Raw genomic sequence first — 72,089 nt, 5'->3', positions numbered from 1 at the left:
GGTTTGCAACAGTACTTATAGTAGTAATTTGTTTGGTTATATTAAAGGACCTCACGAAGGTTTTGTTGAGTTTTGTGTAATTGAAGTTTTCAAATTTTGGGTGTAACATCGATGGATGAAGGAATGAAGAGATGCAAAAGCTAAATCTTGGGGATGACCAAGTCACACAAAGGTAATATCTAAGGAGACTTAAGAATCTATGCTTGGGGATGCCCCAGAAGTCATCCCCTCTTTCTTCTAACGACTATCGGTAACACACTTGAGGCTATATTTTTATTCATCACACGATATGTATTTTGCTTGGAGCTCCTTGTATGATATGATTCTTTGCTCATTAGTTTTTCACAATCATCACCTTTGAAAACATTTGCTTGATATGACCACACGTCATCATAACTTGTTAGAATTTCTTCTTGTGCTTCACTTAAATTTGTTAAGCTAGGTGGTTGCTCTAGTGCTTCACTTATATCTTTTTGAGCATGGTGGTGTGAATGTTCTGAAGAAACTTGTTCTCATGCTTCACTTATATCTTTTTGAGAATGCAATGTGTTTTGAAGAAACTGGTTCTCTTGATTCACTTATATCTTTTTGGAATATTAGAAAATTTTGAAGAAATTCACTCTCTTGCTTCAGTTATATCTTTTTGAGAGTATGAAAATAGTCTTGGTAATTGGTACAAGATATGATGCTTGGTTCCTTTGTGATGAATATTCAAGTAGAATAATGAAAACTAGCATACAAAATTTTTTGTGGGACATGAAAAACTTGATTCTTTGAAATATTTTTGAGATATGTAGATGGTGATATGTGAGTTATGTTAGCGAGTCAATTATGGTCTAGTATGAATATTGATGTTAAGGTTTATGATTCCCTATGCAAGACCGAAAAGTAAATACTTATGCAATGAAGTTATATCCTACTTGTTGTGTATTGTTTGATGTTGGTTATGTTTTATGTACACATGTGCATCATTATGATTTTCTAGTTGGGCGCTTCTCAATCTTTTTGCTAGCCTTCATTTGTACTAAGCGGGAATACTGCTTGTGCATCCATTATCCTTAAACCTTGTTTTTCCACTTGTGTCCACCATACCTACCTATATGCGATATTTCAATGTCTTTCCAAGTAAATTTGCATGTGTCATCTCTAAAAAATCTCAAAAAAACAATTCTCTTTTGTATGCTCGTATCTCTCACGAAGTGCTGAGGGGTGGCCAATATTTTTTTGTTGGGTACGTCATGCTCAGGATGAGTGTTTATTCACTTCTCATTGCAAGAGTGTGTGGTGGTAAAAGGGATGCCTAGTCCCAAAAATAAATGGAATGTGATGGTATGGAAGGCACGCGTGAATTCGGTTAGCCATGGATATTGAAAAGTAATGGTGGAAACAAAAAATATTCTCTTGGATGTGACAATAGAAAGACCAAAGTCTGGATGACACTCAAACGATGATGGGGGAATAGAGAAAAAATATTTATTTTATGTTTGGGAACCGCCAATGATGTAACCAATGTGAGAAGTGTTGGGAACCTTGAGTCATTCTCGTTGACAAGAAAATCATGGCACCCAAAATAAATTTTTCATCTCTTTTTAAACTTGATCTCTGGCACCTTTGTAAATCAATGCTTCCCTCTCCCAAGGGCCTTTATATTTAATTTTTATGTTGAGTCTCATCCTTCTCTTTAAAAGCAACAATTAGGGGGTCATGTGGTCATGTGTGTGCATGGAGTATGATTGATATTCGAGTGTGCATCATGAATGGATAAATGATTGAACATAATGGGCTAGGGATAATTTACTTTAGCATTGTTATTTTCAAAGCCATGGTTGCTCGTTAGCATCACTTGAGTATCTATGTCTTCATGTCAAATATAGACTATTGTTTTGAATCATCTAAGTCCTCATGTCTATGCTATGAAAATAACTTGAAGTGTGTTGGGTAGCATTCCACAATCAAAAATATGTTTTATCACTTTCCTACTCGAGGATGAGAAGGACTTAATCTTAGGGATATTTGATACGTCTCCAATGTATCTATTATTTTTGCTTGTTCCATGCTATAATATTATTATTCTTGGATGTTTTTATGATAATTTTTTACCTTTTTATATAATTTTTGGGGACTAATCTATTAACTTAGTGCCAAGTGCCAGTTCCTGTTTTTTGCCCTGTTTTTGTTTCGGGGGAAATCAATATCAGATAAGATCAAATAGTCCCAAAACTTTTTGAGGATTTTTTATTGAAGATAAGGATCACCTGGAACTTGGAGCCAAGGAAGATCTTGTCGGATGGCCCTACACAACACCAGGGCGCACCCCAAGGGGCGCGCCCTGATGTTGTGTTGGGCCCTCCATGCTCCGTTTGTCCTACATCCTCCACTATTAATTCAGCAATATTCCAAAACCCTCAAGGGAGTCCACGAAATACTTTTTCTGTCACCGCAAGCCTCTGTTCTCTCGAGATCCCATCTGGAGGCCATCTGCGGTACTCCGCCTGAGGGGGAATTCATCACGGAGCGGCTCTACATCAACTTCGTCGCCTCTCCGATGATGCGTGAGTAGTTCGCCATAGACCTACGGGTCCATGGGTAGTATCTAGATGACTCTCTGTATCTCTCTTTGTATCTCAATACAATGGTCTCTATGATCTTGATGGAGATCCATTCGATGTAATGACTTTGTGAGGTGTGTTTGTTGGGATCCGATAAATTCTGAGTTTATGATAAGATATATCCTTTTTTTTGAGTTATTTGCTGGTATCTTTTATGCATGATTTAGTATAGCCTTGTATTTCCTCTCCAAAGTTTTGGTTTGGTTTGGCCAACTAGATTAGATCTTCTTGCAATGGGAAGAGGTGCTCGGTAATGGGTTTGATCTTGCGGTGTTCAGTCCTAGTGACAAAAGGGGAGTTGTTACGCATGTGTTGTTTCCATTAATGATAAAAATTTGGGATGAATTCTTATATGCTTTTGTCTTAACTACATCATGTCATTGTTTCTAATGCATTACTCCATTCTTATGAAATTAATACACTAGATGCACGGTGGATAGCGATCGATGTGTGAACTAATAGTAGTAGATGCAAGCAGGAGTCGGTCTACTTGATTTTGATGTGATGCCTATATCATGAACATGGACTTGGACTGCGTCATAATTATTTGCTTTTCTATCAATTGCCCAACAGTAATTTGTTTACCCACCGTATGTTATTTTCTCGAGAGAGATACCACTAGTGAATCCTACGGCCCTCGGCTCTACTTTTATTATAAGATCAATCTCGTTTACTTATACAAAAACACCAAAAACACTTTCTGCCCTTTTTTATCTTTTATTTATTTATCAATCTATCATATATCATTTAATCTTGCTTCTTGAACGCCGAGAGATTGACAACCTCTCGCATGCGTTGGGTGCGTAGGTTTGCGTTGTGTGTGCAGGTGCCGGTGTTGCTTGGTTCGCCTACTGGATTGATAACCTTGGTTTCTTAACTGAGGGAAATACTTACTCAACTATGCTACATCATCCTCTCCTCTTTGGGGATAAAAATCCAACCAAGTTTACAAGTAGCTCCCCTTACAGTGGGCTTCTCTCGTGAATTTCTTCACATCCTCTAGTTTGGCCCTGCTAGCTTGTAAATCCGGTTGGCTTAGTTGAAAATCCTTGGATAAACTTTCATTTTCCTGCTCTAAATCCTGTAGATGGGTAGGATGTTACATCGACCCTTAGTTTAGTCGTCCCGCCAAATTAAGGCTCGGGGGCTACTTGGTCCGAACTTTGGTTCGGATATAGGGACACCGATGACTCACTTGCAGATTGGCAAACATCGGCCCTGCCACTTCTTTAAGGCCGGCTCGCATGGCTTCAAGGTATGCATCAGCCGATTTGGGAGCATTAAACTCTTGCTCGGAAGATATAGGATGGTGCAGTGACTCCTTCCTCTGCTGATGATTCAGCACTTTTTCGTATTCGGAGTTAGTCATTGATTGCCCGTCCAAACCTTCAAGGAGCGGGCCCGTGTTCGGGACTCCTGTGTCAGCCAATGATTTTGGGTTCGGTTGACTCCCCACCACTTCGACACTGTCCTCGGACAGAGAAGGTTGCGCGCATATCCCGAAACGATTGGTCACGGGTCATAAGCATTTAAGAGGATAGTTGCTACAGTAAGGAATAAGGATTGATCCGTATACCTTTTGGCCGAAGGGGGAGTTGATGTGATTTTTTCCTTAGTCTCCTGTTCGGGAACTCTATCCTTGTTCGACGGAACCATGGCTGGCTTGGCCCGAGGAGCAGTCTGGCGTGTGCTTCGACGACCCCTGGGCACGGCCCCTCATAGGGCAGCCGTTTTTCTCTTGCTCCCTGAAGATGGAAGGGACCTGGGGTTGTCGGCTACAAGGACCACGTTCTGCTTGTCAACACTCTCTTGGTAAAACACCCCGTCCTCAAATATAATCGAAAGCTCTGGGTCTTCATGAAATCGGGGGTCATCGTGACGAGCAAAGTCCTTAGGGTGGGGTACGGGACAACCTATCGTCTCGATCGAGGGCTTCCAGGGCTGCAAAAAGGGGTAGGATTTATAAATCCACAATAATAGGCATGAATGCCCAGGCTGTGAATACGAACACGCTTACCCATTAGGCGAGGTTATATGCCGAATAGCCGTCCTTGGGGGTGAGGCGGGCAAAATATTTTTTCCCTTGAAAAAATCGGCTACAATGGTTGCCAAGGCCTTCTGGTCGTTCGGTCCTTGCCTTCTAGATCAGGTGGAATCGCTCATCTAGTTGTAGCACCACAAAGGATATGTGCATTGTTGGAGCGCTTGGACAGACCGGGTAATCACCGCAGCCATCACGGCGATGATAGTTAGCCCGCTATGAGTAAGTACCCTTACCTTGGACGATAGGTGCTTCACTTCGAAGCTCTTCTCTTGGAAGAGCTCTTCGGGCTCCAGCTGAATCGCTTCTTTAAAGGGACTGCAGAGTACTAGTTCAAACAGCAGAACTTCCTCGATATAAAACCACTCCGAGGGCCATTCATCGGGATCCTTATTCAGCATCCCAATCGAGTATCCTATGGCGGCTATGCACCATACTTCGGTTCCACCCACCTCCCAAATTGTCGTTCCTCTAGTTCAGGGAACAATGCCGAATTACATTCTCCATAGATTGAAGTGGGGTTCACAACCCAAGAACATCTCGCATAAGGCCACGAAGCTTGAGATAAGAAGGATGGAACCGGGGGTAAGATTGTTGAGCAGAAGCCCATAGAACTTCAATAAACCCCTCGGGGAAGGGTGAATGGGGAATCCCACCCCTCGCTGTAGGAAGGAAATGAAGAAAACATGTTCTCCCTTTTGAGGGGAAGGGAAGTTTTCCGTGAAGGCTTTGCCATCGGTGGAGGCGAGACCGGTGCGAGTGGATGCGTGGTACGATTAGGGAAGATATCCTTGAGTTTCAAGCTCATGCAACCGGAGAAGAGAAATGGAGAAACTAACCCAGTCCCCCGAAAGGGGCCCAGGGGGCGTGAGGAGGAACCCACCATGACTCTAGGAGTGTTAGAGTTTTTGTGTTTCTTGGCGATGTTGGGAGGCGACGAAACCTCAGAACGTATTTTTGATTTGTTTATAAAGGGAGTTACCTCCTCTTGCTATAATGAGCGGTTCCATCAGGGGTATCTAAAAGTTCCTAGCTTTATAAAAGCACGCGAGAATAGAGAATTGTTATTAATCTTTGTGCGGAGTTAACAACTGTGGGCCCTGCGACGCTTAGGTAACCGTGAGGTCGGTCAGGGACAAAATCATCATTTTGTGATCGGAGGAAACATGGGAACTCGCCTTGCAAACCGAACACTCTGGGCGCGACCATCCGAAGACCCTCCACATCGGCCTTGAAGGCTAGTTCGGGGGCTACTAAGGGAGTCTGGGATTAAGGGGTCCTCACGTAGTCAGCTTACTACGAAGAGGCCAGCCTTATGGGTCGTATTAATTGGAGGCCGGGTTGTGCGGTCATCTCATACTCAAGGAGGGAAGCACCAAAGACTGATGTGACATCCAAGCAAAGTATACTAGGTCAGTTGTATGTAACCCTCGATCCCCTGGTGACTATATAAACCGGGGGTCCTTGTCCATGTAGACACGTTGATTCACCTAGGGTTTAGCATATACGATCTGAGGTATTTTTTGTAATCATCATCTACATCAATATAATCAAGAAGGACGGAGGGTTTTACCTCATCAAGAGGGTGCGAACGTGGGTAAATATCGTCTCCCCCTCGTTCATCCAACCCATTAATCCAAGTTCCACAGTTCGGGACCCCCTACCCGAGATCTACCGGTTCTGACACCGACACCGGCCACCTGATCCTACCGCAAAAAGGGCTAGAGGACATACAGAACAATGATCTAAGGAGACTTCATGAAGATGTGCTAGAGAGAGAAAAGCCTTCTCCTCTCAAAAAATCCAGGATACCCGCTTTACCCAGCTCACGTGTCGGGTGGGAAGTTATACGTCGAGAAATGGCCCGCGGATAAGTTCATCCTATGATTTGACTACAGCTTCAACATGTTCCACATGACCAAGCTGGATTTTTAGTTCATCTGCGTGTATGCGTTGTATCTGAACTACATCATCAAGAACGAGAACATAAAATATATCTGCGTCACGGACCCATACTATATGCACGAGAGCTTCTTGGAAGTTTGCAAAGAGCACCATTACTATGCCAGCAAGTACATCAGCCATTTCATGGTCACCAATAAGGACAAGGAAACAATTCTCCTGCCTTATGATCCCACGTAAGACATCCATGGATATCCTTTCATAAGTTTTAATCATTCCTTTGCACACATGGAGAATAATTTGAGGTGCACTTATTTTGCGCAGGGGGGCGTCCTCATCTGTGTGTACTCATAATATTCCCATGCTCTGTACTTGGACTCATCAAAGAATGTCAAGAAAAAGGATTACACGCACATAAAGATTACTCTCGATGATGCGTTCATAACCTTCAACATGTGTGGTGGATATATGAAGGTGAAAAAGTACTAGAAGAATGGATGGCTCGGTTTCGGCCATAAGACTGACTTCTGCTGCATCCAGAAACCAAAGAATAGTTGGGCTGATTGATTCTAACTCATGCATCACATGATGGACTACAGAAGGGATAATCAACATCTTCTCATGTCACCAACTTCCAGGGATGCTGAGATTGTCGAATGGGCCGCAAGCATAGGAAGGATATCGGATCATCGAATCCAAGCTGAGTTTTATCATGTACAGTGTGAACTTTCCCGAGTGATCATGAAGGAGGTCCTCAAACAAACAGGGATGTTCTACCATGGGCCAATTATGCGAGATGATGTCCGAGCACTTCTGGTCGCTCAGCGTCTGGACCTGATGCCTTTCTCGAAGCTCGGGTGCTTCCTCCCTGACTATGAAGATTGGTGCGCCGACATAGGAATGTTTGACAATGACAATGCTTGTGTACAAGGAACTTCCTTATTTATGTTTACTATAGGTTGCTTGTTTTGCTAACTTTGTCTCTTCGTGTTTCTTAAGTACATTATGTTGCATATTATTGTATAATACAATGTAGGTAGATAGATCAGAGATGGCGAAGGAATCCTATGCCATATTCATTGGGAGGGTTCCAGGAGTGTACGACCACCGGCCAGACGCTCAGGCCCACGTGGATAAGTACCCGAGCGCCAGCCACAGAGGGTTCGACAACGGAGCCAAAGCGGAAAATGGTTACTTAATGTGGACGCTCCAGCAAGAGAGGGAGCGAAACCGACGCCTCAAGAAGTTCTACATAGTCGCGCTCTTTCTCATACTGATTGCTCTTCTCTTCTACATCATAGTTTAGATAGAGATGATGAAAGTTGTGTGTGCCATGACCATGCAGTTGCATTTATTTGAGACATGACTTGTGTATCGCTATTTTCGAGATGATGATATTTTTTTTGGATGATGATGATGAGATATGACAAGACTAATGTATATGTGTATGATATGATGAGAATAATGTATGTTTATTATGATATGATGAAACTACTATATAGATCATGCACAAATACAACACAAATACGTAGAGGGGGAACACTACTAGGTAAAATCCTAGTAGTAGCACTGGATATACCCATATCAGTAGAGTTGGTGGCAGCGCTACTGATAAGTAGCATCGTCTCAAGCATAGTATTAGCGCTGATGGCAGAGCTACAGATAGTTAGTAGTAGCTCAGTTCTAGCCAGCGCTACGGCTAACTATACTTACCAGTAGTGCTGGTTGGAATAGTGCTAGTGCTAAAACTTGGTTGTAGCGCCTTATCAGTAGTGCTTCCAGCAGCGATATTACTATGGGTATTTCCAGCGCTACTACTAGGCTTTTCCCTATTAGTGTGAGTGGTATTACCTCTTTTCTGTGGACTCAGGGTGTAACGGTTGGATTTTTCCCTTCCTATAAAAGGGGTTCTTCTTCCCCAATGGATCTGATCCTTTGGGCTCAAGTTTGGCCCACATTGTTAACCTTCTTAGATCTTGCTAACTCTCAATCCCTCCAATGATTCTTGCTTGTTCTTGAGGGAAAATAGATAGGAGATCTTGATCTACATTTCCACCAATCACTTTCTCCTCTATGTGAGACGAACCCCTTGGATCTAGTTCTTGTAGTTCTTTGTGAACTCCTTCTTCTTCCTCTCACATTCCTCCATAGCTTTTGTTGTTTTGGAGGGATTTGAGTGTGAGGGACTTGACCACTTCGTGTGTTCTTGAAATTGCAATAGTTGCATCTGTTTGAGTTCTCCAGGGTGATACGTGGAAGTGAAAAGTTGAGAAGCTTATTTGTCTTGGATGCTTGGTACCTTGGAGCTTGTTCATCTTGAATGCTTTGGCGCCCGAGATGCTTAGTGGTGCCTTGGAGCTCAATCATTGTGGTGTAAATCTCTCAGCAAGCATCCGGGTCTCCAATTAGGTTGTGGAGATTGCCCCGAGAATTTTATACGGGTTCAGTGACCGCCCCCAAGGGTTCACATTTCACGGGTTCAGTGATCGCCCTCGAGGGTCCCTTAGTGAAATCACGGCATATTGCATTGTGCAAGGGCGTGAGGAGATTCGGGTGGACTTAGTGGCTTCTTAGGGAGCATTGTGCCTCCACACCTCTCCAAACGGATATTAGCATCCGCAAGGGTGTCAACTTAGGGATACATCATCATCTCCTCGTGCCTCGGTTATCTCTTACCCGAGCCTTTACTTATGCACTTTACTTTGTGATAGCGATATTATCTCCTTTTATATATCTTGCTATCACTTAGTTGTTTACCTTGCTTAGCATAAGGTGTTGGTGCACTTAGGTGGGCTTAGTTGTTTTAGGTTTTGTGCTTGTCATATTAAACGCTAGCTTTATTTCTCATTTGTTAAAGACAAAATTGTAATTATTTTAACGCGCCTATTCACCCCCCTCTAGGCGACATCCACGTCCTTGCAAGTGCACCAACCAAACTCCGATACTTTGTACTATCATCCTGTGAGAGAGCTGTACCACTCTCCTTGCTGATATTCTAACTCAAGGACATAGGTGTTGTGGAGATATACAATTTCCATGTTCGCACGCTGAAGAACGTTGCCAATATATTTCTATTGAGAGAGAACTAGTCCCCCTGGTGAAGACTTCACCTGAACCCCAAGAAAACAATGGAGAAGACCAAGGTCTTTGATAGCAAAGGAAGCCTTGTGATTAGCAAGTAACTTGAGAACAGTAGGCTGAAAAGAGAAAACAACAATCATACCATCCACGTACAGAAGCATGACGATAGTAACACCACCTCGGTTATGAACAAACAAGGAAGTGTCATCCTTGGAAGGCACAAACACAAGGTCCCGAAGACGAGAACTGAGTCAGGAAAACCAGGCATGTGGCGCTTGCTTTAGACCATACAACGCCTTTTGGAGCTTGCACAAATAATGAGGGACAACCGAATCTGCACACCCAGGAGGCTGGCGCATGTACACTTCTTCGTGAAGTACTCTATGAAGAAATGCATTTTGGACATCTAGTTGTCGTAAGCACCAACCACAAGAAAAAACAATAGATTGAACCAGATGGATGGTGATAGGTTTAATCACAGGACTAAATGTGTCATCATAATCCAACCCATACCGTTACTTGAATCCTTTGTCCACAAGACGAGTCTTGAAGCGATAACGAGAGCCATCCGCCTTATGCTTGATCCTGAACACCCATTTGCAATCAGTTATCTTGACATTAGACCGTGACGGAGCCAAAGTCCATGTGACATTGGCACGAAGAGCGTCAAGTTCAACACGCATAGCATGGTGCCACTCCGGGCACTTGAGGGCGTCACGATGATCCATAGGCTCATGGGAGACAAGAAAGGCATGGAAGGATGGGTCATAGGGGACAATCACATCCGTGTGATCCTTGCGTTTCCAGGTGTTGTCATGCAGTCATGTCGTCATTTGGTGCATGAGGGGTGGAGGCATCACAACAGATCCTGGTAGTGCAGAAGATCCATCGACATCTGACGTAGGTGCTGGTGCAGCACATCGGGCACGAGCCAACGGATCCTCTAGTGATCCTGCAATGGACCCTGGCGGAGCAGGTATGTGTGGCACACTGATAACCCGTAAGTGTAGGGGATCGCTTGTAGCCTTTTTAGATAAGTAAGAGTGTTGAACCCAACGAGGAGCTAAAGGTAGAATAAATATTCCCTCAAGTTCTACCGACAATCAATACAACTCTACACACACTTAATGTTTGCTTTACTAAAACAAGAATAAAACTAGAAGTACTTTTCAAGAAAATAAAGAGCAAGTAAATAAAAGTTAGGGGATGTTTAGTAGAAATCTGTTTGTGTAACGCAAGAGAAAGATTGTCCATTGGCAATTGAACATAACATGATTGATACTTATCATGTGCAATGAGGGAGAGGCATGCGCTAACACACTTTCCGTACTTGGATCATATGCACTTATGATTGGACCTCTAGAAAGCATCAGCAACTACTAGAAATCATTAAGGTAAACCCAACCATAGCATTAAACATGAAGTCCTCTTTACTCCCATACGCGCACAACTCCCTTGCTCGGGTGTAAGTATCTGTCACTCTCACCACTCACTATAAGAGAATTATGAACATAATGCAAACAGTCCAGCGCGTATCCTTCACGTGTGCGCCTTACGGAAGGCACCTTAGTACAGCACCATATTGCTACCTCTTGAGCTTGTGTTGGTTTTCCCTTGAAGAGGAATAGGTGATGCAGCGAACTAGATAAGTATTTTGCTCAGTTTGTTGAGAACCAAGGTATCAATCTAGTACGAGGAACAAGCAAGGCCCCAATTGTAGTACCTACACAAACAATCAAGCACTTGCACCCAATGCTAAAAAGGGGTTGTCAATCCCTTTAGATTTATTTGCAAGGATGAGATATGATAGAGATAGATAAAATATTGCTAGAACTAAAAGTAAATAAATATCAGCAATATATTTTTGGTATTTTTGGTTTATAGACCTAAAAGTATAATATGGAAAATAGACCCGAGGGCCATAGGTTTCACTAGAGGCTTCTCTCATAAAGGGAAATAATACGGTGGGTGAAGAAATTATTGTCGAGCAATTGATAGAAAAGCAAATAATTATGAAGATATCAAAGGCAATGATTATGCATATAGGCATCACGTCCGTGTCAAGTAGACCGAAATGATTCTGCATGCACTACTATTATTCCACACATTGACCTACTCCTGCGTGCATCTAGAGTATTAAGTTCATGAAGAACAGAGTAACGCATCACGTAAGATGACATGATGTAGAGGGATAAAATCAAGCAATATGATGAAAACCCCATCTTTTTATCCTTGATGGCAACAATTCAATACGTGCCTCGCTACCCCTACTTTGTCACTAGGTGAGGACACTGCAAGATTCAACCCAAAACTAAGCACTTCTCCCATTGCAAGAATTACCAATCTAGTTGGCCAAACCAAACCAATAACTCGAAGAGACTTGCTAAGATATGAAATCATGCATATAAGAATTCATAAAAGATTCAAATAATATTCATAGATAATCTGAACATAAACCCACAATTCATCGGATCTTGACATACACATCGCAAAAGAGTATTACATTGGATAGAGCTCCATGAAGGTCATGGAGAACATGGTATTGAAGAACAAAGAGAGAGAAGAAGCCATCTAGCTACTAGCTATGGACCCATAGGTCTGAGGTGAACTACTCACCCATCATCGGAGGGACAATGGAGTTGATGTAGATGCCCTCCGTGTTCAATTCCCTCTCCGGCAGATTACCAGAAAAGTCTCCCATAATGGATCTTACGGGAACAGAGGCTCCTGCCGGCGGAAAAGTATTTTTGTGGCTCTCTTCGGTAATGGGGGAATATTTGAGAATTTATAGGCCAAGTATTAGGGTTAGGAGAGCTGCGGGGGGCCCAGGCCAGGGGCGCCCTACAGGCTTGTCACCTCCCGGTAGGTCTCCTGCCCCCTTCTCCAAGCCTGACAGATTTCTTCTGGTCTGAGAAAAATCATTCCGAAGATTTTAGTCCGTTTGGACTCTGTTTAATATTCCTTATCTGCAATACTCAAAAACATGGAAAAAATAGAAACTGACACTAGGCTCTAGATTAATACTGCAATACCCAAAAATAATATAAAATAACATATTAATGCATATAAAACATCCAAAATAGATAATATAATAGCATGCAGCAATCAAAACTTGTAGATACGTTGGAGACATATCAAGCATCCCCAAGCTTAATTACTGCTCGTCCTCGAGTAGGTTAATGATAAAAACAGAATTTTTGATGTGCAATGCTACCTAACGTATTTATCCATGTAATATTTTTATTGTGGCATGAATATTCAGATCCATAAGATTCAAAACAAAATTCTAATATTGACATAAAAACAATAATACTTCAAGCATACTAACAAGGCAATTGATTCCTTTCGAAATAACATGGTCTTATAAAGTTATCCTACAAAATCATATGGTCTAGCTATGCTCCATCTTCACCACACAAAGTGTCTAAATCATGCACAACCCCGATGAAAATCAAGCAATGTTGCAGACTTTTTATGTTCTCAAACCTTTTCAACTCTCACGCAATACATGAGTGTGGGCATGGATATAGCACTATAGGTGGAATAGAATATGATGGAGGTTACAAAAAGAAAGAGGATAAGATAGTCTCACATTAACTTGGCATATCAACGGGCTATGGACATGCCCATTAATAGATATTAATGTGAGTGAGTAGGGATTGCCATGCAACGAATGCACTAGAGTTATAAGTGTATGAAAGCTCAAAAAGAAAACTAAGTGGTTTGTGCAAAAGATGAAATTCCACTAGTTATATGAAAATGACAAAATATGAGACTCTCTATGAAGAACATGGTGCTACTTTGAAGCACAAGTGTGGAAAAAGATAGTAGCTTTGTCCCTTGTCTCTTTCTCTCATTTTTTTGGTGGGCATCTTTGACCTCTTTTATTTTTTTATGGGCTTAGCTAGCCTCTTTTATTTTTCTGTAAAGTCCGGAGACTCATCCCAACATGTGAGGGAATCATAGCTTCCATCATCCTTTTCCCACATGGGGCAATGATTTAATAATGCAAATCATGACACTTTTATTTACTCACAACTCAAATATTACAACTCGATATCTAGAACAAAATATGACTCTATAAGCAATATGGAAGTGATGGTGCATGTCATAAAAAATGGGACGGCGATGTTGCATGGCAATATATCTCGGAATGGCTATGAAAATGCCATAATAGTTAGGTATGTTTGCTATTTTGAGGAAAGTACATGGTGGCTGTTTTGAGGAAGGTGGGTTTAATGTACCGGCGAAAGTTGCACGGTACTAGAGAGGCTAGCAAAGATGGAAGGGTGAGAGTGCGTATAATCCATGAACTCAACATTAGTCATAAAGAACTCATATACTTATTGCAAAAGCCTATTAGTTATTGAAGCAAAGTATTAGACGCATGCTCCTAGGAGAAGGGTTGGTAGGAGTTAACCGTCGCACGATCCCGACCTCCACACAAAGGTTGACAATCATTAAACAAATCATGCTCCGACTTCATCACACAACGGTTCACCATACGTGCATGCTATGGGAATCACAAGCTTTAACACAAGTATTCCTTCCAATTCACAATTACTAACTAGCATGACTCTCATATTACCATCTTCATATCTCAAAACTATATATAAGGAATCAAACTTCTCATTATATCCCTCTTGGATGCCCATTATATTATGACTAAATTCATAACCTCAACCAATTATCATGATGTTTAAAGAACTCTAAATATAATATGAGTGAGGTATGAGAGTTTAATAGTTTCTATTAAATAAAACACCGTCGTGCTCTAAAAGATATAAGTGAAGCATTAGAGCAACATTGCCTAGCTCAAAGGATATAAGTGAAGCACATAGAGTATTCTAATAAATTCACAATTCAGCGTGTCTCTCTCAAAAGATGTGTGCAGCAAGGATTATTGTGGCAAACTAAAAAGTAAAGACTCATATCATACAAGACGCTCCAAGCAAAACACATATCATGTGGTGAATAAAAATATGATCTCAAGTAAATTTACCCATGGATTGAAGACGAAAGAGGGAATGCCTTCTTGGGCATCCCCAAGTTTAGGCTCTTTGGTATCCTTGAATATGGCTTGGGGTTCCTTGGGCATCCCCAAGCTTAGGCTCTTACTAATCCTTATTCCAAAGTCCATCAAATCTTTACCCAAAAGTTGAATGCTTCACAACAGAAAACTCAACAGAAAACTCATGAGATCCATTAGTATAAGAAAAATAAATCACCACTCTAGGTATTGTTGTGAACTCATTCTTTATTTTTATTGGTGTAATATTTACCGTATACTGATAACCCACAAGTATAGGGGATCACAATAGTTTTTGAGGGTAGAGTATTCAAACCAAATTTGTTGATTCGACACAAGCGGAAACCAAAGAATATTCTCGAGTATTAGCAGTTGAGTTGTCAATCCAACAACACCTGAAAGGCTTAGTATCTACAGCAATGTTTCAGTAGCAAAGTAGTGTGATAGCAACGGTAGCAGTAATAGAAGTGATAGCACTAGCGGTAATAGTAGCAGAAGTGACAGCAGTAGCGGTAAAGTAACGTAGCAAGGACTAGTAAGAAAAACTCGTAGGCATTGGATCGATGATGGATAATTATGCTGGATGACATTCATCATGTAACAGTTATAACATGGGGAGATATGTAACTAGCTCCAGTTCGTCAATGTAATGTAGGCATGCATTCCGTATATAGTCATACGTGCTTATGGAAAAGAACATGCATGACATCTATTTTCCATCCCTCCTGTGGCAGCGGGGTCCTAATTGAAATTAAGGGATATTAAGGGTCTCCTTTTAATAGAGAACCGGAACAAAGCATTAGCACTTAGTGAATACATGAACTCCTCATAGTATGGTCATCTCCGGGAGTGGTTCCGGCTATTGTCACTCCGGGGTTGCCGGGTCATAACACATAGTAGGTGACTACAACTTGCAAGATAGGATCAAGAACACACATATATTGATGAAAACATAATAGTTTCAGATCTGAAATCATGGCACTCGGGCCCTAGTGACAAGCATTAAGCATAGCAAAGTAGTAGCAACATCAATCTCAGAACATAGTGGATACTAGGGATCAATTCCATCAAAACTAACTCGATTACATGATAGATCTCATACAACCCATCACCGTCCAGCAAGCCTACGATGAGATTACTCACGAAAGATGAAGAGCATCATGGAATTGGCGATGAAGGATGGTTGGTGATGACGAAGGCGTCGATTGCCCCTCTCCGGAGACCAGAACGGACTCCAGATCTGCCCTCCAGAGGAAGAACAGGTGGTGGTGGCGGCTCCGTATCGTAAAACGCAATGAACTCTTCTCCTTGATTTTTTCCGATCGAAAGAGAATATATAGAGCTGGAATTGGAGGCTGCGGAGCCACGACCGGCTCACAAGCGTGCCAGGCCCGGCCAGGGGGGCGGGCCTGGTGGGCTTGTGAGCTCCTGGCTCTGTCCCTCCAGGTGATTCTTGCGCCAGTATTTTTTATATATTCCCCAAAAAATCCTCGTAAATTTCCAGGTCATTTCGAGAACTTTTATTTCTGCGCGAAAACAACACCATGGCAATTCTGCTGCAAACAGCGTCAGTCCGGGTTAGTTCCATTCAAATCATGCACATTTGAGACCAAAACAAGGGCAAAAGAGTTTGGAAAAGTAGATACGATGGAGACATATCAACTCCCCCAAGCATAAAGCCTTGCTTGTCCTCAAGCAATTCAGTTGACAAACTGAAAGAGACAAAAGAAAAACTTTTACAAACTCCGTTTGATCTTGTTGTTGTAATTATGTCTAACTCATATTCAGATTTTCAGCAAGATCATAAGCTAACCACATAAAAATGACATTTAGGTCTCATGAAGTACTCATATCAATAGCATAATCAACTAGTGAGCAATAATAATAAGTTTCAAACGTCAACACTTCAATCAAAAACAATCATGAAGCAATATGAACAGATGGTATCTCGCTAGCTCTTTCTGAGACCGCAAAACATAAATGCAGAGCACCTTCAAAGACCAAGGGCCCATTGAACATTGTAATTCATGCCAAAGAAGATCCAGTCACAGTCATACTCAATATCAATTAATAGCAAAGCATAAAATGATAGAGGTGCTCTCTAATTGGTGCCTTTGATAAAATAGGATGACTCAACAGAAACGTAAATAGATAGACCCTTCGTAGAGGGAAGCATTGATTTGCAGAGGTGCCAGAGCTCAAGCTTTTAAAACAGAGATAAATAATTTTGGGTGGTATGCTTTCATTGTCAACGCAATGACCAAGAGTTTTCACCATCTTCCATGCTACACATACTTTAGGCGGTTCCCAAACAGAAAAGTAAAGTTTTGACTCCCCCACCACCGATCAATCACACTCCACGACTTACCGAATCCTCTGGTGCCGTCCATACCAACAACAATCTAGGGGGGGTTTTGTTTGCAATTATCTATTCGATTTGAGCATGGAACTGGGCATTCCAATTATCGGTCCCTTTCTCGTGAGTGATAGTGAATAAACACATATCGCGAATAACATGCCTAGCATGGAAGATATTGATCGTCCCTCGTCACCACATGAGCGGTTCGGGCATACAAAACAGATTATTACTTGAAGATTTAGAGAGTGGCACATGCAAATTTACTTGGAACGGCAGGTAGATACCGCGTATAGGTAGGTATGGTGGACTCGTATGGAACAACTTTGGGTTTATGGAAGTGGATGCACAAGAAGTATTTCCTCTTAGTACAGGTGAAGGCTAGCAAAAGACTGGGAAGCGACCAACTAGAGAGCGATAACAATCATCAATATGCATTGAAATTAACCAACATTGAGTGCAAGCATGAGTAGGATATAAATCACCATGAACATGAATATCATAGAGGCTATGTTGATTTTGTTTCAACTACATGCGTGAACATGTGCCAAGTCAAGCCACTTGAATCACTCAAAGGAGGATACCATCCTATCATACTACATCATAATCATCCTGAAATTCATGTTGGCATCCAAGACAAACCAATATAAGCTCCTACCTAATTAAGTATGGCATCAGAAACTATGATCTGTAAGTTGTCATTGCAAACATGTTTCTCTCATAACAAAGCTGAATTAAGAACGATGAGCTAGTCATATTTACAAAAATAAAATAGGTCGAGTTCATACCAACTTTTCCAGGCTCAGTCACTTCATCATATATCATCATTATTGCATTTCACTTGCACAACCGAATGATGTGAATCATAATGAGAGTGTTCGTGCATTGGACTAAGCTGGAATCTACAGGCAAGCACAGAGGAGAAGACAAAGTAATATGGCTCTATGACGGATAAACAGATATGCATGTGAGAGCCACTAGACATGTTAACCATGGTCTTCTACCTTGACCCAAAGAAAAAGAAAACTAATTACACGGGAAAGCTCCCAACAAGCAAAAGAAGAAAGGGAAATCTTTTTGGGTTTTCTTTTTAAAACACCACTAAGCAAGCAGAAAAGCAAACTTACAACTAATTTTTTGTTTTTCTCAATCTGAACAAACACACGAGAAGAAAGCGAGAAAAAGAAATAAACTAGCATGCATGATACAATGGCAAGGTTTGAACACCGACTAACAAAGTGAAAGTGTGAGCAAGAATATAAAGTCAGTGAGAAACACATACTCCCCCAAGCTTAGGCTTTTGGCCTAAGTTGGTCTACTCCCAAGGAGGGAAGTAACCGTCTCTAGGGTACTCCGGAGTGGACTGAGGGTGCCACTGCTGGGTGAGCTCCTTTGGATCCCACTGATAAACTAGCGTCTGGTACTCGACTGGTAGCTCGGGCACGGGCGCCTGTGGCGGCGCTATGCCCCAATATGCGTAGATGTCCGAGAGCATAATAATGTACCTGCCTAGATGAAGATTGAACAAAGAAGGAGCAGGCAAGGTAATAGTCTCACGACTACCCTGGCTAAACACCAAGTTATAAATCATCCTCTTATTATTATCTCTATCAAGAAAGTCATGGCGAACCATGCTATCATAATCTAGATATCTCACAGGAAGAAGCATCTCTTCTTCCTCGTGCAGTCTAATAGGTATCTCAAAATGTCTAGCAAGACGGGTAGCATAGATACCTCCATAAACAGCGTCTTTAGTATGGTTCGTGTTCAACTGTTGAGCCACTATAGCGCCCAAGCCATAAGTTTTATCATTATAAAGGGCTTCGTCCAAAACCGCAAGATCTGGGGAGCTAAGAGCCCCACTTTCCCATGCCCAATCAAACATTTTCCAACGAATAATGAGAAATACCGAAGCACGGGAAAATGTATGCTAGCAACTCTAGCGCAAGACACTCCTCTCTCCTCTCCTACAACAATAGTATCAATGAAAGCCTCCAAGTCCCGTGGACGAGGTTCATGAATATCCCCAACATAAGGTAATTTGCAAATATTGCAAAAATCCTAAAGTGACATGCGCTGGGGGATATCATATAACTTGAGCACAACCATAGGAGGATCCTTGCTAGGATAGAAATTAAAGCTTTACACGAAAATATTAGTGAGGAGGAGGTATTGTGGACACTTATCTTTAACAAATGCGGTAAGGCTTGCGTTCTCCACCAAGTAATAAAAATCCTCATAAAGACCGGCGGCACGTAAGAACACATCGCTTGGCCACTCGCACGCTAGAACTTCTGCAACTCGGGGGATCAGATACTTGGGTTTCTTCTTCTCATTTTCATCTTCGTCCTTGGGGTTACGGCTTGAAGAGCCTCTTAGGAACCTCCTCATCTTTTCCTTTTCTTTCTCTGAAAATTTCTAAAAATTTTAGTGACTCAAAGGAAAAGTGAACGAGGCTCAACAAAACTCATAGCAACTACTCCTACAAGTTCCTAGAGGCCATATCATGCATCAAAACTACTTGGGACCAATTAAAATGAACATGCAAAGCGCAAGAACAGGGTCACCAAGGCAGAAAAAATACGCAAGGAATAAAGCACTAGAGCAAAAACTAATTGGACCAATGGAGGAGTCACATACCAAGGAACAAGTTCCCCAAAACAGTTTGGTGAATGGGGCTTTGCACAAGGAGATCGAAAAATGCAGCAAGAGGAGGAAGAACACGGGTTTGAGATGTGGAATGATTTTTTCTGGATGTAGGAGAACGAGATGGGAGCTGTAATAAGTGTAGGGGCACGTGGGGCCTGTAAGCCTGCCATGCCCGGCCAGGGGGGTGGCCGGGCCTCCTGGGCTTGTGGCCCACTCGCGCATCCCCCTCACTAGCTCTCTATCTCAGAATTTTTCAAAAGTTCCAGAAAAAATCTTACTTGAATTTCAGGGCATTTGAAGAACTTTTATTTTCGGGACAATTTTCTAAGGGACGCAAAAAGTAGGAAACGTGAAAATAAAGCTAAATCTATCATTTTTCTTCTAAACAACGAAAAGTAAAAGTTGGGAATAGAGGGTTGTGACTCCTAGATTCATCCATCTCATGGTCATCAAAAGAAATCTATCAATGAGGTTGATCAAGTCTCCTTGACAAACTTTTTTCGAATCGCTTAAAACCGGAGAATTTTCGAATAATCACTAGGTTACCTCAACGGGGATGTGCACATCCCCAACAAGTAAATCATACTTCATCTTGACAGTAGGTATAGGGCATTCAAAGCTCCCAATAAGAATTGATGAAGTTTTTTCAATAGTATTGATGCAATGTACTCGATATTGTTTCTTCGGGAAGTGCACCATGTGGTCATTACCGTTAATATGGAAAGTGACATTGCCTTTGTTGCAATCAATAACAGCCCCTACAGTGTTTCAAAAGGGTGTTCCAAGGATGACCGCCATGGCATCATCCTCGGGAATATCCAGAATAACAAAGTACGTTAAGATAGTAACATTAGCAACCACAATAGGCACATCCTCGCAAATACCGATAGGAAAAGCAGTTGATTTGTCGGCCATTTGCAAGGACATTTCAGTGGTGTCAACTTATCCAATTCGAGTCTACGATAAAGAGAGAGAGGCATAACACTAACACCAGCTCCAAGATCACATAAAGCAGTTCTAACATAGTTTCCTTTAATGGAGCAAGGTATAGTGGGCACTCCGGGATCACCTAGTTTCTTAGGAGTTCCACCCTTGAAGGTGTAGTTGACAAGCATGGTGGAAATATCAAACTCAGGTATCTTCCTTTTATTGGTCACAATATCTTTCATGTACTAGGCATAAGGAGACATTTTGAGCATATCTGTCAAATGCATTTGCAGAAAGATAGGTCTAATCATTTCAACAAAGCGCTCAAAATCCTCATCATCCTTTTTCTTGGATGGTTTGGGAGGAAACGGCATGGGTTTCTGAACCCATGGTTCTCTTTCTTTATCATGCTTCCTAGCAATGAAGTCGTTCTTATCATATCTCTTGTTCTTAGGTTGTGGGTTATCAAGATCAACAGGTTCAATCTCCACATCCTTATCATTGCTAGGTTGAGCATCAACATGATCACCACTATCAATACTACCCCTAGGCTCATGTTCATCACCAGATTGTGTTTCGGCATCAGAAACAGAGACATCATTTCGACTCTCAGGTGTAACAGTAGCAGGTTTGCTAGCATGCAAGTTCCTATCATCTTTATTTTTCTTCCTATAACCAGGATGACTAGGTGCATGAGTGCTAACGCCTCGAGAATCTTGTTCAATTCTCTTAGGATGGCCCTCAGGATACAAAGGTTCCTCAGTCATTCTACCACCTCTAGTGACGACTCTAACAGAATTGTCATTCAACTCATTGAGCAAGTCATTTTGAGCCTTATGTACTTGTTCTACTTGAGTAGTGACCATAGAGCCATGTTTACTCAAGCACTTAAATGACTAAGCATACGAGCATTCTATTCCAATTATCTGCTAACATAATCATTGAAACTTTGTTGTTTGGCAACAAAGTTATCAAATTCATCTAAGCGGAAACTAGCAGGTTTATCATAAGGAATATAACTCTCATTGAATCTATGAAGAGAATTTACCTCTACTACCTGTGTCGGATTATCAAGACCATGTATTTCTTCGATAGGTGGTAGATTCTTAATATCTTCAGATTTAATACCTTTCTCTTGCATAGATTTCTTGGCTTCTTGCATATCTTTAGGACTGAGGAATAGGATACCTCTTTTCTTCGGAGTTGGCTTCGGAGGTGGTTCGGGAATGGTCCAAGCATTATCATTGCTCAAGATATTATTCAATAGAATTTCAGCTTGTTCCACAGTTTGTTCCCTCAAAACACAACCAACACAACTATCTAGGTGGTCCCTAGAAGCATCGGTTAGTCCATTATAAAAGATATCAAGTATTTCATTCTTCTCAAGAGGGTGATCAGGCAAAGCATTCAATAACTGGACAAGCCTCCCCCAAGATTGTGGGAGACTCTCTTCTTCAACTTGCACAAAGTTATATAAATCCTGCAAGGCAGCTTGTTTCTTATGGGCAGGAAAATATTTCTCACAGAAGTAGTAGATCATATCCTGGGGACTACGCACACAACCAGGAGCAAGAGAAGTAAACCAAGTCTTAGCGTCATCCTTTAGCGAGAAAGGAAACAACTTAAGGATATAGTAATGGCGAATCTTTTCCTCGCACGTGAATAGGGTGGCTATATCATTCAGCTTAGTAAGATGTGCTACAACCGTTTCGGACTCATAACCATGAAAAGGATCAGATTCGACCAAAGTGATTAACTCAGGATCGATAGAGGATTCATAATCCTTACCGGTTACAAACATGGGTGAAGTAGCAAAGTTAGGATCGTATTTCTTCTAGCATTTAGAGAATTTTCCTTCCACTTGCGCAGTAAATTCTCAAGATCGTAGCTATCCTTACAAGCAAGAAAGTCCTCATCTACCTCTCCCTCCATAGCATAACCCTTGGGTATATCAGGCAATTCATATCTAGGAGAGCTAGTTATAACAGGTGAAACAGCAGGTTCTACTTCAATAATTTCAGCAGTTTCAGAACTATCATCACATTCAGCAGCAACTCTAGAAATTTGTGCATCAAGAAATGCACCCAAAGGAAAAGCAGTATCAAGTAAAGCATCATCATAAGCATCATGGATAGCAGAAGTAGCATCATCAAGCACAGGCGACATATCAGTGTTTCTAGTAGGTGGTGGTGTCGCAAACTTACTCATAACTGAAGGTGAATCAAGTGCAAAGCTAGATGGCAGTTCCTTACCTGTCCTTGTAGTTGAGGGCAAGACTTTAGTTTTTGGATCTCTCGCATTCCTCATAGTGACCAACACACGTAAATCCCAAGTGACTCAGAGAATAGAGCTATGCCTCCCCAGCAACGGTGCCAGAAAATAGTCTTGATAACCCACAAGTATATGGGATCGCAACAGTTATCGAGGGTAGAGTATTCAACCCAAATTTGTTGATTCGACACAAGGGGAAGACAAAGAATATTCTTGAGTATTAGCAGTTGAGTTGTCAATTCAACCACACCTGAAAGACTTAGTATCTGCAGCAAAGTTTCAGTAGCAAAGTAGTGTGATAGCAACGGTAGGTAACAATAACAATAGTGACAGCAGTAGCGGTAACAGTAGCAGCAGTGACATCAGGAGTGGTAAAGTAACGTAGCAAGGACCAGTAGGAAAAACTCGTAGGCATTGGATCGGTGATGGATAATTATGCCGGATGACATTCATCATGTAAAAGTTATAACATGGGGAGATATGTAACTAGCTCCAGTTCGTCAATGTAATGTAGGCATGCATTCCGTATATAGTCATACGTGCTTATGGAAAAGAACTTGCATGACATCTATTGTCCATCCCTCCCGTGGCAGTGGGGTCCTAATGGAAACTAAGGGATATTAAGGGTCTCCTTTTAATAGAGAAACGGAACAAAGCATTAGCACTTAGTGAATACATGAACTCCTCATACTATGGTCATCTCCGGGAGTTGTTCCGGCTATTGTCACTCCATGGTTGCCAGGTCATAACACATAGTAGGTGACTACAACTTGCAAGATAGGATCAAGAACACACATATATTGATGAAAACACAATAGGTTTAGATCTGAAATCATGGCACTCGGGCCCTAGTGACAAGCATTAAGCATAGCAAAGTAGTAGCAACATAAATCTCAGAACATAGTGGATACTAGGGATCAATCCCATCAAAACTAACTCGATTACATGATAGATATCATCCAACCCATCACCGTCGAGCAAGCCTACGATGAGATTACTCACGAACGATGAAGACCATCATGGAATTGGCGATGAAGGATGGTTGGTGATGACGAAGGCGTCGATTCCCCCTCTCCGGAACCCAGAACGGACTCCAGATCTGCCCTCCTAAGGAAGAACGGGTGCTGGCGGCGGCTCTGTATCGTAAAACGCAATGAACTCTTCTCCTTGATTTTTTTCTGGTCGAAAGAGAATATATAGAGCTGGAATTGGAGGATGCTGAGCCACGGGGGGCTCACAAGCCTGCCAGGCCCGGGCAGGGGGGTCGGGCCTGGTGGGCTTGTGAGCTCCTAGCTCCGTCCCCCCACGTGATTCTTGCGCCAGTATTTTTATATATTCCACAAAAAATCCTCGTAAATTTCCAGGTCATTCCAAGAACTTCTATTTCTACGCAAAAACAACACCATGGCAATTCTGCTGAAAACAGCGTCAGTCCGGGTTAGTTCCATTCAAATCATGCAAATTAGAGACCAAAACAAGGGCAAAATAGTTTGGAAAAGTAGATACGATGGAGACGTATCATATACTAACTTATCCATGGTTCATACCCCCCGATACAACCCATATATTCAGAAAAATAAGAAAACAACACAAATAAAAAAGAATCTATCAAAAACAGAACATTCTGTAGCAATCTATAAACTATGAATACTTATGTAACTCTAAAAATTCATAAAAATTAGGAGAATAAGAAAAAATTGTATATCAATCTTTTATAAAAAAAGTCAGATCAAAAGCACGTCCAGTGAATTTACAAAATTCCTGGACTAAGAGCGAAAGTTTCTGTTTTTCATCAAAATAAACTTGCAAACACAGTAGACCATCCTAAAGGTCTTACTTGGCTCAAACACTAATTAAAACAAGAAAACACAATTATTACACAGGTAATAATGTGTGCAGCACTCAAAAACAGAAGCAAAAACAAAAACATAAAAATAATATTCGGTTGCCTCCCAACGAGCGCTATTGTTTAACACCCCTAGCTAGGCATGATGATTTCAATGATGCTCGCATCAAGGTAAAGATTTGAAACATAAAGAGAGCATCATGAATCACATGTAAAGCATATTTAAGTCTAACCCACTTCATATGCATAAGGATTTTGTGAGAAAACAAATTATGGGAACAAGAATCAATTAGCATAGGAAGGAAAAATAAGTATAACTTCAAAACTTCCAACACATACAGAAGAAACTTGATATTCTTGCAATATGTAAAAGCGTATGTTCCTCTCTCATAGTAATTTTAGTAGCATCATGAATAAATTCAACAATATAACTATCACATAAATAATTAATTTCATGATCCACATGCATAACAGTCTTACAATCTTCCAAGGTAGTGGGATTAACATTAATTAAAGTCATGACCTCTCCAAACCAACTTTTATCAAAAAATTCATAAGATTGAGCACTCTCCAAATATGTGGGATTCTTTTTACCTAAAGTTGACACTCTTCCAAACCCACTTTTGATACTATTGCCAACCTCATTATCAATAACATATTCATCATGAGGATTAAATAATTTTTCAAGAACATAAGAAGCATCACCCCTGTTATGATCATAACAATGAGTAGTGGACATGACAAAATTCTCATCCCCAAGATTGTTGTTTTGAATATACTTAACATAATTGACATTAATTTAATTTATAGTACTATCATTGCAATCGTGATTTTCAATCAAGGAGCTATCATGAATCACTTTATAAATTTCTTCTTTCAACACTTCATCCAAATTTGAAAATTCATGATTTTGAAGAAAAACTTCATAGAGATAATCAAGTGAACTCAACTCACTAGCAATTGGTTCATCACAATTTTGTCTTTTGAAAAGATTAGCAAGTGGGTGAGGATCCATATCATTAGAGTTTTATCAAGCTAAGATGCAAGCAAATAGAATGCACATGGAAACATAAGCAAAGATAGAAAACAAGCAAAAAAGGAAAACGGAAAAGAGGGTGAATAAAAAGCCAAATTTTTGTGAAGTGGGGGAGATGAAAACGAGAGACAAATGGCAAATAAAGTAAATGCAAGAGATGAGTTTATGATGGGTACTTGGTATGCTTGATCTTGCTATGTATCCTCCCCGGCAACGGTGCCATAAATCCTTCTTGCTACCTCTTGAGCTTGCATTGGTTTTCCCTTGAAGATGAAAGGGTGATGCAGCAAACTAGGTAAGTATTTTCCTCAATTTGTTGAGAACCCAGGTATAAATCGAGTAGGAGGAACAAGCAAGTCCCCAAACATAGTACATACACAAATAATCAAACACTTGCACCCAACGCTAAAAAGGGGTTGTCAATCCCTTTAGAGTTATTTGCAAGGATGAGATCTGGTAGAGATAGATGAAAAATTGCTAGAACTAAAAGTAAAACAAAAGAAAATAAATAGAAGAAATATATTTTTGGTATTTTTGGTTTATAGATATGAAAGTATTATATGGAAAATACACCCGGGAGCCATAGGTTTCACTAGAGGCTTCTCTCATAAAGGAAAATAATACGATGGGTAAACAAATTACTGTCGAGAAATTTATATAAGAGCAAATAATTAGGAAGGTATCCAAGGCAATGATTATGCATATAGGCATCACGTCCGTGTCTAGTAGACCGAAATGATTCTGCATGAACTAGTATTACTCCACTCGTCGACCGACTCATGCCTCCATCTAGAGTATTAAGTTCATAAAGAAGAGATTAACGCATGACATAAGATGACAAGATGTAGAGGGATGAACTCAAGCAATATGATGAAAACCCCATGTTTTTATCCTCAATGGCAACAATGCAATACGTGCCTCGCTACCCCTACTTTATCACTGATTTAGGACACCAGAAGGTTGAACCCAAATCTAAGCACTTCTCCCATTGCAAGAATTACCAATCTAGTTGGCCAAACCAAACCAATAAGACAAAGATACTTGATAAGATATGAAATCGTGCATATAAGAATTCAGAGAAGATTCAAATAATATTCATAGATAATCTGAACATAAACCCAGAATTCATCGGATCTCGACAAAAACACCGTAAAAGAGTATTACATCGGATAGATCTCCATGAAGGTCATGGAGAACATGGTATTGAAGAACAAAGAGAGAAGAAGCCATCTAGCTACTAGATATGAACCCGTAGTTCTGTGGTGAACTACTCACGCATCATCAGAGGGGCAATGGAGTTGATGTAGATGCCTTTTGTGTTCGATTCCCTCTCCGGTAGATTCCCAGAAAAAGGCTCTCGGATTGGATCTCATGGGAGCATAGGCTCCCGGTGGTGGAAAAGTAATTTTGTGGATCTCTTCGGTAACGGGGGAATATTTGGGAATTTATAGGCCAAGGATTAGGGTTAGGAGAGCTGCAGGGGGCCAGAAGCCATGGCCCACCCCCCTAGGGCACGACGTGCAGGCTTGTCGCCTACCCGCAGGTCTCCTTCCCCCTTCTCCACGTCACGCAGATGTCTTCTGGTCCAAGAAAAATCATTCCGGAGATTTTATTCCGTTTGGACTCCGATTAATATTCCTTGTTTGCAATACTCAAAAACATGGAAAAAACAGAAACTGGCACTAAGCTCTAGATTAATAGGTTAGTCCCAAAAATAATATAAAATAGCATATTAATGCATATAAAACATCCAAAACAGATAATATAATAGCATGAAACAATAATAAATTATAGATATGTTGGAGACGTATCACATATCAACACACAACACATATCAATAACATCATGTCACAATTAACATCATAAGATAACCGCATATCATTGGGAAATAGTATGTAGTGTTGAGAAACATGTTTAAGTAGAGAGTTAAAGCAGGGAAAGAGGTGTTACACTGCTGCATAGAGTGGGAGAGAGTTGGTGTTGATGGTGGCAAGATTGTTGATGTAGATTGCCGTCACGCTCCTTGCCCCAGTGGGACTCCGGCGCCACCAGGATAGAGGGGGAGAGAAAACCCCTCCTTCTTCTTCTTCCTTGTCCTTCCCCCAATATGGGAGGAGAGTTACCCCTCTGTTCCATGGACTCCATGGCGGAGGAGGGGCAGGATCCCCTTCGAGATTGGATCTCCCTCTGTGTTCTCTTTTGTTTTGCGTTTCTGTTTTCCGGCCCTTCACCATTTCTTAAATTCCCGGAGATTCGTAACTCCTATCGCGCCGTATTTTTGAGGGGATTGTTAACCAGAAATTAGCTTTCTTACACATGAAGAAGAGCCCCAACTGTCTTACGGGGTGGTCACTAGGCACCACCGCGTGCCATGGGGTATTTGTCGCGCCGTGGTGCCTAGTGGAGGATGTGGGCCTCCGGTTGCATTGATTCCACCTCCCAAAAATCACATATATTCCAAAATAATTCTCCATAAATTTGTATCGCTTTTGGACTTTGTTTGACATGGATATTCTGTGAAACAAAAACATGCAACAAACATGAACTAACACTTAGCACTGGATCAATATGTTAGTCCAATAAATCATATAAGATGTTGCCAAAAATATGTGAAAGTTGTATAATATTGACATGGAACAATCAAAAATTATAGATATGATGGAGTAGCACACACGTGGATGACGAGCGCCCGGCGTCCACGTGGACCGCAATCACGTGCGAGGTCGACCCATTCGAGCCCGCCACATGGGCCAACGGGGAGATGGGCATGCGCCAATCACCATGCGGGGTTGATGGCGAGCCCTTGTCAATGTACGATGGCGGCCTCTTGTCGCCTATCACTGCGAGATCCATGGCCCGATCTACGCCAGATCGGGAGCCTGGATCAACTTCGGTTGTAGCATGGTCAGCTAGGATTTTCTGCGCCAAACTTGATCGTGCATCAATATTATAATCTGAAATAGATATGCCATATTTCATGTGGTCAAGTGGAAATAAAAGGATGGCTTGTTTAGAAATTCTGGGTGGTATAGCTATGGTTTGGGACTGAGCAAAGGGAATGATTTTCTCGTCAAATACGACATCGCGTGAAATATAGATACGAGCACTAGGAAGATGAAGACATTTATATCCCTTATGACAAATATTGTAGCCTATGAGCACACACTGTTAGGAGCTGAAAGCAAGTTCATTATCATTGTGTGGATGAAAGTTGGGCCAGCAAGCAGAACCAAAATTCCGGAGCGACATATAGTGAGGTTTTGTATTAAATAATTTCTCCATAGGATTGAGGTTGTTGATAACACGACTATGTAGTCGGTTTATGAGCTAACAAGATCATAGGAACGCATCATACCAATACTGTAAAGGCATAGAAGCATGCGAGTAAAGATACAAACCCATATCAATGATGTGACGGTGTTTCCTCTCAGCTGACCCGTTCTATTGATGTGTGTGTGGACAAGAGACATGATTATCAATGCCTCACGGAAAAAAGTATTGCTAAGTTTTTCGTATTCACCACCCTAGTCGGACTGAACACGGACAATTTTTCAAGAAACAAGGCATACAACATGCACAAGAGAGTCACGAAACACATGAAAGACATCACTCTTTTTCTTGAGGAAATAAATCCAAACGAATTTGTTAGAATCATCAATAAATGATACATAGTATTTGAACTCACACTAGTGCAGCCGCGTGCTATACAAACGGTTTTCACCCCATTTCGGTGGTGCAGTTATAAACCGTCACCTTGCATGTGTGGGCAATAGGGGGGCCATCCCACACGACACATATAAATCGTCTGTGATGCCTCTGTCCGATCACACACGCCACACAAAAAATAGAGCATGTACGATTGGGAGGCCCATCACAAATAGACATATTAAAGAAGTCACATGATATGTTCTTTGCATCCCACATAGGGAATCCCAAAGATGTGTCACTGTTCGTATTGCACATCACACACTATTTTTTGCATCACATCGTTTGTGATAGGGCTGACCATCACACACGATAGTCATAATTTTGTTAATTCTATTATTCAATACATCACTCACGGCGCCTAGAAGGAACTGTTTGGCGTTAGGCTGTCCACGACACACACACTTGTTATGAGAAAATATTTGTGATAGGGTCGCCTAACGCACACAGTTTTTGACCAAAAGTCGTGTGTGATTGTTCACTGATCCAACATGCAAACTTTCTAGAAATCGTGTGGGTTTATTAAGGTCATCACCCACGGTGTTGTCTTTGAAACCATCTCCAATAGAAACCATAGTTATTTGCCTAATTGCTCTATTATTTATAATCCATTTAGTAATCAAATTAACATTTCATATCAAGCACACACTATATTTCTTATTCATGTTACAGCAACCAGGATTTCATAATTAAATTACATTAGGGTACAACATAATATAGGTATATACTAACTAGCTACCCAATTGAACAACAGGACAAAGTTTCAAATGAAAAGTATTAAACCTTTGGAAATTAAGTATCATCGTAGAAGGTAAACAGACAGATGAGTGTTGTCTAGAAAATTGTTGAGGCAGAAGGCATATATTGAGCCTTCAGTGATGCTGAAGGTCCTCGCAAATTTAGGCTAGTGTGTGGATGATTGCCCGCCCATCCTTCATCCTCTTGAGGAATAATTCAATATTATACCGTGGGTGATATATGAATTATGTCCTCACCTCTTAACCATACAGGAGGTTTGAGACATAATCATCAATGAACTGCCTCAAAAAGGACTAAAAACAAACATACGCATAAATTTTATTTTCTAAAATTTGAAATGGCGCAAAGGGAAAAGGGGAAGGTGAAAGAGATAGTACCATCCTACATGTAACACCCTGTGTTTAACTCTCCTACATGATTTGACTTTTCTAAAAAATAGGACCAATTAAAAAATTTATGAATGCTTGTGATGCTTAGTGTGATGTTTGCTTGCTTGCCTATTGCTTGTGTTTGAATCCAATGCTCCTACTACTCTCCAAACTCAGCTCCTTGACCAAAACCCTTGCCTAATGATCATGCCATGTGTGTAGGACCAAAAACTATTTTTACCAAATATTATTTTGACCAAAAAGCATTTCTTTGATTTAAGCTTCCAAACCCCCGAGTTGGGATTTGTACTACAAGTCCTCAAATTAGGGAAGTTATTTTGCATAATTTTTTATTTAAATCCCATTATCAAAATGTCTTCCCAAAACCACAATATTAATAGTTTAAAGTTTATTTTACTATTTTATTTAAATGCCTTCCTTTGAGGCCAGAAATGGTCTCTTATGAAGGATAGTTATTTTTATTGCTTTCAAAATATTTGCAAAATTTTAGGGGAAGTCAGTGGACATATATATTCCATGTATATGAGTTTCAACACATGGTCATGTTCAAAATATTTGGCAGAACCCTTCAAAACCCCTCCTGCCTATTTCAAGCTTTTGGAACATTTCTATAAGAAATATTCTCAATAAATTCTTGTAAAATTCTATCATGTCACATATGATATATGTGATTATCTTGCCAAGTTTCAGCTCAATCCAAGTTGATTTGCTTCCCCTAATTCTTCTAAAACCCTGTCTATCCACATCCAAATTTGAGGAACTCTACATTGCCAAGTGTCTTGTCGGGACCCCGATCCTAAGTCATAGGAATCCAGCCTGTAACACATCGCATCTCTTTGCGGTCTCACGCACGGTTAACTCCACGGCTACAGCCTTACCTTAGCCGGGACCGTTTGCGTCTTTTGACTCACGTATGCAATAGTGTCGCTAGCATTCCAATGTCAAAGAACTCGGATCGACAATTCTAGTCACAAACCAGAGTGGCAGAACCGCACAAGGACAGGCATACATGACCCAACAAAGCAGGTGTCGGTCACCAGCGAGTGTAGACGAGTCGTAGCAAGCTACAAGGACTCCATTACATCGTGTGACATTTCCCCAGAGGGGACAGACACAGCAGCTAAGAAGGACACATGCCGGCCAACCAATGTGTCCGGAGCAGTAGCGAACTACCAAGGCTCGTTGGATCACAAAGGGGCATTTCCTTGCAATGAGTGCTACTAAAGTTCACGACTAGGTAATCGAACCCCATACATATCAAGTACAACACACGTACGCATGGCATACCGATATGTATAGATACATCGATGGCATCACAACATAACCATAAACATACAAACTTTATTTAAGAGGCTCGGAAGAGCCACACACATAATATTACACATTAAGGGTCTCACGACCCGTAATAGCAATCATACAGTTACAAGCCAGCGGAAGAGTTTCAAACTTTCTGAGTACAGACAGGGCAACTTGAAGGCACATGGCCTGAGTATACTACAGACCAACGTAGGGCCAGATCGTAACTGGGTCACCAGCTACTCGTCGTCGTCGATGTCTACGAAGAACCCTCCATTAAGGTCATTAGCAACCTCTGCAACATTTATTTAGCAAACATGAGTACGAAGGTACTCAACAAAACTTTAGGATAACTATCTACTCATGCAAAGTATCAATAAGGTATTGTGGGGTTTCATGCGGAAAGCCAGCATTTGACTCGTGGCTAGACAACTTGCATTTTGAAATAATTTTGACAACTTGATTTCTCGCACACGAGTCCACTAACACCACAACAATACACTATCGTGGAATCAATCTTGTCTCCATACAGAAATGCCGTCCACGACACTCACGCTTATCTTGACAATTTTATGAGTAGCCATTTAAGTTATCTATGAGCAACATATGTCTCCAAGTAGTCCATATCCGCGGACGCGGCTATTCGAATAGATCATAACCCTGCAGGGGTGTACTTCGTCACACACGCTCTCGCCACTTATCGCCATGTGCACGTCATGCACCTCGGCAACCTTCAAGCGGAAGCCTAGCGAGGGAGTCGGCCACGACCGTTAACCACACTAGTACCTAGTCCAGGTTTATCGCCTATCTGAGAGTAACCTGTACGGAAGTCCGGCCGGGGTTTCCGCCACGGCCTCAAACGATGTGCGCAGGGTTCCCAAGCCCACCATCCGGGTGCCACTTGGTACACCGTGCCACTGCCTACCGCATCACGGCCCACCTCTCCGGTCAGCACCATGCACGGCCTCCAGCATGACTATAAACACCAGGAACTACTTGCAACTCCTGGACCGAGTAATAAGCGATTAATAAGTCGAGAGGGTCAATTAAGTATCCCAACGTGTGGTAGTATCTAGTCTTGGATTACATAAGCGGAACTCAGTTCCTAAGGACGGTTCCAATGAAACAACCCGCCATGTACTCCTACACAGCCTTTCATCGGTACCTTTACCAAATCAAGTTCAACACACAACCTTTGCTTACCGAACACATTCTCACAACTCTATTCATCTCCCAGATGACAGACCATACACAACTCTAAGCATAGCATGCATAGCAGGATAAGGCATATCATGGCTTAAGCAACTACCAGGTATGCTAGGTTGCAAGGTTCGGCTATTTACTGTGACAAGGATAGGTCATGCAAAGAAAGTGGGTTCAACTAACATGGCAAAAGAAGTTGAAGCATTTGATCCTAATGCAATAAGTAAGTGCAGGAGCAAGAACATGGGATTTATCGGGATGATCAAAATGGTTGCTTGCCTTGTTGCTCAGAGGAGGGACAATATCCGTCACACGCATATTCGGTGGAATCCGGGGGTGCGGAGCCTACCGAAATGAATGGCAACAATCAATAACAATCATATGCAAACAAGATGATGCATGAGCATGGCATGAGAATGCAAGGTGATAAACTATTATAATCAACATGTATTAGGTTTGAAGTTGATTTGAATCACATTCAAATATCAATTCAAACAAGGTATTCTCGGATACCGATTTAATTGATTCGACCTGATGCTCAGATCAACTTGATGTTAGCATGCATGAGATGTCATGTTAAGGTACTGGTTTGTAATTAGAACATTGTGTGATCGTGTCATTCATAATGAAATTTAAATATTTTCCAAATTCCATTTAAAAAGTATTTATAAGAATTGACTTATTCATTAATCTACATGTTTGGGTTCTGTAACTTTTTCAAACATGATTGAGAATAGCATACTCAGATTCCTTGAATTTTTCTGATACTTATTCATATATAAAATATTTTCATTGGAGTTACAGATTAATTTCTATGAATTTTTGAAGTTTTAAACATTTCTGGAATTATTTTTATACTGGAAAATCCTTTTACTGCATGAGCATGACATCAGCAGGTCCAACTGGCCGTTGAAAGTCAAACCTGACCAATGGGACCCACTGGTCAGTGTCTCTAGTCAATTTTAGATTAGGATTAATCTTATTTACTTAACTAAACTTACTGGACCCACATGTCAGTGTCTTATTAATTTAATTAATTTTATTTTCTTTAATCCTAAACTCCCAGAGGCAGGCCCCACTCGTTAGTGGCTCAGGCCAGCTGAGATCCACCGGCGGCGAGGTCATCCTCGTCGGTGGGGAGCCTCCAGCGACCACCAATATGGTGGAGGGCATCGGAAACTCACCTCCGACGGCCAAACTCACGGCTGAGACCATGGGAGGAACGGCCACTCGATGGCGCGCACGATGGGACAAGCCCAGGGGCTGGGGTGGCCGGAATCGACGCCGGCGACAATCTTGGCGGCGACCAAGTTCGGCCATCGTCGAAGCCATCGAATACGGGGTCGAAACATGCGGGGTTGGGCACCTAACGCATCTACATGATGTCCTGAGGCTGTTGGTAGCCTCAGACGGACCAACACTTCACCGGAGGCCTACCGGCGACGAGCTGCAGCGGCGGTCCTCGTCGGGCTCCGATGGAACTAAGCCTAGAGGAGGGGGTCAACGGGGAGAGCTTAGGGGAAATGACCGCATGCTCCCGGGTAGTGCAGAGCAGGGCTTAGACGGCCCGGGGAAGGGCTGAGGGCGACGAATCGAGCAGAGCTCGCCGGCGGCCGAAGGTTGAAGACGACGGTGCCGTGGGCGTTGCAGGGCTCGGGGAGGCTTCGGCTTCTGCAAAGAGGACCAGATCGATGAGGCCGAGCTAACGGCGTGCTCAGCAAGAGGATCCTATGGCTAGGGGCACGGGCAGCTCGAGCTCGAGCTCCTGTCCATGGCGGCAGAGGGGATCGAGGGAACCGAGAGGAGAGGGGGAAGAATGAGTTGGGGAATGGATAGCCACGGGCTCGGGGAGCTTATCCCCGTGCTTGGCAGCGCGAGGCGGCGGCCAGGCAGGCGCACAGGTGCGTGGCTGCGCCGGAGTATGCGGAGGCCACCTCCTGCTGCCCACTGGCGGGGGAGGAAGACGACAGGAGGAGATGGGCCGGGCCAGGTGAGCGTCACGTAAGTTTTCTCATTTTCTTTTCTGTTTTGTTTCTGTTTTTGCTATTTCATTGTTTTACCATTTATTTTAACTCCCAAATAGTTTGTAAAAACTATTTTAAACACACCAGAATATTTGTTGCAATATTTCCAACCATTCTCAAAGTTTTCAATATTTTTGAAAGTTTAAAGTTTGTGATTTCAAATATAAAACTTGAAACCAGTAGCTTTTTGCATTTATTTAAAATGCTTAAAGTGTCAAGAAAATGGTTTTCTTCATTGCTCATTTACTTTCATGATTTATCAGAAAGTTTGAACTTTTCTTGAGGCCACTTTGGGTTCATTGATTTTAACTAGTTTGAGATTTCCTTTATTTAAAGAAGTGGCTAGGGTTTGAGTTTTTCCTTCACCTCTTTCTTTGTTCTTGTTGAAAATTTCTTAGATGCAATGCAAAGAAGACATGAGCACAAGACTAACTTGCTTAAGGTGTCAGGGATGTGACAACTCACCCCCACTCAAAGGAATCTCATCCCGAGATTTATAAGTCGTCGGGAATAACGCAGGATACTCAAGTCGGAGACGATCCTCTCTTTCCCAAGTTGCCTCCTTTTCAGAATGATTTGACCATTGAACTTTAAGAAACTTGAGGTTTCGACGTCGAGTGGTATGCTTAGCTTGATCAAGAATACGCACGGGGTATTCTCGGTATGAAAGGTTATCTTGGAGATCAAGCGTTTCGTGGTCCACGTCACGGATAGGATCCGAAAAGCAACGCCTCAGTTGCGAGACGTGGAATACATCATGAACCTTGGAAAGATGCGGAGGAAGTTCCAACTGGTAGGCAACTTCTCCTCGTTTGGCAAGAATGTGAAAAGGACCAATGTAACGAGGAGCCAACTTGCCCTTGATACCGAATCGATGGGTACCCTTCAAAGGTGTAACCCGAAGGTAAGCATTCTCGTCAACTTCAAAGGTCACAGCCTTATGATGACGATCATATTGGCTCTTTTGACGAGACTGGGCTGTTTTCAACTTTTCACGAATAATGCGAACCTGCTCTTCTACATCCTGGATCATGTCCGGGCCAAAGAGTTGCCTCTCTCCGGTTTCTGACCCATTAAGAGGTGTTCGACATCTTCGTCCATAGAGAACTTCAAAAGGAGCTTTGCCCAAGCTTGATTGGTAACTATTGTTATAAGAGAGTTCGGCGACTGGAAGGCACTCCTCCCAATTCATACCGAACGATATAACACAAGCTCGGAGCATATCTTCTAGGATTTGATTCACTCTTTCTACTTGACCACTTGATTGGGGATGGAAAGCAGTGTTAAAAGATAAGTGAGTCCCCATGGCATTCTGAAAACTTTCCCAGAAGCGAGAAGTAAAGATACTTCCACGGTCCGAGTTAATCTCCAGGGGAACACCATGAAGAGACACTATTCGGGAGATGTATAACTCTGCTAGCTGGCTAGCTGTTATACTCTCACGAACGGGAAGAAAATGAGCCACTTTGGAAAGACGATCAATGACCACAAAGATAGCATTATTTCCTTTCTTGGTCTTGGGAAATCCGGTACTGAAATCCATACTAACTTTATCCCATTTCCATTCAGGAATAGCTAGAGGTTGAAGGGTGCCAGCAGGCCTTTGATGTTCTGCCTTAACTCGACGACAAACATCGCAGTTAGCAACGAACTCAGCAATTTCTCTCTTCATCCTAGTCCACCAGAACCTCTGGCGTAGGTCCTGATACATCTTAGTACTACCGGGATGAATGGTGAAAGGAGAATCATGAGCCTCCTTAAGGATCAATTGCCGCAGACTTTTGCTCTTGGGAACCACTAAACGGTTATGAAAGAACACAACACCTTTCTCATTGATGGAGAAATCCCTAGCGTTGCCGCTAGCAATATTCTCCTTGATCTGGGATATACCCTTATCATAGGCCTGCACGGCTATGATTTGATCCTTAAGAGTAGGCTTCGCCACCAGGGTAGAAAGGAATCCTTGAGGAACAATATGAAGATTCAACTTCCGAAAGTCCTCATAGAGATGTGGTTGACCTTGTTGTAGCATCAAATTGTTACAATAAGATTTACGACTAAGTGCATCGGCCATAACACTGGCCTTCCCCGGGGTGTAAGTTATCCCTAAGTCGTAATCCGAGATCAACTCAACCCACCGTCTTTGCCTGAGATTCAAATCCGGCTGGGTGAAGATATATTTCAGACTTTGGTGATGAGTGAATATTTTGCAACGATTACCCAGAAGATAATGTCGCCAGGTTTTTAGTGCATGGACCACAGATGCAAGCTCAAGGTCATGTGTGGGATAATTATCCTCATGTGGACGCAACTGTCGAGATGCGTATGCGATCACATGACGATCTTGCATGAGAATGCAACCTAATCCTTGTCGCGGGGCGTCGCAATAGATAACAAAGTCCTTAGAAAATCTGGTGGTAGCAACACAGGTGCGGAAGTCAGGCGTCTTTTCAGTTCATGAAAGCTATGGTCACACTATGGTGTCCACTCGAACTTTTTATCTTTCTTGAGGAGTTCAGTTAGAGGCTTTGCAACCTTGGCGAAATTCTTGACAAAGCGGCGACAATAGCTCGCTAGACCAAGAAAACTCCTAACTTGCTTAAGCGATTCAGGTTGAGTCCAATCAAGGACAGCTTGAACTCTCTCGGGATTGACAGCAATACCCTTACCAGAGATTACGTGACCTAGATAGGTCACTTCTGGTAACCAGAATTCACATTTTGAAAACTTGGCATAAAGGTGATGCTCTCGTTTCATCTATACCAGCCTTAGATGCTCGGCATGTTCTTGTTCGTTCTTTGAGTAGATGAGAATATCATCGAGGTATAACACGACGAATTTATCCAAATACTCCATGAAGATTGAATTCATCAAACGAGAGAAGGTGGCTGGGGCATTGGTTAAACCGAAAGACATGACGATGTACTCGTATTGGCCATAACGAGTAACAAAAGCCGTTTTTGGAATGTCCCCGTTCTTGATCTTGATTTGATGGTATCCCAACCTCAAATCCATTTTGGAGAAAATTGAGGATCCAGCGAGCTGATCATACAGGTCGTTGATCCCGGGGAGCGGATACTTGTTCTTTATAGTGACCAGATTAACTGGTCGGTAATCTACAACCATCCGAACCGTTCCGTCTTTCTTCTTGATGAAGAGGACAGGACAAGCCCAAGGAGAAGAGCTAGGACGAATGAAACCTTTATTCAAGGCCTCATCTAATTGCTTCTTAAGTTCGGCTAGCTCCAGGGGTGCCATCTTATATGGTCTTCTGGCTATTGGGACAGTTCCCGGAACAAGATCTATCACGAACTCTACATCTGTGTCAGGTGGAATTCCTGGCAGTTCCTCTGGAAAAACATCCAGGAAGTCACGGACTACCGGAATGTCTTCAAGTTCCGCAAGAGGGTTGGCATTTAAGGAATAGAGTTGGCATTTGGCAACTCGAGTAGAGACATTTACTATCTCACCCGAGGGATGGGTAAGCTGGACATTTCTAGAATGGGTATCAATCTTGGCATAGTGAGCTGACATCCAGTCCATGCCCAATATGATATTAATATCCGAAGATTTCAATGCTATCAATAAGGCTAGAAAGACTAGCCTGTCTACTAGAATTTCATTGTCATAGGTTATCCTAGAGGGTTGCCATTTACTACCAGGAGTTTGGACAACCAATGGAATTGGCATATCACAAAAAGACATGTTATGCAACTGTGCATAACTTTCTGAAATGAAGGAATGAGAAGACCTAGTGTCAAAGAAAACGGACGATGGGTGATGATTAACAAGAAGCGTACCCAGCATGACGTCGGGATCCTCTGTAGCTTCTTCTGCTGACACATAGTTCACACGGCGACGTGCAGGAGTTGGCTTCACATAGTAAGCTTTGCCCGACTTGGCTTGCCCGACGGACTTTCCGAGTTGCTTGGCACCCTCATTTTGAGGACACTCACGGGAATAGTGCCCTGGTTCTCCACACTTGTAGCATATCACTTGGTTGGCACGTGGTGCAGCATTGCTAGCTGGACCACCATAAGTCTTTGCTGGAGGGTTGGCCTGATTCATCTGAGGCGCCATGTAGGATGGCCTCGGAGTGTATCTTGGCGGCAGAGAACTGTTCGGAACCCACAGCCTGCATTTTGGAAACGCGGAACCAGAAGACGAGCCAAAGTCACGGGAGTGCTTCCTTGTGGCTTCGAAGTCAGTATGACCAGTCTCGGCACTGATCGCTTTGTTGACCAGGGCTTGAAAGCTTGCACACTCATGGAGGCGCAGATCACGACGAAGCTCAGGGCTCAGACCCTTATGGAATCTTGCTTGCTTCTTAGCGTCAGTAGACACCTCCTCTGTTGCATAGCGGGCGAGGTTACCGAACTCGCGGCTATAAGCATCCACGGTCAACTTGCCCTGAGTGAAGGCACAGAACTCTTCTCTCTTTCTGTCTATCAGGCCCTCTGGAATATGGTGCAGACGAAAAGCTGCACTGAAGTCTGCCCATGTGGCTGCTGGTTCAGCGGAACGCATTGCTTCAAAATTCTGCCACCACAGATTGGCGGGTCCTTCCAGGAAATACGCCACAAAGGTCACCTTGTCAGCCTCAGACACATTCGCAGAGCGAATCTTGCGTGAGATGCTGCACAACCAGTCATCAGCGTCGAGGGGATCGACGGAATGATGAAACTTTGGAGGATTCAGCTTCACAAAGTCGTTGAGGGACACTGCAGCATTCCTAGGCTGACGAGCCGTATTCTGCTCAATACGCTCTAACAGTCGGTTGGTCTCCCTTTTGTTTCTCTCTGCCTCAAGCATCACTTCCGCCAGAGAGAGCGGGTGAGGGAGGTCTTCCTACGACGCTTGACTACCCTCGCCTTGCTCATGACCAGGGGCACGGTTCAACCTGGTGAACACCATCCTGACAAACAAACTCACAGCTTAGACCAATATCACATCAATACTAGCTATGGATTAAGAATGTACTAAACACACGGAATGCGGAAATGAATATCCGAACAGCATGGTAACAAGCAACTGCTATATATACACCATGGTTCATACACACCCTTACATAGTTCAGTACAACCTTAACCGAAGAGCAAACTACTGAAATTATGAAACTACTCATCAGAGGCTTACAAGCTATCTATACATTATTTATCTAGGCCTCCGGAATTCATTTCACATTATAGGCATACTTCACAAGTCACGCAGGACTGTGAACGTACGGCTACTACCATACTATCCTTCCGCTCACAGCTCAGGCATCCGCATAGAACATCTCATAAGATTACCTCCATGACCTGGAAGCTCAACCTGCGGATCAGGAAACACTCTAGCCTGAGATCCCTGGGATCCATAAGGACACGGATGTGGCCTTGGTCCCCTGACTGGTGGTAAGAGGGGTCCCCGAAGAGGTGTGACTCCTCCTATAGCTGGCCAGTCAACGTGAGCCGGAAGATGGGTCCTAACAGGGTTCAACATCTCCATATCTCCGTACCCTGTATGGACTACCGGTGCCAGCTGCGTCAAAGCCGTCCACAGATGGGCACGGGTAGCATAAAGCTCCATGCGGAGAGCACGAGCATCCCTATCTCTATTCTCTAGCATCTCAACAGTGGACTGCAGTAGTGGATCCTCCATAGAAGAATGAAAATAGACTCCACTGAGGTATCCCTCTTCACCAGGCTGGGAGGCTGGAACATAGCAGAACTCTGAATTCTGCAGCAGTGCATGTCTCGCTCTCATAATGGTTAGCATTGAATAGGCAACATCTTGTACTGCCATGTCAACAGTGACTCCCAACCCATAAGACCAATGGATTGGCTTCTCAGCTCCAGGGTAGTCTGGAAATACCCTAACAGTGCAGATGTACTGGCTCTGGTTGAAGTCTCGGTACTGTTCCTCCACTGTGTACTCGGGGTACCAGCGGTAACCGCACACCGACATCACCCTGACCAGCATGGTCGTATGACCCGGTACATCAATGCACCTGGTCAGACGTACCACCTGACAAGAAGGACGGCTAGGCATCTGTAAATAGAGAGTAATGCAAAAAGCATTAGAGCTCTGAATGAAAAATTGGGCAGCATAACGGCTGTAAATGCTCAAAAACAAATTTTGAGACAACCCAAAATGGAATAGCGTAACCACTCAACTATCAAGTTCAACTCTTTGATCATCAAACTTACTTCCTTTTTCCTAGGAACGAAAGAAACCCAATATCTCTTGACCCGTAGTCCTATAATCTACCGATCAGAAACACGAGCCTAGAAGAAGATGAGTAACCTAGTCCTAATTCCCGCAGAAAAGACGAGGATGACCATAATAGAATAACTTGAGAAGAGAACAAGAGTCTTACGTTCCCATCCACAAACAATTCCCTTATATATAACTAAAGCAATTCTAGACTCAACTTCGACCAGTTTGGCTTAGTAATCCTACATTCAGTCAGTCTCTGATACCAACGCTGTCGGGACCCCGATCCTAAGTCATAGGAATCCAGCCTGTAACACATCGCATCTCTTTGCGGTCTCACGCACGGTTAACTCCACGGCTACAGCCTTACCTTAGCTGGGACCGTTTGCGTCTTTTGACTCACGTATGCAATAGTGTCGCTAGCATTCCAATGTCAAAGAACCCGGATCGAAAAGTCTAGTCACAAACCAAAGTGGCAGTACCGCACAAGGACAGGCATACATGACCCACCAAAGCAGGTGTCGGTCACCAGCGAGTGTAGACGAGTCATAGCAAGCTACAGGGACTCCATTACATCGCGTGACATTTCCCCAGAGGGGACAGACACAGCAGCTAAGAAGGACACATGCCGGTCAACCAATGTGTCCGGAGCAGTAGCGAACTACCAAGGCTCGTTGGATCACAAAGGGGCATTTCCTTGTAAGGAGTGCTACTAAAGTTCACGACTAGGTAATCGAACCCCATACATATCAAGTACAACACACGTATGCATGGCATACCGATATGTATAGGTACATCGATGGCATCACAACATATCCATAAACATACAAACTTTATTTAAGAGGCTCGGAAGAGCCACACACATAATATTACACATTAAGGGTCTCACGACCCATAATAGCAGTCATTCAGTTACAAGCTAGCGGAAGAGTTTAAAACAGTCTGAGTACAGACAGGGCAACTAGAAGGCACATGGCCTGACTATACTACACACCAACGTAGGGCCAGATCATAGCTGGGACACCAGCTACTCGTCGTCGTCGATGTCTACAAAGAACCCTCCATTAGGGTCATTAGCAACCTCTGCAACATTTGTTAAGAAAACATGAGTACGAAGGTACTCAGCAAGACTTTAGGATAACTATCTACTTATGCAAAGTATCAATAAGGTATTGTGGAGTTTCATGCGGAAAGCCAGCATTTGACTCGTGGCTAGACAACTTGCATTTTGAAATAATTTTGACAACTTGATTTCTCGCACACGAGTCCACTAACACCACAACAATACACTATTGTGGAATCATTCCGTCTCCATACAGAAATGCCGTCCACGACACTCACGCTTATCTTGACAGTTTTATGAGTAGCTATTTAAGTTATCTATGAACAACATATGTCTCCAAGTAGTCCATATCCGCGGACGCGGCTATTCGAATAGATCATAAACCTGCAGGGGTGTACTTCGTCACACACGCTCTCGCCACTTATCGCCATGTGCACGTCATGCACCTCGGCAACCTTCAAGCGGAAGCCTAGCGAGGGAGTCGGCCACGACCGTTAACCACACTAGTACCTAGTCCAGGTTTATCGCCTATCTGAGAGTAACCCGTACGGAAGTCCGGCCGGGGTTTCCGCCACGGCCTCAAACGATGTGTGCAGGGTTCCCAAGCCCATGATCCGGGTGCCACTTGGTACACCGTGCCACTGCCTACCACATCACGGCCCACCTCTCAGGTCAGCACCATGCACGGCCTCCAGCATGACTGTAAACACCAGAAACTACTTGCAACTCCTGAACGAGTACTAAGCAATTAATAAGTCGAGAGGGTCAATTAAGTATCCCAACGTGTGGTAGTATCTAGTCTTGGATTACATACACGGAACTCAGTTCCTAAGGACGGTTCCAATGAAACAACCCGCCATGTACTCCTACACAGCCTTTCATCGGTACCTTTACCAAATCAAGTTCAACACACAACCTTTGCTTACCGAACACATTCCCACAACTCTGTTCATCTCCCAGATAACAGACCATACACAACTCTAAGCATAGCATGCATAGCAGGATAAGGCATATCATGGCTCAAGCAACTACCAGGTATGCTAGGTTGCAAGGTTCAGCTATTTACTGTGACAAGGATAGGTCATGCAAAGGCAGTGGGTTCAACTAACGTGGCAAAAGCAGTTGAAGCATTTGATCCTAATGCAATAAGTAAGTGCAGGATCAAGAACATGGGATTTATCGGGATGATCAAAGTGGTTGCTTGCCTTGTTGCTCAGAGGAGGGACAATATCCGTCACACGGATATTCGGTGAATCCAGGGGTGCGGAGCCTACCGAAATGAATGGCAACAATCAATAACAATCATATGCAAACAAGATGATGCATGAGCATGGCATGAGAATGCAAGGTGATAAACTATTATAATCAACATGTATTAGGTTTGAAGTTGATTTGAATCACATTCAAATATCAATTCAAACGAGGTATTCTCGGATACCGATTTAATTGATTCGACCTGATGCTCAGATCAACTTGATGTTAGCATGCATGAGATGTCATGTTAAGGTACTGGTTTGTAATTAGAACAGTGTGTGATCATGTCATTCATAATGAAATTTAAATATTTTCCAAATTCCATTTAAAAAGTATTTATAAGAATTGACTTATTCATTAATCTACATGTTTGGGTTCTGTAACTTTTTCAAACATGATTGAGAATAGCATATTCAGATTCCTTGAATTTTTCTGATACTTTTTCATATATAAATTATTTTCATTGGAGTTACAGATTAATTTCTATGAATTTTTGAAGTTTTAAACATTTCTCGAATTATTTTTATACTGGAAAATCCTTTTACTGCATCAGCATGACATCAGCAGGTCCAACTGGCCGTTGAAAGTCAAACCTGACCGGTGGGACCCACTGGTCAGTGTCTCTGGTCAATTTTAGATTAGGATTAATCTTATTTAGTTAACTAAACTTACTGGACCCACATGGCAGTGTCTTATTAATTTAATTAATTTTATTTTCTTTAATCCTAAACTCCCAGAGGCAGGCCCCACTCGTCAGTGGCTCAGGCCAGCTGAGATCCACCGGCGGCGAGGTCGTCCTCGCCGGCGGGGAGCCTCCGGCGACCACCAGTATGGTGGAGGGCATCGGAAACTCACCTCCGACGGCCAAACTCACGGCTAAGACCACGGGAGGAACGGCCACTCGATGGCGCGCACGATGGGACAAGCCCCAGGGGCTGGGGTGGCCGGAATCGATGCCGTCGACAAGCTTGGCGGCGACCAAGTTCGGCCATCGTGGAAGCCATCGAATACGGGGTCAAAACGCGCGGGGCTGGGCACCTAAAGCATCTACATGATGTCCTTAGGCTGTTGGTAGCCTCAGACGGATCAACACTTCACCGGAGGCCTACCGGCGACGAGCTGCAGCGGCGGTCCTCGTCGAGCTCCGATGGAACTAAGCCTAGAGGAGGGGATTGACGGGGAGAGCTTAGGGGAAATGACCGCATGCTCACGGGGAGTGCAGAGCAGGGCTTAGATGGCTCGGGGAAGGGATGAGGGCGACGAATCGAGCAGAACTCGCCGGCGGCCGAAGGTTGAAGACGACGGTGTCGTGGGCGTTGCAGGGCTCGGGGAGGCTTCGGCTTCTGTAGAGAGGACCAGATCGACGAGGCGGAGCTAACGGCGTGCTCAGCAAGAGGATCCTATGGCTAGGGGCACGGGCAGCTCGAGCTCGACCTCCTGTCCATGGCGGCAGAGGGGATCGAGGGAACCGAGAGGAGAGGGGGAAGAATGAGTTGGGGAATGGATAGCCATGGGCTCGGGGAGCTTATCCCCGTGCTTGCCAGCGCGAGGCGGCGGCCAGGCAGGCGCACAGGTGCGTGGCCGCGCCGGAGTACGCGGCGGCCACCTCCTGCTGCCCACTGGCGGGGGAGGAAGACGACAGGAAGGAGATGGGCAGGGCCAGGTGAGCGTTAGGTAAGTTTTCTCATTTTCTTTTCTGTTTTGTTTCTGTTTTTGCTATTTCATTGTTTTACCATTTATTTTAACTCCCAAATAGTTTGTAAAAACTATTTTAAACACACCAGAATGTTTGTTGGAATATTTCCAACCATTCTCAAAGTTTTCAATATTTTTGAAAGTTTAAAGTTTCTGATTTCAAATTTAAAACTTGAAACCAGTAGCTTTTTGCATTTATTTAAAATGCTTAAAGTGTCAAGAAAATGGTTTTCTTCAGTGCTCATTTACTTTCATGATTTATCAGAAAGTTTGAACTTTTCTTGAGGCCATTTTGGGTTCATTGATTTTAACTAGTTTGAGATTTCCTTTATTTAAAGAAGTGGCTAGGGTTTGAGTTTTTCCTTCACCTCTTTCTTTGTTCTTGTTGAAAATTTCTTAGATGCAATGCAAAGAAGACATCAGCACAAGACTAACTTGCTTAAGGTGTCAGGGATGTGACATGTCTCCAATTCTGCTCAAATTTAGTGCACATGGTCTGATACTCCAATAATGCATTCACACCAAGTGCTGCGTCAAGGAGAATAGAATAACTTGTTCCGACCCCCTCAAAACCCTCTCTGATGATTTCTGACTTTGGGAAACTTTACATTGTAAACTTTCTCCAATTGACCCCAAACATTTTGAGCATGCTTTAATGCTCAAATAATGCCCCCACACCAAATATTGGATTTGTGGGAATTGATTTGAATAGTTTTGTAAGCGGAAGGCCATTTCTGCCTATTTCATGGGTTTTCCAAGTCTACATTGGAAACCTTCTCCACTAAATCCCAAATTTGGTTTCCAAGCTTATTTTCAATTTTTATTTGATCATGTGAAGTTTCATATCAATTGAAGTCCAGCTGGTAGCCGTGACACTCATCAAACACCTTGTGTGCACTCACCAAAGTGGCTACTTTTCCCCTTCCACTATTACCCTTGAGCTTAAATAATTACCACAGCCTTCCCTAGTTACCTTTTTACTCCAGTAGCTTTGCCATGGCCACTGGTCAATTACTGGAGGGTGACTCCATGTAGCTACCCTTCATATTTACCTAGGCAACACCATTTTTACCCCTCTTCCTATACTTGTGCTTAATACAAAGCCCCCACATTATTCCAGGGCATCTCTAATATGTCAACATCATTTCAAACCAAGAGATGGCATGCTCATGTAGGAAACATGAGCAACACATCTACAAGTTGATTTTTGGCTGAATTGTAGCTTTGTACACCAAGTACTAGCTACTATCCTTTGCTTGAGCTCAAACTTGGCAGTATTGCAGTCCTTGCATAGCTAACACTGCCAGACATTTATTTTCCCCAAGACTCCCCATTTGAGACCCACTTTTATTAGCCCTAAGTTTGTTGGTGCAAACTAAACCTCAGTCAAAGCATAGCCTGACCACCTTCATATACTTCCAAACTCCTCAATCTCCTTCCTGCAAGTATGCCTTACGTGTTGGACATGTTTGACTAGTCATGAGGGCCATGTAGACGTGAGTGGCCACGGTGACCACGTTGGCGGCATGCAATAACGGTGCTCTACCACTTGTTCTCTTGATGCAACTCATTTCCGGCTGTTGTTGCGTGTCTCAGAGCACCAGGGCATCCCCCTTGACAGGTGCAAGCCCTTCCCGACGCTGACTAGCCACCAAAGCACCGATGGGACGCGTGTCTTCCCCCATCCCACAGAGCACCGAGAGCTCCCAAGCTTCCTTCGGCTGCCCCTCCATTTTATCCTCTTCCCCGAGCCCCTCTACCCCGAGAACGCTCTCCCTCTCTCCCTAGAAGTCTCCTGGGCCTCCTCCCTTCTCTCCCAAGCTCTCCTCCTTCCCCTTCAGCCGCCATGGACCTGGAGCTGCACGTCTCCCTGAGCCTCCCCAACCTCCGTCTCTCCCCCTAGCGCTTCCAGGAGCACCTCAGATCATCGCAGCTCCTTCCCCCTCCTGCCTCTCCCCTCCATGTGGTCGGGGCGCCGGTCCCCACGGCCACCATCGCCGCCCTCCGCCGCGGTCGAGGCCCCATATCTCTCGCTAGGCGCTCCCTGGCAGAGCTGATGCACTAGGAGGACGCAGCGCGTTGTCCCGAGGGCGCCGATGGTCGGGGCGCTACCTGAGCTGGTCGGAGCCACCAGAGCAGGCACCGGCTCGGTCAGCCTCCTCCTCCCCTTTATGCAAGCACAAGGATAGGAAGGACCTGACCAGCGGGGCCCTTAGTCAGCCTCCCACCGGTCGGGCCCAGCCCCATAAGTGGAGGCGACAACAGCCGGACCCATCTCCCTGAGGCGAAAGTGCATCGGGCGCAATACGCCTTCGGCGTTGCTCCTTCGCTGGCAACCCAGGCAGATGGGTCGGCCCAATGGCCATCTGGCGCCCCGGGCGCATCTTAGCCCTAAGTGAATTCCCTCTCCTTTTCCTTTTCTGATAAATTCAAAAATCTATAGTAAATTCATATGAGCCCCAAATTTGATGATTTAAATATCTGCAGGTCCCTGAAATCAGGTCCTATCAATATATGTGCATTGCATATTTTTTGAGAAGACTTTGTGTGGGATTAATATTCAAATGCCCATTAGAATAATTTAAACCCCGCTTTGTAAATTCCTATAGCATTCAAATCAACTCCAAATGGAGTTGTTCCAATTTCCAGAGAATTATTATACCATGCCCTATTTTTCTAGCCTTAGCCAACATTTTTCTCTGCCTTCTTTCTGTTGCGCCAAAATAAATAGTGCTTATACCTATTTATTCCATACTGTAAAATCTCTAGGATATTCATGCCAACTCCAAATCCCATTAAACAACTTCCTAGATGTTTCTAAAATTATGCTCTGTCAAATGAGTGCCTCCACTCTTTTTTATCATAATATTTTCTGTATCGTTCTTTAAGGATCACCTATTCCTCCTTTCATCCATTCAAAAATCCTTGGTGGTCCAAACCTCCTATATCAAGCTTCGGGTATTTTTCTTATGTCCAGTGAGGTCCAAGAAAAATAAAACTCCTATTTATATAGCACTTTTGTTCTGCTTGTTTTGTGCCTGATTGTGATTGTTTCCGACGATAGTTGACGGGTAGACAGAGTACTCGGAGTTGGACCAGAAGACCTCGAAGACCCCAAGGACTTATGTGAGCAAAGGCAAGTAGTCCTTTGACCATGTTTGACCAAAATATTATTTGCATGCCAAGTAGAGTATTATTCCCGTTGCATATGTGAGCAAACCCACTTGGATTTGAGCATGGTCCTACGACCTATAGGGTCACGCTAATATTATGTTGACAAGGACACAGTAGAGCTAAGCATAGCAGAAGCATGAGCATGATGATGGTATATATCAAAGGTTTTATGAAAACCCCATTGGGTGCCACTAATGCCCAAGGGTGATGATGAGATAGATGGCCACTTGTGAAGAAGTGGTGCACCGGGTACATCTTTAGTGTGAGTGGTTTCAGAAATGGGATTGGATTTATGATGTGTCAACCGTCCCAACCTTACATGTGCGACCACGTTACCCCTTTATGGGATGGGGCTTTGTTGACCACTTTCGTCGGTGCTAGCAAAGAGGCGACATTACTAGTGGCGGGAGTGATATGTGGTCACTCTTGTGACGGAGTCGTGCCAGGTAGGACGACTATATCTTTTTTACGTGTTTCGGGCACACCGTTGGTCCCCGCATGGATGATAGTGTCCAGAGTTAGTGCTCGTAAGACGTACATTATGTGGGTTGGGTACCAATCGAGTGGAACTCTTTATCTAGTATCATCAGGGGAAAGGCATTGACAGGGTACTTACCTTGGGTATGTTATATACCGTGAGTCGTGGATGACATGGAAGTTTCCCGGATCTCATGGGTACATCATACAACCTGGGCAGACTGTAAAACTATTCGAATAGCCATGTCCACGGTCAAGGACAGTTGGGTAATCCTGCTTAAACTACGTCCTGTCGTTTTCGCACAAACCAAGTGTGAGTGAGTGTGTGTGTGTGTGTGTGTGTGTGTTTGTTTGTTTAAAGGTGTTATCTAAAAGAGTTGATATGACCAAGTTTGGTGGCTTGGCATATCGGGTGAACCCGAAGTGTTCATCCCTCAACAGATATGTTGATATTTGTAACCTGCTCTACTGAATACCATCTTGCTTATAATGCATGTCCATAACCACATGTGATCATGTTTATTTACATTTAGAGCTTCCTTTCCGCAAATGTTGTATAACACTTATTACCATACCAACTGCATTATCCACATCATGGGTTGTTTGCGAGTACATTCAAAGTACTCATTGGCTTTCCACTGGTTATTTCATTAACGAGGTATCAGAACAGGAAATGGTGAAGAGCACCTTGGTGACGTTCGTGCGAGCTAGGACGCTTCCCAGTCAGAATGCCTGTAGGTTAAGGCTGATGGCATCAGTTCACCTTTTCGACCAATATTTCCGCTATTGGTCAAGTTTGGTGTGTTGGCTATCAAGGCCCTATATATGTAAGACTTGACTGCAAGGGTCATTTATTGTATCAAACGGTATGTATGGATGTAAGACTCTTGTCATTCAGTTTCTGTGTGTTGGTGAGCACTGATCTCTGGGATCACTGAGCATGTTCATTCGGCGATCTCGACCCATAAGTCGGGGTCCCCACACTACAGTTGACTGATGTTTTGTTCATTGTGTAGACAAACATCTTGTTGTTGTTCATGGCTAGTTTCCTTATCTTAACAATATTTCCGAGTTTCTCGATTTAACTGATATTCAAGCACAACTAATTTCCCCAATGCAAAAATGGCCGAATAGTGGGTCTAAACCTCTTACAGCAGGACCTACATGTGCAAGAACAAATTATTAAAAACTTAATATTAGAATGGTTCCGGCAATTGCACAATAATGTGTTATTAGACAAAGGACCATGGATGTGGAAACCGCAATGGTAAACTCAGTGTCTCCCATCATTTCCCCCTCCAACATATTTAAGATAGATATTGATCAGGTTATAAGTGATATTTGGCATACTATCAGTGAAATATGTTAATGAAAAATAAACACATTGCAGATCTAACAGATTAATTCGAGCCACATGGAAAAGGCAGTTATCTAAACCAAGTGTGCTAAGAACTAGGAAATATAGCAATTGTATATGTTTCACATGTATTTAGTACATCTAAATTTGATTTATTTCTCACATGCATAACAATACAAAATTGTACCAACAACAATCAAACATCACATTGCATAATTGAACTAAATAGTTGAACGATCACCACAACAAATGGATGAAGATATACTCGAAGGTCAGATTGCAAGTAACATTACATTGGGCATTTCACTGGAATTACCAAATGAAAGGAAGGAACATCACATGCAACAGGTAAACCAAACATGCTTAACCGGCGTAGCTAGCTGAACATAGGTCCTTAGTGATAAATCTAAGAAAAACAAGCTATTTGTCATCGTCGGAGATATCGATGATGATGGTCTCCTTCAACTTGGAAGAGGGCGAGGCCTCCACGCCGTGGGTGCACCCATCGTAGTGGTGAGTGGCCTGATCCTGACCCGACACCAACATGTCGGCTCTAGAGCTGAGGTAAGCATGAGCACACTAAGAAAACACATTGTAGTCTTCGTCGAACGCACCCGCGGATTCCTCGAGAAAAGTCCATGAGTTGTCATTTATAACAGCCAACCGTGTGGAATTATCCGCACACTGGGCATCGATGGTGGCCTTGACGGTGAGGTGCTCATCCAAGATCTAGGGGTCGGCATGCATGGCTGCATGGCAACCATCGCTGCCTCATCCACGCGTCGAACCGCGATTTGCTTCTCCACTGCCAAATGCTCCTTGAGATTCTGGATATACTACACGCATCATATGGCTTTCGACGACGATTATTTGGAGGATGGGGCGGTGGTTTGGGTAGAATGTGTCGCGCAGGAAGTCGGGCCATGTGGGATGGAAGAGAAGGGGCTGCGAGAGAGGGGGTATTGGGGAGGTGTGGATTACCTGACTAGATGGAGGAGGCCGAGCAGTAGGAAGGAGCGTCATTGGTGAGGAGGTGGCGCTGCAATCAAGTAGTGAACGTTTGAACTAGGAAAGGAACGAGGAAAAGAGGAAAATGTGGCTTTTGATTGGTACCTGGGGTGAAGGAGGTAGATATTTCCGCGGTAGCTCAAATTTTTCATTCTGTGCAGCAAAAAACCGACGCGGGAAGTACCATCGGACACAACCCCTTATTCAGAACTATGTGCGATATCTAAAAATCACAAACGAAACATGTGCTTTACCCCGTGTGTGATTAGCTTGAATGTGCAAATTATTCAGAACAGTTTGTGATATCTATACATCATAAATGAAGCATGTGATGTACCTCGTGTGTGATGAGCTTGAAGGTGCAAATTATTCAGAATAGTTTGTGATGTTTACATATCACAAACAAAGCTGGAGCTATACCGTGTGTGTGATAAGCTTTAAGGTGCAAATATTTTCCTCCAAGCTTCCGACGTAAGATTGGACAAGAAAAAGAGGGATGTGGCTTTTGATTGGTACTAGGGGTGAGCGAGGTAGATATTTCCGTGGTAGCCCAAAATTTTCATTCGGTGCAGCGAAAAACTAGCGCAGAAAGTATCATCACACACATCCCATTATTCGTAACTATGTGTGATATCTAAACATCGCAAACAATACATGTACTTTACCCCGTGTGTGATGAACTTGAATGTACAATTTGTTCCCCCAAGCTTCGGACATAAGATTGGATACTACATTTCACATGGTTCGTGCCAACAAATTGTGTGTGATCAACTTAAATTTCATTTTCAATTGAAAGACGGAATGGGGATATGGCAAAAAACTTGGTCCAAATTTCCCTAGTTAAAATGGTCATCCACGTCGTTGCATAATTTCACATCAATTGCTAATTTGAGTACTACACAAAAGAGCGTACACCACAGCCCGCACTTACTTAATCGAGCAATTAAACATAGCTAGTTTACCTTAACATTACTCTAACAAAAGAACATAACTCTAATCAAATTGTAATTTTGTACCTCGCGCTCGTGGATATCTACCGCATCCTCCATGATGGCCTTGGGCTCGACAACCTCCAGGGGAAGGGGCTCCATGGCATCCATCACCACATACTATGCAAGCATCTCGCAGTTCATGTCCGCCATCTCTTTGGAAAAGGCCACCATGAGATGGGTGTGGGCGGTCATGGTCTGGGCCTTGACGGACTCCATCTCGGCTAGGGAGGCTAGAGACTAATGGACGGCTGCCCGAGTGCTCTCGATGATTGCCAACTCTTAGAATGTAGGTTTCCTACCAGTGTTGGAGAAGGTCGCTGCTAGTTGTGTGGTGACCGATACGAGTTGGGCGTGGGCGGCTTCGGTATAATCGTGGGAATCCACCATCAGGGCTACAGGAGCCACCGATGAATGGACAGTTGTTGTACCGTTCTCGCCATTTGCTATCCTGGTCATGGATGTTGCTGCCGCCATCTCAGTTGTAGCAGCCACCCTTTCGGCGGCTCCAGATGCCGTGTCGTACATTACGTCCATGCTCATGGATATTGCGAGTGCGCTCATCGCTGATGCGGCCGCAGTTGGGCCAGAGTGGGTCACCAGAGTTGCCTTCACGATGTGGATCCACGTCTCTATCTTTCATTGGCAATGTTTGAACAGTATAGTGGTCTTGGGGAGCAAGTGTGACTGTGTGGTTGACGCGCCAGCGATGGATTGTAGCCAATGAAGCTTATGGCGTAAGACATGTATATGAGGATCGGCCCAAGATATTTTATACCATATCACACACGTTTCATGAGCAGAAACTGTTTGCAATGTACTTGATTTTTATATTGTTTTGAAAACAAAAATGGGGATACATTGGCAATTCAGGGTCTTCGGATTGCAATAACATTTATGTGTAGTCAACATGCAACTATAGAAGTGTCTATTAAATATGGAATTTTTCAAGGTTGTTTAGGCCTTTTTAATTATTTAAAGAGTTTTGTAGACACTCATGTGCATAGTTCAAATGTGAATTGTTGTTAATCAAATGCTAGCTAGAGGCACCTGGATGGGTTAAAAATCATATATGTGTCACTACATACATGTTTTGGTCCCATGCAAGAAATGGAAATGAATTTTAAACCTCTCGGTATTTTTGTTCAGCCATAGCCATTGAGAATTCGTGTGTTTCAAATTCTAGTAAATCCAAATATCATCAAAAATTCATGGAGCTTTGCATGGTGTCATGTCATGGCTCATGTGTGTTGTGGTAAAAAAATCCCAACTTGGGACAAGTTTTGGCACAAACCTCTTACAAACCGAAGATTCTCACAAGAAGCCATGTGGTTCTGATAGGGAACGTTCTCCTTTTATGTGTGAAACAACATCCTTTGTCTCTTCTCGCCATGAATTTATTTCTAGAGTCACCATAGAGCAACATGACATTCGTCCTAAACTATGGATTTTTTTCAGGGTTCATTTGGCCTTTTTAATACACTAATTGAGTTTTCTAGGCATTTAATGTGCATAATTCAAATTTGAACTACAATCACAAGGTCCAACGCGTGAAAATAGGTTAAAAATCATATATGTTTCGCTGGATGCATGTTTAGATCCCACACAAGAAATGGGAATGAATTTCAAGCATCTCAGCATCTTGTAACAGCCGCAAACATTGGGAAACTTGGTTTTTGAATTCATGCAAACTCAAACCTCGTGAGAAATTCATGGAACTTGGCCATGGTGTCATGATCTTGCCCTATTGTGTGTTGTGGTAAAAAATGCCCAATTTTGGACAAGTTTTAGCACAAGCCTCTTACAAACTAAAGATTCTCACAAGAAGCCATGTGGTTCCAATAGGGAACGTTCACCTTTTGTGTGTGAAACAACATCCGTTGTCTCTTCTCGCCTTGAATTTATTTCTAGAGTCACCATAGAGCAACATGACTATTGTTCTAAACAATGGAATTTTTCACGGTTCGCTTGGTCTTTTTAACACATTAATTGAGTTCTCTAGGCATTTAATGCGCATAATTCAAATTTGAACCACAATCACAACGTCCAGCTCATGAAAATAGGTTGAAAATCATACATGTTTCCCTCGGTGCATGTTTAGGTCCCACACAATAAATGAGAATGAATTTCAAACATCTCAGCATCTTGGAATGGTCGTGAACATTGGAAAACTTGGTTTTTAAATTCATGCAAATCCAAACCTCATCAGAAATTCATGAAAATTTGGAATCGTGTCATGACCTTGCCCTATTGTGTGTTGTCGTAAAACAATTTTCCCAATTTTGGAAAAACTTTGGCACAAGCCTCTTACAAACCGTAGATTCTCACAAGAAAACCATGTGGTTCCAAAAGGGAATGTTCACCTTTTATGTGCGAAACAATATCCGTTATCGTGCTAAATGATGGAATTTGCCAAGGTTCGTTTGGCCTATTTAATACATTAATTGAGTTTTCTAATCATATGATGTGCATAATTCAAATTTGACTATAATCACAAGGTCCAATGCACAAAAATTGATTAAAATTCATATATGAGTCCCTGGATGCATTTTTAGGTCCCATGCAAGAAATGGGGATGAATTTCAAACATCTTAGTGTCTTGGCTCGGTCGCAAACAATAAGAAAGTTGGTTTTCCAATCCATGTAGATCCAAAAATCAGCACAAATTCATGAAGATTGGACTAGTGTCATTGACAAGGGCACACATATGCCATGGTAAAAAATTGCCCAACGTGGACATGTTCTTGCACAAAGCCTCTTACAAACTAGAGCTTCTCACAAGAAGCTTTGTGATTTCTATAGGTAAAATTATGCATGTCACATATGCGGGTGAAACGACATGCGATGCCTTTTTGTCCTCATTTTTTTATAGAAACAAGATAGACAAATAGGTGTGAATTGCAAAAAATATGAATAAATTAAGGGATCATCTTGCTTTCTAATACATTAATTGAGTTTTCTGTGCATTTAATACGCATAATTCAAATTGGAACTACAGTCACAAGGTCTATGTTGGGCAGGGCCTCGTCATATAGGACAAATATGTTGTGGTATTTTCCATGTCCACTTTGAGAGAAGGCGCAAACATTATTAATAGCCAACAAAGGCATTTTGGAAAAAAATCTATCACTTACCATCGCAAATGGGCGTATTATTTACAAATCGTGGAAGTTCTACACACTATTTACATGGTGCCACATGTCGCACTCTTTATTGGCTAGGAGGTAGCATGCGGACATGTGTTTGAGTACACGGGAGGCTAGCGAGCAATCCTCCGCATGCTCATGGGGGAGGCATGTTCTTTCACTGTTATCACAAAAAATTTAGATTGAATACCTATATTCAGACCGAGGGTAATGATTCTTTGGAACTAAGCCAAGCCAAAATTTGGCGCGAAGGATTTTTTTCATTGTGTCATTGCAAACGATTATGTATGATGACCCGTGTCCTTACTACATACAATGAGTTCAGGTTTGCATTTGTGCGTATTGGGTAAATTTCCATTTGTCAAATTGAAAATTTTGGAATTTCTAGATCTAGTCAAACTGACATTTAACATGATTGTAACACTGACATTTGTCAAATTTCGGAGGAAAAAATCACTATAACGGTGCAATTGTGCAACTGAATTTCAATACACATAGATTTCATTCATAGATTAAGTAGTGGTCTTTATACAAAAAAGTTCAACTTGGGAGCTGAATCGAACAAACTTTTCCCTAATTATTGTCAACTACATACTAAAATAGCTAGTTCAACTATATTACTAGCTAATTTAAAGTACGTGGTACAGTTCAACCATATCTATAGTTAGATCAACTGCACAAAATAGCTCCTAAATACTAGTACTATGGAGGGGCTTTATACTACTTCCAGCATCCACTCCTGTGTCGAGCGCGTTCAGTAAGAGGAAGTGAGGAGGAACCTACCGACGAGCTAGAGGAGTCGAATATGTCGCGTGCTGCCTCCACCGCTCCTGACGCGCCTCCTCGAAGCGGTGGGACTTGGCGTAGATATCCTCATTCCACACCACTAATGTGGCGTCTGCTACGACCACGCCGGCGGTGAGACTCTTTGCATGCTCGACCTGGCACTCCTTGAGACGTCTCTATCGTATCTATAATTCTTGATTGCTTCATGCCAATATTCTACAACTTTCATAAAAAATTTAAAACATTTTATATTATATTTGGGACTAACTTACTTACCCACTGCCCAGTGCAAGTTCCCATTTTTTATTTCAAGGAAATTCCATATCAAACAAAGTACAAATGCGATAAAAATCTATGGAGATTTTTTTGGAATACATGTGAACTTTTGGAGTCGGAATCAATGCAAGACGACGCCCGAGGGATGAACAAGCCAAGATGGCGTAACCTGGGGGTTCCCTGATAGCTTGTGGCTAGCCTTTAAGTCAGTTGAGGCTATCCTTCTGCCGAAAGGAAGATATTTTTCGCGATAAAAATCTCCTCAAAATTTAGCCCGATCGAAGTTAGGGATCTCTGGATATTTAAGAAACAGTGAAGGTCCAGAAAACAATAGCGAAAACAAGAGAGAAACTGAGAGAGAGATCCAATCTCAGAGGGGCTTCTGCCACCCGGGAGATATGACGGCCATATACCAGAGGGCAAACCCTCCTCCCACCTAGGGAGGAGGACAATGAAAAAGAAGAAGGAGGGGGCTCTCTCCCCCTCTCTCCCGGTGGCGCCGAAGCGCCACCAGGGCAACCATCGTGACGGTGATCTACACCAATAACTTCGTCGTTGTTGTAGGGGAACGTAGTAAATTTCAAAACAATTCCTACGCCAAACAAGGATCTATCTATGGAGAAACCAGCAACGAGTGATGTGGTAGAGCATCTTCATACCTTTGAAGATCGCTAAGAGGAAGCATTACTAGAATGCAGTCAATGGAGTCATACTCGTAGCGATTCAGATAGCGGTCGGTTCCGATCTATGTTCTGAATCACGACACCTCCGCGTTCAACACACGTATAGCCCGGTGACATATCCCATGCCTTGATCCAGCAAGGAGGAGAGAGAGGTTGAGGGAGAGCTCTGGCAGCATGATGGCGTGGTGGCGGTGGAGCTACGAGGTATTCCAACAGGGCTTCGCCAAGAACCGCGGAAGAGGAGGAATAGGAGGAGCAGGGCTGCGCCAAGAGAGAGAGAGAGATATTTATGTGTCTCAAACAGCCCCAAAACCACCGATATATATAGGAGGAGAGGCAGGGGGTTCCCACCCTTAGGGTTCCCACCCCCAAGGGTGCGGTAGCCCTAGATGGGGCAGGGAGGGCGGCGCCCAAAGGGTGGAGAGGAGGGGCGTGCCCTAGGTGGGCCTTGGGCCTCCTCTAAGCCTAGGGTTTGCCCCCTCCCACTCTCCTTGCGCCTTTGGCTGAGAGGGGAGGGCGCACCAGCCCACTCTCGGCTGGTTCCCTTTCTCCTTTTGGCCCATAAAAGCATTTGGGGCTGGTGGCCCTCCCGGTGGACCCCCGGGACCCTTCCGGTGGTCCGGGTACGTTACCGGTGACGCCCGAAACATTTCTAGTGTCCAAATCCCCTCATCTTATATATCAATCTTTACCTCTGGACCATTCCGGAGCTCCTCATGACGTCCGGGATCTCATTCGGGACTCGGAACAACCTTCGGTAACCACATACACTATTTCCCTATAACCCTGGCGTCATCAAACCTTAAGTGTGTAGTCCCTACGGGTTCGAGAGACATGCAGACATGACCGAGACATCTCTCCGACCAATAACCAACAGTAGGGTCTGGATATCCATGTTGGTTCCCACATGTTCCATGATGATCTCATCGGATGAACCATGATGTTAAGGATTCAATCAATCTCGTATTCAATTCCCTTTGTCTATCGGTATGATACTTGCCCGAGATCCGATCGTCGGTATCCCTATACCTTGTTCAATCTCGTTACTGGCAAGTCTCTTTACTCGTTCCATATCACATCATCCCATGGCTAACTCCTTAGTCACATAGAGCTCATTATGATGGTCTTCTACCGAGTGGTCCCAGAGATACCTCTCCGTCACACGGAATGAAAAATCTCGGTCTCGATTCGTACCAACCCAACAGACACTTTCGGAGATACCCGTAGTGCACCTTTATAGTCACCCAGTTACGGTGTGACGTTTGATACACCCAAAGCACTCCTATGGTATCCGGTAGTTCCACAATCTCATGGTCTAAGGAAAAGATACTTGACATTACAAAAGCTTTAGCATACGAACAACATGATCTAGTGCTATGCTTAGGATTGGGTCTTGTCCATCACATCATTCTCTAATGATGTTATCCCATTATCAATGACATCCAATGTCCATGATCAGGAAACCACGATCATCCATTGATCAACGAGCTAGCCAACTAGAGGCTCACTAGGGACACATTGTGATCTATATATTCACACATGTATTACGGTTTCCGATTAATACAATTATAGCATGAATAATAGACAATTATCATGAACTAGGAAATATAATAATAACCAATTTATTATTGCCTCTAGGGCATATTTCCAACAGTTGTCACCACCAAATCTCTCCCTCCCTATGCAGCGGTGTAAACCCTATTCTCCCCGTTGTAATCTCTACTTAAACATGGTGATTAATGATATATATTATTATACAATGATGTGTGGCTATCCTATGATGTTTGAGTAGATCTCTTCTGTCCTACAGGTTAATTGTGGTATGATGTTATTGATATGAGTTTTATGTGGATATGGTGCTATCCTAAGGTGCCTTCCGTGAGGCGCACACTTGAAGGATTCACGCTGGAGGTTTTGCAATATGTTTATGATTCTCTTATAGTGGATGGCTAGAGTGAAAGAAGCTTACACCCGAGTAAGGGAGTTGTTTGCGTATGGGAGTAAAGAATATTCAATGTTTAATCCTATGGTTGGGTTTACCTTAATGATTTGTAGTAGTTGCGGATGCTTCCTGGAGGTCCAATCATAAGTGCATATGATCCAAGTACGGAAAGTGTGTTAGGGTATGTCTCTCCCTTATTGCATATGATAAGTATCTATCATATTATATTAAATTGCCTATGGACAATCTTTCTCTTGAGTCACACAAAAATATTTCTACTGAATAACTAACTAAATTAATACTTATATAAAATATACCTAACTTTTATTTTTGTGTAGTTTATTACCTTGTAGAACTATCTATTACATCTACTAAGTACTTCTAGTTTCCTTCCCGCAAATTAGTTTCATACTTGTTCTAGGTAAAGTAAGCGTTAGCATGTCTAGAGTTATATCGGTGGTCTATAGAACTTGAGAGAATATTAATTTCCCCTATAGATCCTCGTTGGGTTTGACACTATGATCGAAAAAGGCTACAAAAGATCCCCTGCACTTGTGGGTTATCAAGACCTTTTTCTGGCGACATTGCTGGGGAGAAATAGCGTAGCGGTTGATATTCTCATGTGTTCTTGCTTGCTTTATCATTAAGTAATTTTTTTGTTCTTAGTTGTTTTCTATCTTTAAATATGGGTAGGAAATGCAAAATACCAAAAAAATAGATGTACTTGCTAACCTAGTGGTTGAGGAACCACCCAAAATGTATCGTTCTATTGAAGCTTATTACTCAGATCATCTTCGATCCCTTCTTTCTCGTGCTGAAAACCCAACTAGCTTAGTTGAGGGAAAATCATTAAATGAGCACGCTTATTATGTGCGACACCTCTTATATCAAAAGGGGAAACTCTTCTGGCATCAAATTAATACTTTCTGTTGTTATCCTTGGAATTTATGTGAAATATATTATTTTACTTGTTCTTTTGGAAACTAAAAAACACCATCCTTACCAATGTGTGTTTAATGTTAATAAATTATTATCTTCTATGCCAAGGAGGCCTATTGCTATTTCGATGTTCAACAAATTGAAGAGATTGTTGCTTTTAAGGGTGCTTATGAAATTGCTTCTTTGATTGATAAGTGTGGTGCTACTCTTTACAAATCTAAACTTTTTGTCGTACTTCAGTTTTTCTATGAGAACTATGCTTCTAATGATTATGTTAAAGATCTTATTGAAAGAATGGTTGCTGCCTTGGAAAATACTAATATTTTGCACGAATCTATGGAAGAAGAAAATGCGGAAACCGTGAGCTCATTGCATGAACAACACGAGGAGGAGTACGAAGAAAAAAATGAGGAAGAACAGATTAGCTACCCGTGTCCACCTTCTAATGAGAGTAACTCTTCAACTCATACATTTTTTAATTTCCCTTCGCGCATACCGAAGAATGAATGATGTGATCCCTTGGATTCATTGGAAATATCCCTTTTTGAGGAATTTGATGGTTGCTACGATTGTGGCCACGATGCCAATATGAATTATGCTTATGGAGATGAACTTGCTATAGTTCCTTATGTTAAGCATGAAACTGTTGGTATTGCACCCACATACGATAGTCGTATTATCTTTTTGAATTCTCCAAACTACACCATATTGGGGAAGTTTGCAATTATAAAGGATTGTATTAATGGGTTGTGTTTTACCACTACACATGATCATTTTGGTGAATATAATATGCATGTGCTTTCTGCTCCTACTTGTAATTATCATAAGAGAGGAACCAAATCTTCACCTCTCTATGTTTCGAATACGATAAAATTGCAAGAAACAACCTATGCTATGTATTGGCATTTACTTTGTGTGAATGAATTGTTCTTTTATGACATGCCAATGCATAGGAAGATATTTAGATTTTGTTTATACATGATATATATCACTTTGTCCTCAGTGTTAAATTATAAATCATTGTTAATTAAAATTGGCTTTGATATACCTTGGGATCCGGGTGGATCAATTACGTGAGCACTATATGCCTAGTTTAATGGCTTTAAAGAAAGTGATGCGAGGGAGACATCCCGGAAGTTCTAGAGAGTCATTTATTTCTATTGTGTGCTTTTTAAATAATTAAAAAACAAAAAATAAAGTGGGGAACCTCAAACCTTTTCAAAAATAAAGGTGAAAGTGAGAAAGATGAGCACCGTTGAAATGGGGGCTAGCCTTGAAGTTTATTCAAGCCCATGTAAACTTTGTGAATCTTGCTTACAGAAACTTATCAACAAAATAATTATCCCCTTGTATAAATCCTTTGTATTGTAAAATTAATGTGCCAAGTAAAGCTTTTCGGATGATTTGGATGATAGTAGATTTGATCTTGTGCAAAAACAGAAACTTTGGCGTCCACTGCATAATTTTGGTGATTTTACTGGAATGTCTTTTTGATCTGCACTTTTACACAGAATTAATATACAAATTCCCTATATCCTAATAATGTTTACGAATTGTTTGAGTTACAGAAGTTTGGTATTTGTGCTAATCATTACAAAATGTTCTGTTTTAGACAAATTTTGTTTTTTGCTTGCATAATTTGCTTGTTTTGATGATGCTATGGATTGTCTCAGAGGGTATAAGCCATGGAGAAGTTAGAATATGGTACCTTATGCAATCATTAAATATTAATCAACTTATAACAGTATCCAAAGTTTATGGTTTTCCTATTATACTAACGGGTCTCATGAGATTTCTGGTCAGTTTTGTGTGATTGGAGTTTTCAAGTTTTGGGTGAGATATCGATATGCGGAGAATAAGGAGAAGAAGGAACCTAATATTGGGGATGCCCAAGTCACCCCCAAGTTAGTATCCAAGGAATACTCAAGCGTCTAAGCTTGGGGATGCCCCGGAGGGCATCCCATGTTTCGTCTTCAACACTATAAGTATATCTTCCTCGGAGATATATTTTTATTCATCACATAACATGTGCTTTACTTGGAGTGTCATTTTTTTACTATTCTCTGTTAGATTTTCTTCATAATCTTGATTTTTTTTTTAAATCCGAGAATTGCCTTTAGAATGCTTGAATTGCATGTGTGAGGTGTGTTGTACAAAAACAGAAACTTTTTCTGTAGTATTTGAATTATCATATTTTACTCGAACGTGGAAAGTTTCTGAAACTTTTATACAGTACTTTCATACAAATTATTTAGCTTGTCCTAATTTTTCAGAATTTTCTAAGTTACAGAAGTATACATTTCATCTACATCTTTACAGATTGTCCTATTTTTCACATATTGCTGTTATAGTTGCTTTGTGTGCTTATATTTTAATTATTGTTGAGCCCCATTGACTTGGGAGCCATAGAAGTGTGATAGCATAAAGTGGATAATTCTAGATTATAATGTAACATCCCAAATTTTGGAATGTTAATAAAATTATTAGATTGATTGTTTGTTTGTTTGAGTGATTGAAACTTGAGTGAAATTTGAAACTTTTCAAAAACTTTTGAATGAGAGGGAATAAAATGACTTTCCCCTTTTCTGGTGAATTCAAATTCACCCATTTAAAATCAATGAGAGAACATGACATGACTTCTTCAACTATAAAAAATTTGAATCATGGTGGCGTTTGAAGTCCTTTCGATTTTTTTTCCTTTGTATTCTTGTTTTCGTCTTCTCTCACGGAATGTCGGGATTATTATCTTGCCAAGCAAGAAGGAGTGGAGGAACATGACCCTCCAAACCAGGGGTATTTATTTGAAGTTTTTGGACCATAAAACCCCAGGTTTTATTTGAAAAAAATATTTGCAAAAAGAAAATAAAGCATTTTGGGATTTTCTAGAAAAACAAAAAAAATAAGTATTTATTTTGGCCGTGGAAAAATGTCCATCATTTAGATTTTATTTTTCTGATAATTTTAGTATATAGAAACTCTATATTCCGAATTTATTTGATTTCCCTTTTATCGTTTACCTTCTAGTTTTTGAAAATAGGAAAGAAATCGAAATTAATTGGAAAGTTTGCACTGGCCCATTAAAGCCTTTCCAAATCTGGCCCAACAGGACCTTCTTCTTCCTCATGTACCCCCTCCTCTGAGGAACTCCCATATCCATGGTGAGAGGAACTTCCAACTTCCCGATCTCCCTCTCCCTTCCATCCCGGCGCCTCCCGAGCCCCTGTATTTAAAGCCACGCCTCTCCTCGTTCCATTTTCCCCATCACCTCGCCTTCTCCCTGCCCGTAGCCATGGCGCCACCATCCTCATCTTCCTGTCAAGAACGGAGTACAGTAGCTCTCGTGGCGCTTCCCCATCGCCCCTGCCGAGCCTCTCCAGCGCCCCCACCCCTGCCGTGCTACCCCACGCCTCCACCCCACCCTCGTCGCCCCCTCCCCCCTGCCGGCCAGCAACACCTCGCGCCATTCTTCCTGTCGCTGGACAGGAGCACTGCCAGGAGCGAGCAGGACCCCTGACACCCCCTCCCCACCCCAGGACGCCCCGAGGCCTTCCCCACAGCGTCGGCCCTCCTCCAACGATTCCCCACCCCACCGGCGACCTCCCCACCTTGCCGAAGCAGCCAACTCGCCGGAGTTCTTCCTCTCTATCAGCCACGGTGAGCTTCATAGAAATTCCGTCACATTTTTTTCACAAAAAGAGCAAACTTATAAAATCCATATCTATTAGTCTATAACTCCGAATTAGGTGATTCTATTTGCGTTGGATCACAATTTTCTTGTAGTTTCCGAAAACATATTATTTTCCTATGTTTGAAATTTCAAAATCTGTATTAGATCAGATTTGTTTTAAATCTTGTTTTTCTTATTCTGGGTGTTTAAAATAGATTTTAATTTAATTCTTTTTGCTGCTGTTTACTAGAGATCATATCTTTCAATAGTTTAAGTTTCAGTTTTTTTTTAATATTTTTACTTGGGGTTTTTAACAAAACAGATTCTGTTTTAGTTATTTTAGGATTATAGCTATTTCTTTTTCTATATTTGTTTTTAAATTAGTTTCTTTTATAATTGAGAAAGTTTATATTTTGTTTTCTGTTAGATAACAGTAGGTTTTCAACAAAAACAAAATTTTATTTTTATTTGTTATCATGAAATCAATTCTAGTTCTCTAATAACTTGCAATTGATTTCCCTACTAGATTAACTCCCATTTGAAAATACTTTCAAATAGTTTTATGAAAAATACTTTATTTTATCTTAGTTGAAATTATATTTTATTCTCTGTTATTTTATTATTTTAGTGTTTTATTTTCAGTTAGAACAAAAACTATTTAGTGTTTGATGTAGTAGAAGACTCCCTAGTTTTCTTTGAAGTTTCCTTTGGATTCTTATTCGATCTTTCTTATTGTTTTGATTGCATCAACTTTTATTGTTGTTTTCTATTTGATTGATAGTGTGAGTGCTTATGTGAATACTATGTTTGCTTATATAGATTTCATCAGAGAGTGACGAATAGTTCTATCAAGTTATTTCTCGAGAACGATAATTCTTCTTCGTCAACCTCACTAGGCAAGTCACGTTGATCATATTATTACCTTTGTTTTATATGCATTGTAGTTCTACCTTTCTTCACCCAATTGCATGCAAAGTAGGTACCTGGAAATTTTGGATCTTGATGTAGTATCATGTGGTAGGCACCCACCCCCTTGTTACTCTGGCCGGGACGTTGTTATGTTATGCTCCTAGTAGACGGGGTTTTGGTGGAGTGTTTACCATGAGTGTTGTGAGACCTCAGAACGAAATATACCTTTGGGTGAAGGATGGTTTAGATGGGCTCCCTGGAGAAACCAATGGAAGACCTGGGATGCATGGGGAAGCGCCATGACATCTTGCGGAAAGCTTCACCCAGGCTCAAAGAGACGGACGGGTATTTTCAAGAACCAAGGCTTACCTGCACAGCCACAAGTCATTATGGGCTCTGGCTTGGTTGGACAACGTGGCGACTCTGGACAGACGATGCTAGCAGATGTAGAAGAACGGTAGGATTGGATGGGCACCGACAGGGGATCAGAGGGACCCGTTGAAAGACCATGTTTTGATCATCCGGTCTTCAAACACCCTGAAGTGCGAGGACATACACGGAGGCGATCAAATCTTGTGGGGAACGTGTGCAAAACTCTGCAGAGTACTCAAACCTAATCGATTAGCCGTGTCCATGGTCATGGACAACTTGAGCCGAAGGAACTGAAATTATCAGGAATTCTCAACACCATTATATAAACTTGATGTGGGTAATATTGATAACTTGGGTATGAGAACTGGTTGGCGGAACCATCTCATTAACAACCAACTACGTAGTAATATTTCGCTTTTAGCCCTTATTTTGTTGTAGGAGAAAACTTTGCTTTCCGCTAAAAACTTACAGCCCCACCTGCCATATATGCATATAGTATAGATGATATTTTTTACCCTCTCTTTTGTGACTTGCTGGCATATTCAATATGCTGACCTACACGTCTGCAACGTCTTATGTTGCGAATACTTTCTTCGACGAGTAAGAGTACGATTCAGGGTTACGGTCTGCACTCAACTTGCCGTTGGTGTTTATTGGGACTCCACTCCCTTGACTGTTTCCGCTGAGATTTTAAGGTATATATCAGTTGTACGTTATTACATGTGATTGCACTTTGATATATACATTGATGTACTGTGTGTGCCAGCATACTGATCCAGGGATGGCACAGATACACAGAGGCTTGACTCGTTTTGAGTCGGGTCGCTACATATAATTGTGCAATAATGTTATGGCAGGACATTGAAAGTGCGTTATATCGCTAGAGGGGGGTGAAAAGGCGATTTTTAGAATTCCATCGCTGAGGAAAATCCTTTTGAGGAAACTCCTCACTGATGAATAACGTGCAGAGGAAATAGTGCAGGATCAAAGGTGCAACGATTACAACAGCAGTTTGCTTGATGAGGATTATGAGAATCGGTTTGCACAGTATGCAGGCACAGAATAAGCAGGTGAAGATTAACTGGTATGAAGAATTTGAGGTTGAGTAAATTCATAGAAAGTCTTTAGCAAATTCTTCAAACAATGACAATGAAAGTATTCAACATATAATATTGAGGAATTGAAAGAGTTGAAGAAATATAACCCGTATCATGATGAAGACAGTTGTTGATGACCCAGTTCCAACTGTTGTGACAGTCGTACGTCTGGTTTGGAGCGGCTTGGTATTGAAACCAAAGGACACACAGTCCCTACCGTATTATCCTTGAGCTAAGGACACAAATTCCTCGCCCAACACTCGTGGTAAGTCTTCAGGGTAGACTTTCAAACCCTCACAAACTCGGTCACCCGACGATCCACAATTGATTGCTGGATTGCTCTAGACCATGGCGCCTAACCGTCTGGAAGATGCACAATCCTCAAAGGTAAAAGGCTTAAGTTCCAAAGAGGAACAAATTCTTCAGTGATGCTCAATCACTTGGTTTTAGGTTTGTGGTTTGGTGTTTGGGGTATTTCCTCACTGATGATTTACTCTCAAAGACTCCGAGCAATTTGGATTGCTCTAAATGACAAGTGTTAGTTTCTCGCGGAGCAGCCAACCAGCTAACGGTTGTGGGGGCGGCTATTTATAGCATGGGAGCATCCCGACATGATTTGACATAAATGCCCTTAAATATTATGACCGTTGGTGTGGATAAGATCGGTGAGGTGGTGCGAATCGCGGTAACGGTCGGGACCCTCAACTATGAGAGTCCTCATGTCTCTCATATTCCTCACTTGAGGCTTTTGTAGGATTAGGCTTGGGTTGAGCATCATGAGGAAATTAATTCCGTAGTATTACCTCGACCCCCTTTAGCAGTATGGTGTTCCTATGACTCAAGAGTGAAGAAAATGAAATAGAAAGAATAAATATTCATGCTTCAAAGTCTTCTGATTGATTTTCTTCAGGACACACCGAATTCCTCATCTTCAATATCTTCATGAGGAATATCAATTTCATCGCAATTTCTTCACGATCAAAATCTTCAGCATAAGACCAATTTCTTCAGCCGAAGATATACATTTTTAGGGGTCGATATTCATTGTATAACTCAAACTCCTCAGCGACTTATAGAGCCTCTGTACACTTATAAACACATTAGTTACTTAACCTATAAGTCTTCAAACAACCAAAATCACTAAGGACACTAGATGCACTTACAGACATGCTGAGATTTGATGATTATGTACTAACATTTCTAATATAAATTATGTCAAGTTTTGTGTGGATGAAGTGTTCGAAGAGAGAGGAGGTATCAATATGAGAAAAAATAGGAGAGATAAAAGTTAAATATCAGGGATTCCCAAGGCACCCCAAGTAAATATTCAAGGATACTCAAGTGTCTAAGCTTGGGGATGCCCCAAAAGGCATCCCATCTTTCTTCTTCAACAATTATCGGTATGTCCCAGTTTTTCTTTTGTTCACATGATATGCATAAATTCTTGGAGCGTCATGTGACTTTTATTTTACTTTTAGCTATGCACCATGATGGAATGGGAAAGTCCATATTTGATTTAAAGAATGCTTCATGTGCTTCACTTATATCATTTGAAGTTGGATGAATGTTTCTCTACATATAGAAAACCGTTATTTGTAGAATGCTCTTTTGCTTCACTCTTATGTATTAGAGCATGGTATTTTGTATAAAGATTAAACTCTCATGCTTCACTTATACCTATTTAGAGAGTCAACGGGAATTGGTCATTTACATGGTTAGTCATAAAGTCCTACATAAAACTTGTAGATCACTGAATATGATATGTTTAATCCCCTACAATAGTTTTGTGACATTAAGGTAGTAATATGTGGGTGCACTAGTGGATGATTGTCGATTAGTAAGAATATTGATGTTAAGGTTTGTGATTCCCGAAGCATGCATGTATAGTCTCTAGTTATGCGATGAAGTTGGAGCATAATTTATCCTTGATTGAAATCCTTTGTGCTGTTATAATCGGAGTCGGGAGATGGTTAACTCATTCCAACCTTCTACCTCGGAGCATGCGAGTATTATTTTTCTTCAAGAGAGCTAATAAAACCTTGCAATAAGTATATGAGTTATTTATGACTAATGTGAAACCATGGATATACGCACTCTCACCACCTCATATTTGCTAGCCTCTTCGGTACCGTGCGGTGCCCATTCTCACTTCGAGGACCGATGGAACTTTCGTCGGTGCATCCAAACCCCGTGAGATGATACGCTCTATCGCACATAAGCCTCATTATATCTTCCTCAAAACAGCCACCATACCTACTTATCATTGCATTTCCATAGCCATTCCAAGATATATTGCCATGCAACTTACACCATCACTTCATACGACTTGTACTTCTATTGGTATATTGCTTTGCATGATCGTGATATAGCTAGCATGATATTTACATGGCTTGTCCATTTTTTGATATGTTTTGCTACGCTAGATCATTACACATAATGGTACACTTCTAGAGGCATTCATATAGAGTCATATCATCATATCAGTTTTTCATATTGAGTTGTAAGTAAATAAAAGTATGATGGTCATCATTATTAGATAATTGTCCAAGTAAGGAAAGGATAATGGAGACTATGGTTCCCCCACAAGTCGGGATGAGACTCCGGACGAAAAATGAAAAATGGGGGAGGCCAAATGAGCCCACCACAAAAAAGATGGGGGAGGCGAAAAAATATAAAAAGTTCCATCATGAAAAAATGAGAGAAAAGGAGATAATGGACATTGACAAAACAAGAGACTCTCTATATGAAGAGTCACTTGTTTTGTCACTTCCATATGCTAGTGGTGATTTTTCATTATAGAACTTGGCTTGTATATTCCGATGATGAGCTTCCTCAAATGCCTGAGGTCTTCACGAGCAAGAAAGTTGGATGCACAACCACTTAGCTTCAGTTGAGCATTCATACACTTATAGCTCTAGTGCATATGTTGCATGGCAATCCCTACTCCTCGCTTTGATATCTATTGGTGGGCATCTCCATATCCCATTGATATGCCTAGTTGATGCGAGATTTTCTTATCCACTTTACCCTTTGAAACTGATGACCCACAAGTATATGGGGTCAATTGTAGCCTTTTCGGTAAGTAAGAGTGTCGAACCCAATGAGGAGTAGAAGGAAATGACAAGTGGTTTTCAGCAAGGTAATGTCTGCAAGTGCTAAAGTTGTAAGTAGCAGAGTAGTTTGATAGCAAGATAATCTGTAACGAGCAAGTAATGATAGTAGTAAGAAAAGTGCAACAAAGTAGTGATACGTCCCAAAAGTATCTATAATTTCGGCTTGCTCCATGCAAGTCTTGGATGATTTGCTATGTGTTTTGTACACTTTCATACCTTTTTCAACATACTTGGACTAACCTACTAACTCGGTGCACCTAGTGTCAGTTTATGTCTGCTGATGTTTGTGAATTGCAGGTTTATACTCATATTTACAGTGCCCAAAAAATTCCACAAAAAATATTAAAAAAATCAGTGTTCCAGAAGACTCCAGACGGCCGAAGGAGGGCCAGAGGGGGTCCACCAGGCCTCCAGGCGCCCTGGTGGCGCGACCTGCCCCTTGGTCGTGCGAGGAGGCCGCCTGGGTGGGGCCCACCCCCTCTGGTGCCCTACCTTGGCTCCTATTTTTACCCCCGTGGAGGAAATCCCGAGGCCGGAACCCTTTTCTCCGAAAGCAATTCTGATATTCGCTTCCATTGCCAACAAGTTTCCGGGGACTAGAATTCTTGTGCTGGCACCCTGCCGGGACGGGGAAGTGCCCCCAGATTCATCTCCATCGATGTTGCTTCCTCCCTCCATGAAGCGGGAGTAGTTCCTCCTCGGGGCTGAGGTCTGATCCCATGATGTTTCCCCTTCTTCTATGTATTGGATTGATGTACTCATTTGATATTATCTAGTATAATCCCCGAGACCATGGTACAGCGGTCTATTGGACATGCATTAGAAGAATATTTTCATGAGTGATTTCCTATTTTGTGAATTGATTGAAGATTGAGAGTCTCTTGGTGCTTGTCTTTGACTATCCTTGAGATACGCTGTGGTGATTGTGGTACTCTGTTTGGATGGCCGCGGTGACATTGGGAAATCTATAGATGAGAACTACGAACTCTGAGGTGTGCTTTTGTAGCCCTACATAATTCTCGTCCTCTCTTGATCACAAAGGAATGACCTCCGAGTACGTCACCCTTACATGTTTTAGTGGAAATATCATGTGATTAGACTATGTTAATTTTGTTGGGAGTTTCTGCTAGTGAAAGTATGAAGCCTATGCCTTGTTTCTCACCATTGTTACACAGTTTATGCTCACTTTTGTCACTTTCTACCTTGCTCTAATTTTTATTATAGATTTATATTACCTTGCTTGTCCACACCTATCACCCATATTTTACCATCTCTTCGCTGAACTAGTGCACCTATACAATTTACCATTGTATTAGGTGTGTTGGGGACACAAGAGACTTCTTGTTTCTTAATTGCAGGGTTGCTTGAGAGAGACCATCTTCAACCTCTACTTCCCTGAGTTCGATAAACCTTAGGTCATCCACTTGAGGGAAATTGTTGTTGTCCTACAAACCTCTGCACTTGGAGGCCCAACATAGTCTACAAGAATAGAAGCGTGCATATACATCAAGCTATTTCTGGCGTCGTTGCCGGGGAAGTGAGTGCTTGAAGGTATATCTTTAGAACTTGCAATTAAATTTTTTTTGTTTCTTGTTTTTATTTCACTAGTTATGCTTAATGGAAAACAACAACAATATGAGAGAGCTTTATAAACTTTATCTTGAACAAGGACATGAAATGTTTGAGGAGAAAATTAAAAAACCTATGGAACTTCATTATTTGCATAACAATTATGATGGTGGCAATGTTATTAGTATTCTTTCTTTGAATATCAATATTGCTAACGACATGGAAAGCTCTAAGCTTGGGGATGACAGGTTTGATGAACATGATATTTTTAGTCCCCCAACTTTTGAGGAGAAAATTTGCGTTGATGATACTATGCTTCCTAAATATGATGATTACCATGATAATAATGATTGCTTTACTCTCACTATTCCTAATAAGAAAGATTTTGCTTATAAGAAGAGTAATGATACTTTTATGCTTTTGGATCATGGAAATAATGCCTTATGTGATAGTTATATTGTTGAGTTCATCCATGATGCCACTAAAATTTATAATGATAGGGGGAGACATGGTTCTAAATATCTAAAAAATAATAAGTTTCCCCTCTTTATGTCGAAGGTTTTGAAGCTGCACTTGTTTTGCCTTCCTATGCTTATTGCTTTGTGCTTCAATGAATTATTCTATTGCAATATTCCTCTGCATAGGACGCATGTTAGACTTAAATGTGTTTGGTATTTGCTTCCTTATGCTCTCTTTTGTTCTACAACTCTTACTCCTACGAGAGTATCATTAAAATCTTAAGCCTATCTTTATGGCTATAAAGGAAGAGCTCTAGGGAGACAACCCTTGTTATCTTTACTTTGAGTTTTTACTTTCAGTTTTTAGTGGTCTTGATGTGTGTTACTACTATAGCAACAACATTGTATCTTTATTTTTAAGCTTTGTGCCAAGTTTTAGCCTTCGATTGAAAGAAAGTTCAAAAGTTGTGACATGTTGTCCAGAAACCGATTATGTGTGCTTGACGGAAATATTCACCACAAATCACCAGATCATCTTTTTTATCTGAAATTCTTTTGGCAGTATGCCCTATACAATTGGCTTTCTGGCGTTTGTTCTGAGTTTTTTGATTGGAGTTGCAGAAGTGCGCTCAAAAAATTATTTACTACCTGCTGGTCTGTTTTTCACAGGTACTGGCACATTTTGCGTTTTCATCGTTTTGCAAATCTTAAGCTTGTTTTTATTTGCAAAAACATTTTGGAAATCTTGAGAAACAGTAGATCTTCATGAAAATTTTCATTTCCAGTGGATAAAAAAT

Source organism: Hordeum vulgare, chromosome 6H (genome assembly GCF_904849725.1).
Source record: "Hordeum vulgare subsp. vulgare chromosome 6H, MorexV3_pseudomolecules_assembly, whole genome shotgun sequence".
Classification (NCBI taxonomy): Eukaryota; Viridiplantae; Streptophyta; class Magnoliopsida; order Poales; family Poaceae; genus Hordeum; species Hordeum vulgare.
This window is presented reverse-complemented; position numbering follows the sequence as displayed.